This window comes from Thamnophis sirtalis, unplaced genomic scaffold (assembly GCF_051295495.1).
Source record: "Thamnophis sirtalis isolate CommonGarterSnake01/CBP01778 unplaced genomic scaffold, rThaSir2_p1.2 scaffold_4, whole genome shotgun sequence".
Lineage (NCBI taxonomy): Eukaryota > Metazoa > Chordata > Lepidosauria > Squamata > Natricidae > Thamnophis > Thamnophis sirtalis.
This window is the reverse complement of record NW_028261384.1, coordinates 42,200,441-42,272,529: the sequence shown is the minus strand read 5'-3', so window position 1 is coordinate 42,272,529 and position 72,089 is coordinate 42,200,441.

Genomic DNA, 72,089 nt, shown 5'->3' with positions numbered 1-72,089 from the left:
TTCCAAATATGTTGCTTATATTAGGATACATTGCTATGTTTAACACTTTACATGTGATGACTTTATATGTATGGATTACTGTATTTTCCGGAGTATAAGACACACCTTTTTTCCTCAAAAAAGAGGCTGAAAATCTGGGTGCATCTTATACATCAAATACAGCAATTTTTGCCTTCTGAAGCCCCGTCCCTTCACCAAAATGGCTGTGCATACTCTTATGGAGGCTTTCAGAAAGCTCCTGGGGGCTGAGGAGGGCAGAAATGAGCAAAAAACAGGCCATTTTCCAACCCCCTCCCCCAGCCCTAAGTAGCACTCTATAAGCCTCTATACGGTTATGCATGCAATTTTTTTTGACAATTTTCATGAAAAACTGGCCATTTCTTGCTCGTTTTTGCCCCCCTAGCCCCCCAGGAGGCTATTCATGCCTTTTTTTTAAAAAAACGGGCCGTTTTGGGGAGGATGGCAGAGTGCAAAAACTTTTTTTTCCCTTTTGGAAAGCTCATTCACTGATTGATGAGATCAAGTGCTGTGCCAGCAGAAACACCTACCTATCTACTGGTTTTCTCTCTCTATTTCTCTCTCTCTCTCTGTTTACCTACCTACACACTCTATCTCCCTACCTACCTATAGTATTTCTCTATCTCTCTCTATCCCTTTATCAACCTACCTAACTACTCTCTCTCTCTCTATTTCTCTCTCTCTATCCCCTACCTACCTACTGTATTTCTCTCTCTCCTTTATCTACCTATCTACCTAACTACTCTCTCTCCTCCTACCTACCTACTGTAGTTCTCTCTCTTTCTCTCCCTGTCTATCCCTTTATCTCTCTATCTACTTTTTTAAAAAATTGCCTCTTCAAAACCTTGGTGCATCTTATACTCCAGTGTGTCTTATACGCTGAAAAATACCGGAGCGTTTATAGGGTCTATAAGGAAGTGAAGTACTGTAATACTAATTGATATATATATTTTGTCAGACTAAGCTATCATACAGAAATATCTTGAGACTTCAGAGCTGTAGATTAACATTCACCTACCTGAACTAATCTTGAGACTAGCTTTATCATTTGGATCTTTTATTTTCATATAGATGACAATTATGTCTGAACTGGCAGTAATTAGATAGGGATTCCAGCAGAGATTCAGCAAAATATGGATCAATGAAAAGAATAAGTGTCCAAAGAATGGAGTAAAAAATACAACTGACAATATCATCATACCATTAATAAATTCTATGGTACATCACATTTAGAAATCTGTCTTTAAAAATAGTTACTGTCCCACATAGCACAGACAATTGTTTTATTAAGTTAATGAAATAGCATTGTGGTGCTTTCGGAATTCAAAAACTGGAATAGAGTGAAATAGAGTATTGTTTGTAGTTTGTACTAGAGATTTAGGGAGACTTGGCTCCAAACTCATTGTCACAATGGAACATTTGCATATATTATGCTTCTTTGCTTTTATTGTCATTGATTGATTATGTGCCATCAAGTCATTTTTAAGTATACCATGTTAGTATTCAGATGAGTGAAAAATTGGAAATATTAATAGGAATTTACTTCCCTGTATCTTTATTTATCATAGCTTGTCTAGACAGGAAAACATTGACTGGTTCATAATGTAGTTTGCTTGGTGGAAGTATTTTATTTTATTATTTTAATGCCTTTAAGTCGGCCTTGATGCCTGATTATTTTCTTGGCATGACTTTGGAAATAATTTGCAATTGTCTGTTTCCTAAAACTGAAAAAGAATATCTGACCAAGGTCACCCAGATGATTTCTTGTCTAAATGGACTAGAACTGATAGTCTCCTGGTACCTTAACCACTATAACAGACTTGTCTTGTTTGGAATAGCATGTTGCATGAACCCATCCATTTTGATTAATGGACATGGTTTATAGCTTAAAATAATGTATAACTCCAGCTTTTGTGGCTTATACAATTAGCCATGATTAAAATAGAAACATTGTTCTTTATGATGCCAATAATTTTCTGATCCAGAAACATTCACGAAGAACAGTCACAACACTTTCAAGATGGATTCAGAAATGAAAGGATTGCTTCATATGCAGGAAAGGCAATTATTCTAAGCAGGCATGTCTGGAAGAATGTAATTGATTGACAAGATAGAGAGGGAGTTAACCATTGTTGTAAATAAAATGCACATGGGAAAAATGAGGTCTTGTACATACACACACACACACACACAGAGACAGACACACGCACACACATGGAGGGAGAGAGGGACAGGGAGAGTGAAAGTGGGAGGGTGGAAGGGAGGGGGAGGGAGGGATGGGGGAGGGAGAGAGAGAGAGAGAGAGAAGAGAGAATTATAAGAAAATATAAAATGGAAAGCCATCAAGAACACAGGAGCATGAATGGTCAATTAAGTACCATGTAAAGATTTCCAATCTATTCACAGTAAATTATTTATTTAGCCCTTGCTTGCCATCAATATATTTTACAAGTTTAATACCCATATTATAGCTACCCACCCATTTATTGCACTGTAAATGAGTCCTAACTTATCAATGTGAATTCTTGTTCTAGGCAATGTCAAATTTAGATTGGATTTGGATGTATTGCTTTTAGCCTTATCAGGAGGCTTGCTAGCCTGGTATTTTATTGCTATATTTAAAATGGAAAGTGGTTTTAAATAGGCTTGCCTAGAGAGCAAAACTGATCACTGCTCAGATATGTCATTTCCTTGCTTAAAACCTACTCTCATCTTGACTGTCGCTTTGAAGTTCTGCAGAAGCCATTTACACCAAATTTGCTTTTTAAGCTGAATTCATGCATAAGAAGGAAGAGCAACTATAGGCTGAATGAATACAGCATAGCCCTTAAGTAAATAAACCTGGTTTCTCACCCATAAAGCTGATGGAAATTTGCACACAGTTGGAGATTTTATCAGGGAGACCAATAATGAAGAAGATAGCTTTGTTTATATAAGGAATTCTGAAAGAAGAAAACTTCAGGATATTCATTTTTAACAGAACTAATGACAACTGGCCATATATTTATAAATTTTGATGTTAGATACTGTAATGTTTTGCAGTTTCTTGGCAAAAATTTCAGGATATTTATTTTTCAGTAGTTTGGCATTGCCTCCTTCCTAGGGCTAAGCATAACTGATTGGCCCAAGGTCACCCAGCTGGCTTCCTGAAGAATAAAAGACTAGAACTCCAAGCCTAATCTTCTGCTTTCTAGCTGATGCCTTAATTATTATGCCACTAACAACTTAAGGGCAACAAAGAGATAATTTGCTGTTATCTACTAGTCAGTTGGAGTTTTGAAACCCAATTTATGTACAATTTTCTCTTCTCCAATCCATTCTCCAATATGTAGAATATCAATCTACATATTGCAATCTACCAGTCTTTGTTCTGGTAAAAAAGTGCACTCATAAAAATTGTTTTTTTCTGACTCAATAATAGGAGAGATGCTGCTGTGTCCTCAGAGTTTTTTTCAGAACAAGTTCAAGGAAGTGATTGGTGAGTTCCCTGGCTTCATTTCTCCTCCCATGGAGAGTCCCTTGCTGTTGGGAACACAGCCATCAATAGATCTCCTTAATGAAACTGGGCCGATTTGCTGGCTGCATCCAAAACCAATCATAGAATGTGCAAAATGGTCCATCACCATAGCAAAGAAAATTAAAAAAAATATAACTACTCTAAACCTCATCAGCAGAAACAGTTTAAAAAATCAGTCATGTGCTAATTTATGACAGAACTGGCCACACACCTGTCTCTCTAGATCAAGGCTCTGCACACAAGATTAGTGCTCCCTCAAAAAAAATAGTGTTGTTAATTAAACACACATTTTGGATACACTGTTCAAAAAAGAGGTTCCACCACAAAACCGCGCACGCTCGACGAAACCGCATAGCTGATGTCATCACAGGGCGACAACAGCGCGGAGACAGAAGCACGCTGAAACGCTAAACCTAAAATTAACCCCTAAACCTAACCTCCCTAAACCTAATCCTAAACCTAACTCTAAACCTAACCCTAAACCTAACCCTTAACCTAACCCTAAACCTAATCCTAACCCTTAACCTAACCCTAACCCTAACCCTAACCCTAACCCTTAACCTAACCCTAAACCTAACCCTAACCCTAACCCTAACCCTTAACCTAACCCTAAAGCTAACCCTAAAGCTAACTCTAAACCTAACCCTTACCTTAACTTGAATCGGCTTGCTTTTAAAGTGCTATTTAAAGCGCCCTTCTTTCTCTGCGCTCGCTGTTAGTGCCCTCATTGTTGATGACGTCAGCGACGCGCTTTAGTCGAGCGTGGTTTTGTCGTGCCACGCAAAAAAGAGCACCAGCCCTGTCTCTGTAGGGAAGTCCCATAAGATCTGGCTAGAATTTCAGAAAGGTCAGGCCATCTGCACTCCACAGTAAAATGGCCTGGGAAGGCAGTGCCCAGTTACCAGACAAAAGGGAGAAGCCTGCTCTATCCTAAAATGGCAATGGGAAATAGACAAATCCTAACCTTTGACCATATCATGAATCATTGGTAAAGAGAATACACCACATCTACTGCAAAAGAAGAACAAAGTATTTCACTTCTTACCAAACAAACTTCATCAGTTGTGATGGTGTGGGCAGGAGGATAAAATCTAGGCTATGTTTCTAGACTGCAAGGCACATTAAGGAAGACAGAAGCCTTAACGCTGAAGAAAACCCCCAAATGCAGGTCAGTATTTACATTTTGATTCTCATCACACATTGGAGCACAAAATGGAAAGGATCCTATACCACCAGGCTAAAAATTTGCCTACTAGCAAAGGGGGAAAAGAAAAAGAACTAAAACACATCAAGGAATCCCTCAGAACTTGCGGTTATTCTAACTGCGCCTTCATCAAATCCAGAAAAAGATTCAGCAGGAGCTCTTCCATTCAGTGGTGGGATTCAAAAAATTTACTACTGGTTCTGTGGGCATAGCTTCGTGGGCACACTTTGTGGGCATGGCAGGGGAAAATCCCCATTCCCTCCCCACCTCATTAACCTGATTTCCAGATCCTGTTCAGGGCAACAAAAGAAGATCAGCTGGGAGGCAGGAAGGCAGTGGAGGTGGGGCTAGCCTATTTTCTGGTTCTCTAAACTACTCAAAATTTCCGCTACCGGTTCTCCAGAATCTGTCAGAACTGGCTAAATACCATCTCTGCTTCCATTACAGAAAAAGAAGAGAACAACAATGTTATCATTCCATACATTGCAAATATATCTGAAAATCTCAGAAAAAAATTCAACTAACACAACATACACATGCATTTTAAACCCAAGACTAGATTAAGAAAGAAGCTAATCAACCCATGGATAAAACACCCAGACAAAAACTGAGCAATGTGATATATGCAATACAATGCAGTGAGACATCAAAGGTTTGAAAAAATAACGGAATTGGAAGGGACCTCAAAGGTCATCTAGTCCCACCCCCTGCTCAAGCAGGAGATCCTCAACTATGTTAGACAAGTGGCTGTCCAAAAGTTTGAAACTAGGGATATCTCCTCTACATAGCAGTTGCCCCTGTTCTCTGGGGGAAATAACTTTATGGCTGATGCCTTGTCCAGGCTACTCCAGTACAACGGTGCCAGGTCAGTGGTGATTCATCCAGTCATTCCTGTCAAACATCTAGCAGCTCTGGTGGTCACCAGGAGCCAGGAGAAAGTGGATTTGGAGGTACCCATGGATTTGACAAAGTGGCTGAGGCATCTAATGAATAGTTTAAGTTACACTCCAATGAGTGCACCATGCAGGATGGCCTTGCGTGGCTAGGAGCCAAACTCTATATACCCGCTAGTCTAAAAAGCGTTGTCCTCCAAAAGGCCCATGAATCAAAAATGTCTGGACATTTTGGGTTCGTGAAAACATTACATCTGGTTAAAAGGCAGTTTTGGTGGCCTTCTCTGAAAAAAGATATCGAATCCTACATTGCTAGTTGTCCTATTTGTGCTGCAGCAAAGAGACTGCCAGGTAAATCTCAAGGACTACTTCAAAGTGTTGCCCAACCTGGTGCACCGTGAAAGGAGATACCGATGGATTTTATTGTCAAGTTACCAAAAAGCCTTGGAAATACCATCATCTGAATGATCACAGATTTGTTCTCCAAGCAAGTGCATTTTGTGCCCGGCTCCAAGATCCCATTGGCAAAAACACTGGCTAAACTGTTTATCCTATACATGTATAGGTTACATGGAGTTCCTGAACACATTATTACAGATGGGGGGGGGTCCAATTCACCTCCCTCTTCTGTAAGGAGTTCCTGAGGTTAATAGGGTCCACCCAGAGTCTAAGCTCCACCCACCATCTGCAGACAAATGGCGCTTGTGAATGGGCTAACTCGGTTCTAGAGCAGTATCTTAGGTGCTATGTCAGTTATCAACAGGATAATTGGGCTGACCTCTTGCCCTATGCAGATATAGTGTACAATAATTCAGTACATAGCAATACTGGATTGACCCCTTTCAAAGTAGTATTCGGCCCGGATTTTGTGCCTATTCCTGAATTTCCTCAGGAGAAACCACAGAAGCTATCTGTGTCTGAGTGGGTTGATCATCTTCAACATTTCTGGCCTATGACTCGTAAAGCCTTAGACAAGGCTCACCAAGCACACAAAAGGCAAGCTGATAATAAAAGGCCAAAACCAAAAGAATACCAGGTTGAGCATAGGGTGTTCTTGTCCACTTGATGCGCATGTGCGAGACTAAGATGGCTGCGAGGCTCCGTCCGCTCTAAATCACCCGACGAAAATGCAGAAAAAACCGCGAGTAACAACTTTAAAATATAATATGAGAGGCTCGTCCGGGAGGCTTGAGACCCAGGGAGCCCGAAAAGATCAGCTAGCGGTAGGGGTTACCTCTTCGGGGATAGCCCCGGACCGCAAAAGCCCCAGCGTCTTCAGCGGCTTCCATGCTGGTCTGGCCGCTCGGCAGCGAGGAGGGGAATCTCGGCCTGGAAACGACGGCGGCGTTTTTCGGCGGCTCCGTCGCCTATTTCACCTTCCAGCTTTGCCTGCTCGCGATGGGAGCGCCCTGTGGCCGTGGGACCACCCCCAGGATCGTCTCCAGGCCGTTTGGACGTTGCGACCGCGGACCGCGTGGATTCTGGCGGTCCCAGCGGTCTCCGTGCTGTTTCGCCCATATCAGCTGTTCGGCGGCGAGGAGAGGAACCTCAGCTTGGTGGCAGCGGCATCGTTCTTTGGCGGCCTCATCGACTGCCCCACCTCCCTGCTTTGTCTGCCTGCAGTGGGGACGAGGAACTGGGGAGACCACCCTTGGACTCTACAGACCTGGACGACCCCATTGGCTCTAGGGATTCCAGTAGTTCTCGGGCTGCCTCGGCCATTTATTACTGAGGGAGCAAGTTCCATTTTGAGAACAGCGACGGTGTCTCTCGGCAATTACAACGCCTGTTCCATCTTTTTACCCTATTTATTTTTAGTGGTGTGCCTTTGGGAACTCCTTGGTGTGGTTTTACCCCCAGAAGGAAAACTCTGGACCTGGGCTGCGGGTGGTCAGATGATGGCAGCATTGTGTGTTCGCACTGAACCCCCGCAGGACCTTTTGACCAACAAAGTTACAGAAGAAGAGAGGGGTTATAAGACACTCCCCCATATATTCCATCTGAACTTTAATTGGTCCCCAGCCACTCCAACCCTGAACATTAAGAGCCAATTTTGCCATCTGAACTCGCACCTTAAATTTTAATCAACTGCGCAATTATTTTAGTTTCTTTCTTTTCTTTCATCTTTCTCTTCTTTCTTTGTATGGGATATGCATGGGATACGTATGAGATGAATGAATGTCCCACTTTTATTATTATATTGTTGTAATTTTCTGTGTTTTAATTTTCACGTGGGGACTGTTTGGGGAAGTGCATGGGTATGTATGATTCGGAGGACCTGCTGGGAGATGTGGGGGCCATGGGGGTGGTTGAGGGGACCAGAGACACGGGAGAGGGTCGGAGTATTATGGTCGTAACAGGGAGGGGCAGATATGGCGGGGACTTTAGGGCAGGCCATTACCGGGGAAGGAGGGCTCGCTACATTACAGAGATCCCTCCTTCCGGCCCTATGAGTCCCACTCCGAGACCAGATGGCACAAGTAGTCAGGACCCTGGACTCAGGCTGCTGTCGCTAAATGCCAGGTCTGTGGTACATAAAGCTCCTCTCGTCCGGGACTTAATTTTAGACGAGAGGGCAGACCTGGCATGTATTACTGAAACCTGGCTGGGCCCAGAGGGAGGAGTCCCCCTTGTAGAGCTGTGCCCAGAAGGTTTTCAGGTGCTGCACCAGCCGAGAGCTCATGGAAGGGGTGGGGGTGTGGCCATTGTTATCCGGGAGTCGTTAGTTCCTCGTAGGGTCCCTGCTCCGGAGCTTGTCGGGTGTGAGTCTCTGCTGATGAAGTTGGACCTCAAGGGTCAAGTGGGTCTGCTGTTAACGTACCTGCCTCCCAACAGCGTTGCAGCAGCCCTCCCCTCGCTCCTCGAGTCGGTAGCCGAGCTGGCAATTGAGTTCCCTAGGTTGATGGTCCTGGGGGACTTTAATTTGCCGTCGCTCGGTGAAAACTCTGATGGGGCGCAGGAGTTCATGGCTTCCATGACAGCCATGGGCTTGACCCAAGTAATCCGGGGCCCAACCCATTCAGCGGGTCACATGCTCGACCTCGTATTTCTCTCGGAGCAGTGGATTTGTGATCTTGGTCTGAGGGGTAATGACATCATACCCCTGTCGTGGTCAGACCACTGCCTGCTGAGGCTCGACTTCCGGAGACCAAACCCCCACTGTAGGGAGGAGGAACCGACCAGGTGGTTCCGCCCCAGGCAACTTATGGAGCCGTTAAGGTTCCAGACGGAGCTTGGGGTCATTCCTGATACTTTCGCCCACAGTCTGGTAGAGACTCTGGTTGCTGCTTGGCACTCGGCAGCATCGGAGGCCCTCGACCGGATTGCGCCACTACGGCCCCTCCGAGGCGGCGGATCCCAGAGACCTCCTTGGTTCACTGAGGAACTCCGGGAGATGAAGCGCCGGAGGAGATGCCTAGAGCACCGATGGAGGTCCGATAAGTCCGAATCGAACCGAGCAATGGTAACCACCAGCACCAAGGAATACACCAGGGCACTTAGGGCAGCGAAAAGATCTCATATAGCCACCTTGGTTGCGTCCGCTGAGTCTCGCCCAGCCACCCTGTTTAGGATAACCCACTCCCTATTAAATAAGAGGGAAGCGGGGGAACCCTTGCAGGGCAGAGCTGAGGATTATGCCCAATTCTTAGCGGACAAAATTGCTCGGTTTCGGTCGGACTTGGACTCCATCTCTGCAGTTCCAGCCGAGGCACTAGAGGATCAAGTAGACCATCTCTGGGTTGAGTTTCAGGATGTTGCCCCTGGGGATGTGGACAAGGCCATGAGGGCTGTAAGTGCCTCCACCTGTGTACTGGATCCGTGTCCCTCATGGCTGGTTACTAACAGCAGTGAGGTGACACGAGGCTGGATCCAGGCGGTTGTTACCGCCTCTCTTCGGGAGGGGAACTTCCCCGCCGCATTAAAAGCGGCGGTGGTGAGACCCCTCCTAAAGAAGCCATCTCTGGATCCAGCTGTTCTTAATAACTATCGCCCAGTCTCCAACCTTCCCTATCTTGGGAAGGTTGTTGAGAAGGTGGTGGCCTTCCAACTCCAGCGGTCCTTGGAGGAAGCAAGCTATCTCGACCCCTTCCAGTCAGGCTTCAGACCCGGTTACAGCACAGAAACCGCTTTGGTCGCATTGACCGATGATCTTTGGAGAGCCAGAGATGGAGGACATCCCTCCATCCTGGTTCTCCTTGACCGCTCAGCGGCTTTCGATACCATCGACCATGGTATCCTTCTGCGACGACTGCGGGAGGTGGGAGTGGGAGGCACCGTGTTGCGGTGGTTCTCCTCCTACCTCTCGGACAGGTCGCAGTTGGTGTTAGTGGGGGGGCAGAGATCGACCCCTAGGCCCCTAACATATGGGGTGCCTCAGGGTTCGGTCTTATCCCCCCTACTATTCAACATCTACATGAAACCGCTGGGAGAGATCATCCGCAGGCACGGGATAAGATACCATCAATATGCGGACGATACCCAGTTGTATCTGTCCGCCCCGTGCCAACTCAATGAAGCGGCAGACGTGATGAACCGAGGCCTGGAGGCCGTCATGGACTGGATGAGGGCTAACAAGCTTGTACTCAACCCAGAAAAGACCGAGTGGCTGTTGTGCTTCCCTCCCAAAGATTCGACCAATATTCCATCACTCAGGCTGGGGGGTCAAATTTTACACCCCTCAGAGAGGGTTCGCAACTTGGGAGTCCTCCTGGATCCACAGCTATCTTTTGACCACCACCTGACGGCTGTGACCAGGGGGGCATTTGCCCAGGTTCGCCTGGTGCGCCAGTTGCGACCCTGCCTGAATCGGGAGGCTCTCACAACAGTCACTCGGGCCCTTGTGACCTCTAGGCTGGAATACTGCAATGTGCTCTACATGGGGCTGCCCTTGAAGAGCATCCGGCGACTTCAGCTAGTCCAGAACGCGGCCGCGCGAGTGATTGTGGGTGCGCCTCGGTTCACCCACATAACACCTATCCTCCGCGAGCTGCGCTGGCTACCTGTCGATCTCCGGGTGCGCTTCAAGGTGCTACTAGTCACCCATAAAGCCCTGCATGGTAGTGGATCTGCGTACTTGAGAGACCGCCTTCTGCCAATTACCTCCCTGCGACCAATTAGATCTCATAGATTAGGCCTCCTCCGAATTCCATCGGCCAGCCAGTGCCGGCTGGCAACTACAAGGAGGAGGGCCTTTTCAGTAGTTGCTCCGACCCTTTGGAACGAGCTCCCTGTGGAGATTCGTACTCTCACCACCGTCCAGGCCTTCCGCATAGCCCTTAAGACCTGGCTAGCCCGTCAGGCCTGGGGACAAAGATAGCCGCCCCTCCCGAATGATGAATGAATGTTGCTCATTATTTTACTTATATGTGTCTATGTCATTGTTTGTATTCCCCCTCCTGATTTTATGTGAGCCGCCCTGAGTCCCCTCAGGGAAAAGGGCGGCCTATAAATGTTAATAAAAATTCTAAATTCTAAAATTCATACTACTCAGAAGTTCTAAATATATGGGTCCTTTCCCCATTGTTAAAATTGTGAATCTTGTTATAGTGCAATTGGAAGAGCCAAAAGCCCTTAGGATCATGATGGTGAACCTATGGCACACATGCCACAGGTGGCATGCAGAGCCATTTGTTAGGGCATGGGAGGCCTTGCCCTGCCAGCTCCAGTGCACATGCATGCACTGGCCAGCTAACTTCAGCCTTCTTTTGAGGCCATTTTTTGCCCTCTGGAGTCTTCAAGAGGCTTCCCTGAAGGCTCTGGGGGGAGGGGAGAAAAAAACAGCCCTACAAGCAAACAGGAAGTGACCTCAGCATATAGTGACCACATGACCACGTAAGTGTCTGGGGACACTAGCTCCATCAGTTAAGAAACAGAGATGAGCACCACCCCCTAGAGTCAGACACAAATGGACAGAGGAAATCTTTGCCTTTATGTATTTGTTTAATATTATGTAAAACAAAATGCAGTCTGTTCTTTAAAAAAAGGGAGAATCATGCCATTAAACTACATAGGAAAGGGATGTTTAAATAGAGACACATCCTAGCAGGGGTGGGTTTCTGCCGGTACGGTCCAATACGCAAGTACCAATTCGTCAAATTTAGCCTTTCAGGACCTGTTCATCTAGTGGCACCGTGCTGGAACGCTCCCTCCCCTGGCTTCCCCCCCCCCCGCTCACTCATCCCATCTGCCTAGTCGCCGCTCGATCTCTCTCTCTCTCTCTCTCCCCACCCCAGCATGCTTCCAAAGTGTGGCATGAGGGGCAGAACTCCCGAACCCAGTGGGGAGCCTAAGCAAAGGAGGAAGCAGAGAGCTGGGTGGAGGAAGGGGGAAACCCTAGCAAGGGCTCCCTGCTGCCAATTCAACTCCATGCAGAGTGGGCTCGAGAGGGTGCCATAAAGTAGGTTGATCGGGGGCGTGCTGCTGCAAGAAGATCCTCTGGAGAGACAGGTGGGTGGTCTTTTAGGGGGGAGAATCCCCAGAACCAGGTTGCCCATCACCCTGAAGAGATCCGTGTGGGGTTCCGGTGGTTGCAAAGTGTGGCACGAAGAGCAGAAGTCCATGAACCCAGCAGGAACCCAGTTGCATTGCCCCACTGGGTTCATGGACTTCTGCCTCTTGTGCCACACTTTGCAGCCACCGGAGCCCCACACGGATCTCTTCAGGGTGCTGGGCAACCTGGTTTTGGGGATTCCCCCCCAAATAGACCACCTACACGTCTCTCCAGAGGATCTTGATCTCTCTTGCTGCTTTTTCGGGGGTTTCTTTTAAAAAAACGCCTCTCCAGAAGATCTTGAAAATTTGCAATGTTGCTTTGGGAGGAGGAGCACATGGCCAGCCTTTCCCCCCCTCCTGTCCCTGGCAGAGCCAGCAGGGAGCCTAAGCAAAGGAGGAGGCATAGAACTGGGTGGAGGAAGGGGGAAACCCTAGCGAGGGCTGCGGAGTTGCATTGCCTCACTGGGTTCAGGGATTTCTGCCCCTCTTGCTGCACTTTGCAGTCACTGGAACCCTGCATGGACCTCTTTGGAGCTGCATTGCCCCACTGGGTTCAGGGATTTCTGCCCCTCTTGCTGCACTTTGCAGTCACTGGAACCCTGCATGGACCTCTTTGGAGCTGCATTGCCCCACTGGGTTCAGGGATTTCTGCCCCTCATGCCGCGCTTTGCAGCTGCTGGAGCCCTGCACAGACCTCTTTGGAACTATATTGCCCCACTGAGTTCGGGGACTTCTGCTCCTCGGGCCACACTTTGCAGCCGCCAGAGCCCCATGCAGACCTCTTTGGGGTGCTGGTCAACCTGGTTCTGGGGATCCCACCCCCAAAAGACTGTCTGCCCATCTGTCCAGATCTTGAGGCTTTTTGATGGTTTTTTTTTTAAATCCTCTCCAGATTATTTTGAATGACGCTGCCCATCTGTCCCCCTCCCAAAGCAACCTCGCAGGTTTTCAAGATTGTCTGGAGAGGCTTTTTAAAAGAAACCCCTGGTGGTAGGTCTTTTTGGGGGGGGGGATTCCAGGTTGCCCAATATCCCATAAGAGGTCCACATAGGGCTCCGGAGGCTGCAAAGTGTGGCACCAGGAGCAGCAGCACACTGCCCTGATCAACCTATCTTATAGTTGGTGGCAGGCAGCTCTCACTAGGGTTTACCCCTTCCTCCGCCCAGCTTTCCACCTCATCCTTTGCTTAGGCTTCCTTCCTGCTTGGCACAGAAAAGGGGCTCAACTTTAAAATGGGGCACCTTGGACCTGGGCCACTGCGGGGTTTTCTCCACTAGCTGCACCTCGTGTTGGGTAAAGGAGGAGGAGAGGAGGTCGTAAGGCAGAAGAGAAACTTCTTCCTCCTGCCCTCCGGATCGCCAGCATGAGCATGGCTCTTCAGAAGCTCAGCAACAACATGAGTAGCAATGGTGGCTGCCCACACACCCGCTTTCAGTTGAGGGCAGGTTTGTTTTGCAAAAGCGCAACACAGCCAAGGGTTAAAGAAACTGCCTGAGGCAAAGGCAGAGATGCTTTTTGGGGGGGGGAGGGGGGATGTGATACCTGCAACTTTTATCCCTCACCCACCCATCCACCTGCGTGTCCGGGGACTATGTTGGGGGAACTTGTGCTTGAACATGGGACATGCACATTCCCCCCTGCCCACCTTTGCACTTTTGCAGATTGTCTGGCTGTGGAGCATGGGGCCCTTTTTGAAGCCAGGTTGAGTCCTTCCTTGGGATGGATGCCCCGACACAAGGGGCACAGGCTAGGTGCCCTCATCTGTTTCTCCCAAAGGTGCTTTTTTTCTTCCAAGAGGCAACTGTACTTTCTGGTTTTTCTTTAAAGATGTTTTTCTTCTCCTCCAGGAGATTTCTTCAGCTCTGAGGAAGCTTCTGGATTAGCTGAAGAAGCTTCTTGAAGGAGAAGTGAAAGGTTTTCAAAGAAATAGCAGAATGTCCAGCTGCCTCTTGGGGGGGGGAAGCATCTTTGCAACATCCTGGATGACCAAGAATCCCCATAGACATCCCTCATCCTAGCCTTCCTTTCTGATGCCTCCTAACCTTGCTTGCCTTCCATCCCTTGTGGTGGCCACTCTCCCAAAGCCCATGATAGTTGAGCCTCAATAAGTCCTCTTGTAGTATCAAGGGTGGCTGAGGGTTCAGAGGTGGCACACACCCATGGTTTCCTGATTGCCAGGGCTATTTGGGAAATCTAAACTGGAGAGACCTGTCCCGAACTTTTGAAGCTGGTGGGCTCTGGATAAAAGTCAAAACCTGAGCTTGATGCTGACCTAGAGGTTTTGTTGAAATCCTGGTTTAAGTTTTTGAGAAAGACTTATTTCACCCTAAACTTATAACTGCTTTCATCAAACCTTAGAATGATTTAGAAAGAAAGAGAGAAAGAAAGACAAAGAGGGAAGGCAAGCACGCAAGCAAGAAAGAGACAGAGAAAGAGAGAGAGAAAGAGAAAGAGAAAGAAGGAAGGAAGGAGGGAGGGAGGGAGGGAGGGAAGAGAGAAAGAAAGTGGGAGAAATACACACAAGAAAGGAAGGAATGAATGGAGGGAGAGGGAGAGAAAAAAGAGAGAGACAAAGATAGAAAGAGAAAGAGAGAGAAAGAAAGAGAAAGAAAGAGAAAGAAAGAGAAAGAGAAAGAAAGAAAGAGAACTTATGACCTCAATTGAACCCAAAATTTTGGTTGCTGAGCAAGAGTGTCGTTAAGTGAGTTTCACCACATTTTCCAAGTTGGCCATGCCCACCCAGTCACGTGACCACCAACCACTCCCACAAAACAGGCCACACCTACAGAATAGGTTCTAAAATAATTTGAAACCCACCACTGCATCCTAACGATGATAAACCTCAATCAGATATCGGGATAAAGTTAAACTAGGATCCTTCTTCCTGCTCTGTAAGTAAATAAGCAAGAACATGATCATGGCTGGTTTTTTGAACTTTGTGTAAATTTTGAATTTTTCTAGGCACCTGAGGGAAGCCTGGTTTGTAGTGATGAACATCGTGGTATGTTCTAAAACAACTATGAACTCCTTAAAAAACTAAAGAATGCCATATAATAGTTGGTAATGGCAACTAATAGTTGTAAGTGCTTCATCACTGGAAGTTTTTAAGAAAAGACTGGACCTATCTGAAATAGGTGGTCTGCTTGAGCAAGAGGTTGGACTAGAACACTTCCAAGGTCCCTTCCAGTTCTATTCTGATTGATTGGTGAATGGATGGATAGTTGACACTGGTTTTATCAATAGCTGGCAATTGAGTGTTGCCAATTGCCCCTTTAATTCCCCACTGATGTTTTTACAGGCTGTCACAGCTCTTTGGACTTCCAGAAATATTGTGAAAGAAATTGAATGATAAATATCAACTCCTGAATTATGCAGGCAGGAGGCTGAGTTTGCTTGCTTTCAGGTATGTACTTTCCTCAGAACAAAAGAAGAAATTCACTTTCTATGTGAGTTGGAAAAAATACTTTGCCTTCATGAGACAACTTCATCTTCATTATTACCAAGAGAGCTGCCTTGAAGTAATGCAACTACATTCTAAATATGATTATTATTCTAGATACTTGTATACTACCACAAGGCAGTATATCTTCAGTCAGGGGAGGGATATCAACTCATAAGCAATAGACTACACGTTGGACTCCATAGCTCATTGTTTACAATCCCCAAGACAGCTTGACATCACATCATCAAAATTTGGTGGCAAAAATGGGCACATTTCAGCATGTGATTTTGTGTACAAAAATACTAAGTAAATCTTGAAATACATGTTCTCTCTACTCTTAAAGGAGTCAACCATAGATTGTTTTGGTCTCTTTATTGTTCTAAATCTATTCTACTAATAGCACAACTGGTTTTTCAGTAGTAGTTGTGACTACTACTCTCTGACTTTGGCAAGTCCTCTGAAATGTACTCCTGATGATCTTGTTTACTTATCTGCAACCAAGCAGGACAGGAGCAGATTCCAATGGACTGCAGAAAAAACAGCTGTAACCAGCCTGCCTTTCATAGAAGACCTGTGTATTGCATGAGTCAGAAGGAGGACTGAGAAAAATATCTACAGACCCCTTACATCCTAGACACCAACTGCTTCAATTCCTCCCCTCAGGGCACAGGAACAGTTTTTTCCCTTTTTTCACCTCTCTACTAAACACCTAATTCTCACAAATCTGTTTTATGCCTAAACACAGGTACCGGTAGTTCTCAACTTACAACCACAACTGAGCCCAAAATTTACGTTGCTAAGTGTTCTGACCCAAGTCTCTATAATATGTACGGATGCAGATTTGACTGTCTGCCACAACTAAGGAGAGAGATAAGCAACACCTTGGCTGGAAGCCCAGAAAGCTATCTCTATGAAACAAGGCTTGAATGCACAAAATTCTCCAAATCTTTCTCTACGGCTGGATCCGTAATGCATACATACATCAGGGACAGCCTCCCTCCGTTCTTCCTCACTGCTCCTTGATTCAGACACCACTGGTGGCCAACAGGCCTCTCTAGTCCCTGCTCTGACTCCAAACATCCCCCCCTTCCTCAGCCTCCAGGGCAGTCCCATAGTGTTCATCATTGTCAGATTTCACCAACAGCTCAGCCAGCCGCAGTTGGGCCACAACACTATCCCTCACCGCAGGACCCTTTCCCTGGGTTTGACACTCATCCCATCTGTGGCCTAGATGGGAATTGATCATGGAAGGCCTACACCAAAGCAGGTGCATTCATGGAGGTAGCATCCTCCCAGGTAAAATCCTCCTGCCCATAGCCCTTCCATTCAAACAGGTATTGGAACCGTCCTTTCAGTCATCGGTAATCCCAGATACTGGCAACTTCGTACTCGGGTGGTTCCTCATTGTCACAAGGTTCTGGCTGGGGATGATCTGGTTAGTGAAAAGGACAGGCCAGCTGTTCAGGAACAAGGAGAGATCGATGAAAGACCTGATGGACACACATCGAACATGGCAATGTCAGGCGATAGGCGACCCAATTGGTGACTGCTTCAACAGGAAATGGGCAAAGGTAACAGTTGTCTAACTTCTTAACCGACCGGTCTGATGGAAGGTATCTAGTGGACAGCCACACTATATTCCCCACAGTCAATGCCGGCGTCGCGCAACAAGATCTGTCCGCAACTCTCTTATAGTCCTCCTTGGCTTTATCCAGATATCGTCGCACCACTCGATGGACTGCCTATAGTTCCAACAGAAAGTACTTAGCTGCGGGGACCAGTGAGTCTATTGGTGTGAGGGGAAAGAACCGAGGATCATATCCTACATTGGCCAAGAAGGGCGTTGTTTGCGTGGATGTGTGCTGTGAGTTATTGAACGCAAACTCCGCCACTGCCAGGTAGTCCCCCCAATCATTTTGCTGCTGGTTCACAAAACAGTGCAGGTATTGCTCCAAGATCCCAATCACTTTCTCCATCCCTCCATCGGTTTCTGGATGGTGCGCTGAGGACAAGCAGATTTTTACATCCAAGGTGTTCATCAGCCCTTTCCAAAACTGGGCTATAAATTGCGCTCCTCTGTACAACACGACTTTGTCAGGTAGGCTGTGCAGCCTGAAAACATGTTGGATAAATATGTGGGCGGTGGTGTGGGCTGTCGGTAATCCACGACATGGGATAAAATGTGCCATTTTCGTCAGCATGTCTACCACTATGAACACCATAGTAAATCCAGAAGATGGACGCATGTCTATCAATAAATCCATAGAAATGCCCCCCCTGGGTCTTTTTGGTGTCGGAAATGGCTGGAGCAACCCTGGGGGTGGGGGCTCCTGTCGCTGACTTGGCCTGCTGACAACGTACACAAGACGTGACATAAAATTGTACATCATGTCATAATCGGGGCCATTAGAAGGTACAGGAGACCAGGTTCAAGGTCTTGAAGACGCCAAAGTGCCCCGCCACAGGATTATCATGACACTGGGATAGAATTAGTCCCCGAAGTGGCCCCACTGGCACATAGAGTCTGTCTTGGTACAACAATAGTTCATCAGTGAATGTCCATGGGGAAGCAAGCCCCACCTCTGCCTTCCATTGTTCCACCCAATCATCATGCCATTGCATTTCCCATATCTGAGGCCGTAAGTCCACAGGCTCCTAAACTGTGAAGAAGAACTCTACAGGCAGAACTGTCCAGGGTGGAATCTGGTATTTGGTACAAGAATACTCAGGTTTCCGTGATAGAGATCTGCCCTTTGGTTGGGCACACTGGGGATGTACTGTATGTCACACGGAAATTGAACCGTGCAAAAAAGAGAGACCACCGAATCTGGCACTGGTTCAATTTTCATGCGGTCTTCAAAAATTCCAAATTTCTATGGTCCATCCGAACTTCAATTTGGTATCTGGCCCCCTCTAAATGATGCCTCCAGGCCTCAAACGCCAACTTAATGGCTAGTAATTCCTTCTCCCAAATGGTATAATTGCGCTCATAAGAATTGAGTTTCCGCAAATAATAAGCGAAAGGGAAGAGGGTACCACCGGAAGCGTGAGCCTGAAGTAATTTCGCTCCAACAGCAATATTTGATGCATCCGCCTCCACTACAAATGGATGGTGTGGATCAGGATGCTTCAAGATGGGCTCTTTCATGAAGGCCTGCTTCAAGGCCAGGAAAGCTTGTTGCTAAGGAGCACTCCAGTGAAGCGGAACTTTCTTCTGAAGGAACCGAGTGAGGGGCGCAGTTAGGGAAGCAATGCCGGGTATAAAGGTCCGATAATAGTTGGCAAACCCAAGGAGTCGCTGGACATCCTTCACTCGCTGAGGAGGTTGCCAACTACGCAAAGACTCCACCTTGCCCGGCTCCATCGCAATGCCTTCAGGAGAGATATGATGCCCCAGGAACTTGATGGTGGACTGCCAAAACTGGCACTTCTCCAGTTTTGCATACAAGCGATTCTCATGGAGCCATTGTAGGACCAGGTGTGGGTGCTGCCGATGACTCTTCCGGGAGGACCAGCAAATTAGAATGTCATCTAGATAAATATGAAAAACTGGTCCAAAAGGTCCCAGAAGATGTCATTCATAAAAAGTTGGAAGACAGCAGGGGCATTGGTCAGCCCAAAAGGCATGACCGTATACTCAAAATGCCCATACCTGGTGCCAAATGCCATCTTCCATTCATCCCAGGGTTGGATCCGGACAAGATTATAGGCTCCATACAGATCCAATTTTGTGAAAACTGTAGCCTCTCTGAACCGCTCCAACATTCAGGAATAAGGCGCAGAGGATATCGATGGCGCACTGTGATAGAATTAAGTTTATGGTAGCAATAGCAATAGCAATAGCAGTTAGACTTATATACCGCTTCATAGGGCTTTCAGCCCTCTCTAAGTGGAATACAGAGTCAGCATATTGCCCCCACAGTCTGGGTCCTCATTTTACCCACCTCGGAAGGATGGAAGCTGAGTCAACCTTGAGCTGGTGAGATTTGAACCGCCGAACTGCAGCTTAGCAGTCAGCTGAAGTGGCTGCAGTACTTCACTCTAACCACTGCACCACCTCGGCTCTTACTAGTCACAACATAGTCTCAAATCTCCGCTCTTCTTTTTGGCAAACAAGACGGGGCATACAGTGGCGAAGACAAGGGTCGGATAAAACCCCAAGCTAGGTTTTTGTCCAAAAAGTCCCGCAATGCGGCCAACTCCAGATCTGACATCGAATACAAATGACCCACGGGCAGTGGCGCATCCAGAATCAAATCAATGGGGCAATCATATGGTCAGTGCGACTGGTCTGCTTCTTGTTCACTGAACACATCTGCAAAATCTGCTATGTCAGAAGGCAAGGACACCCCGGGTGGACTTAGCAACTGGTCTGCACAAACGTGACGGGTGTGGTCCACACATTGCAAGGCTGGAAAAGTGACAAGGTTCTGGGACCAGTAGTGGGGTAGCCCAACGAGCTGCAGAGCCAGAGAGAAGGCTAATCATAAACCCCACTTTATCTCAGTGTGGAAATCCTATGCTCTCAAGCTGATAAACAGCTGGCATTGCCCAAAAAAGCCAGAAACATGGCTTAGTTGCCATCGAATTTATCAGGCACTGCAACCGGGCATTTCCTCCGAGATGGTGGTGGAGCAGTGTGAACTTGGAGCTGAGCCACCTGGGCAGCCAGCACAGCTACCTGTTGCATGAGCTGCGCGTTTTCTGCACGAAGCTGCTCCATTTTAAATTATATTTAAATCTGTTTTAGAAGGCAGGAAACAAACTGTTCTGTCCCAAGCCTCTACAGGGCGGGGCATAACCTTTTCCTAGGGGGTCACAGCAACACTTGTAATAACAACACAAATAATTCATACACCATTCGAAAGCCCATCAAAAACTGAGTTTATTGACACGATTTAATAGTCAGTATGACCACCATTAGCCCTTCGAACAGCATTCAAACGAGGTGGATAAGAACACAACAAATCTTCAAACAGTTCCGTTCGATTTTCCAGATTTTTCAACACAGTTTCCAAATTCATTCTCAAAGTTTCAACCGAAACAAATTTAACATTTAATAGCTCATTCAATTCAGTTTTTTATGGGCTTTAAAATGAGGTGTCGCGGAAGTTGTAAACTGCTGTCGATCTTGCTGTGACCCCCTAGGAAAAGGTTATGCCCCGCCCTGTACAATATATACGGATGCAGATTTGGCTGTCTGTCACAACTAAGGAGAGAGATAAGCAACCCCTTAGCTGGGAGCCCAGAAAGCTATCTCTATGATACAAGGCTTGAATGCACGAAATTTTCCAAATCTTTCTCTATGACTGGATCAATAAATCATTGTTTCCTGCAAAATTCCCCTCCCATTGCCCCACCTATAAGCTCCCCGGGAGGGGCCAATCAATAGCCACCTGTTCATATTTCCTTCTGTGACTCTTTTTCCAAAGCTACTCCCTCCTCCTCGCAGCCCTACGCATACGTACATCGGGGACAGCCTCCCTCTGTTGTTCCTCACTGATCCCTGACTCATACCCAACCTGGTTGCCAACAGGCCTCTCTAGTCCCTGCTCTGACTCCAAACACCCCCCAGAGTCTTCCTCAGCTTCCAGGGCAGTCCCATAGTGTTCATCGCTATCAGATTCCATCAACAGCTCAGCCGGCCGCTGTTGGGCCACAACACTAAGTGAAACAATTAAGTTAATTTTGCCACATTTTACAACCTTTCTTGCCACAAGTGTTAAGTGAATCACTGTAGTTATTATATTACTAACATGATTGTTAAATGAATCTGCTATTCCATTGACTTTGCTTATAGAATATCACAAAAGATGATCATTAAACTCCAGGATGCTGCAACCATACTGATCATTAAACTACAGGATGCTGCAACCATACTGATGTATGAATTGATTGCCAAGCATTTCAATTTTGATCACATTACCATGGAGATGCTGCAATGGTTATAAGAGTGAAAAAGAATCATAATTATTTTTTCAGTTCTGTTATAACTTTGGACGGCTACTAAAAGACTGTTGTAAATTAAGGACTAGCTGTGTATTTACCATGTTACATGGCTGTGGTATTATTATTCTCCTTATCTTGTTTACTAGCCCCTCTTATTGGTATTATTGTTATGATTATTATTACTCTGTTGTTTTTCATGTACACTGAGAGCTTCTGGACTGGAGAGAAATTCCCTGTGTATTTAATCACACTTGGCCAAATATTCTAATCTATTCTACTCTATTCTATTCTACACTCTACTCTACTGTACTCTATCTACTCTACTCTACTCTATCTACTCTAGTGTCCCAAGTTGGATTTTAGCAAGTTCTATGTGCATTGATGATGCATTGTTGTGATGAAAAAATCATTGAAATAAAAGTGGTTGTATTTTCTAAGTATCATATCAAAGTCTATTCAACTGAAAAATCAAGTTGAGCAAGTTAAGGGTTTTACTGGCATTTATTTCCATTCTTCTATTTCTTGGAAACATCAAGCTTACAACATGGTTATGAATGTTTCATAATTCAATAATCAGAATTACAAGCTATCACAGTAGAGTATAACTGTATTCCAGCAGCAGTTAAACCAGTCAAACACGAGGTCTTAAGGCTTGTGCTGTTTTGTGCAATTTTGTGCTTATAAGGACATATCTGTATTGGAACCAGTTCAGTTAAGATTCACGAGACTATGCTAAGCAGCTGATTCATTTCTCTAGTTAGAGCTTAGCTTTGGCTTGATGAAACTGCATGAGAATCCACCATTTCAAAGACCAAAGTATACTTATCGGAAGGAGCAATTTACTTTTGATTTGCTTCACTAAAGAATCTCAGTTCACAATTCATTTATGCTGGGTTTTGGAGAAATCAGTTCTAAAACTAAGAAAAGACTATTCAATCTACATCTATAGAATAAAAGAGCTAACACTCCACATCACCAGACTTCCCTACTAGTCCTTAAGCAATTCTCAAATACTCTCTTTGCCCAAGGAAGAGGCCATTCATTTAGCAAGATTTAATGTTCTCCCCTCAAAGATGATAGAAAGGAGATTCAACAACATTTACCATATTTTTGGAGTATAAGACTCACCAGAGTATAAGACGCACCAAGATTTTGAAGAGGTAAATTTTTTAAAAAAGTTTTTGCAATATGCAGACCTCTCAAACCCTCTGCACACCTCATTTTTTGTAAACAAAATTGGGCATGATGAGGGTTTGAGAAGTATGCAAAGTGCTCCTGGGGGCTGCCCCCCAATGGGCAAAAATGGCCCATTTTTGCCAAAAAAGGGTGTGCCTTTAGGAGGCTTGTAGAGTGCTCCTAAGGGCTGCGGGAGCAAAAATGAGCAAAAAATGGCCCATTTTTCACTCATTTTTGCCCTCCCCATCTCCCCGGGAGCACTTTGCAGGCCTCCCAAATCCTCTGCGCATCCATTTTTGCAAAGGGGGTGGGGTTTCGGGAGGCCAAAAATGCTGTACTCAGTGTATAAGATGCACCCAGATTTTCATCCTCTTTTTTGAGTGGAAAAGGTGAATCTTATACTCCGAAAAATATGGTGTTTCCAAGAATGTCTTTGAATGTGTTTAAATTGATAAGTTCACAGTCACTTTTCTTTGTACAATCCTTGAAAGTTAGAACTAATTTGGTTGAGGCAGCTCATATCATAATATACAATAATATGTTGATTGTACTGTGATACCATAGTTTAATCCCAACATAATGAAACCTCTATATTGAAACTAAAATAAAATTGCAATGCAAATTTCACCAATATTGTTTATGAAGATTAAATCACATATTTTTACTTTGGTGTTTGTTTTCTGGAAGTCTCTCATATATTGTATACATATATGCAAGAAGAAGCCACTGTCTCTAAGCTGTAGTATTTTTTATAAGTGAAAACAGTAAAATGTTTGTTAAATCGCAATAAAAGAAATAGTCTAAAAGTCACATCTTTCACTGTATGTCAGATTAAAAGGCTTCTCAGAAGTAGTTTGTACTGAACTGGGTATACTTAAATCTTTACAAAAGTTGTATTCTTGGTAAAAAGAAGGAAATGTAAGTAGACATCCCTGATTTTTTTTTCCTTTAGGAAAACATTTGTGTAAGAGAAAAAGAATGATTTTATGTCACTGTTTTTATTATGTTTTGACAATGTCTTTTGATATTTCAGTGCTGTTTTATTATTTATGTTAGGTGATTTTGACTACATATATTGAATATAAGCCATTCAGAGTCTTAGGAAAAGACTAGGTTATGTTTTTTAGTAAGTAAGCAAGCAAGTAAGCAAATAAAGTAATAATAAACCTTATTCAGAGATCTTATAGCAATTATGCTGATTTTGTTATATGTCCTCATTTAAATCTTTCAAGTTTTTGGAATTCAGGTATGACATTTCATAAGAGTTGACAATTTTATGAGAATTTAGATCTTTATGTTTTAAATTTAAATTAATTTAGAGGAGCAATAACTGCCTTGATCCATATTGCTAACTAGATATCAGATATAATTATCCTTCAAAATCTGCCATAGGAATAAATATGATTGACAATTGCTTTATTGATATTGAAATGTAGATTAGATTAGATTAGATTAGATAAGTTTATTTATAGGCCGCCCTTTTCCCTGAGGGGACTCAGGGCGGCTTACAACTTATGGGGAAGGGGAATACACACAATGACGTATAAAGACAATACATAATTAAAAATAGAAACAACATTCATCATTCGGGTGGGGGCGGATTATAATCTTTAACCCCAGGCCTGACGGGATAGCCAGATCTTAAGGACTGTGCGGAAGGTCTGGAGGGTGGTGAGGGTACGAATCTCCATGGGGAGATCATTCCAAAGGGTCGGAGCTACTACTGAAAAGGCTCTCCTCCGCGTAGTTGCCAGTCGACACTGACTGGCGGATGGAACTCGGAGGAGGCCTAATCTGTGAGATCTAATAGGTCGCGAGGAGGTAATTAGCAGAAGGCGGTCTCTCAAGTACCCAGATCCACTACCATGAAGGGCTTTATAGGTGGTAAGGAGCACCTTGAAATGCATCCGGAGATCAACAGGTAGCCAGCGCAGCTCGTGGAGGATAGGTGTTATGTGGGCGAACCGAGGTGCACACACAATCACTCGCGCGGCCGCATTCTGGACTAGCTGAAGTCGCCGGATGCTCTTCAAGGGCAGCCCCATGTAGAGCACGTTGCAGTATTCCAGCCTAGAGGTCACAAGGGCACAAGTGACTGTTGTGAGAGCCTCCCGGTTCAGGTAGGGTCGCAACTGGCGCACCAGGCGAACCTGGGCAAATGACCCCCTGGTTACAGCCGACAGATGGTGATCAAAGGTCAGCTGTGGGTCCAGGAGGACTCCCAAGTTGCGAACCCTGTCTGAGGGGTATAATATTTGGCCCCCCAGCCTGAGTGATGGAACACTAGCCAAATTATTGGGAGGGAAACACAACAGCCACTCGGTCTTTTCCGGGTTGATTACAAGCTTGTTAGCCCTCATCCAGTCTCTAACGGCTTCAAGACCCTGGCTCATCACGTCCACCACTTCATTGAGTTGGCACGGGGCGGACAGATACAACTGGGTATCGTCCGCGTATTGGTAGTATCTTATCCCGTGCCTCCGAATGATCTCGCCCAGCGGTTTCATGTAGATGTTAAATAGTAGAGGGGACAGGACCGACCCCTGCGGCACCCCATATGTTAGGGGCCTAGGGGTCGATCTCTGCCCCCCAACCAACACCGACTGCGACCTGTCCGAGAGGTAGGAGGAGAACCACTGCAAAACAGTGCCTCCCACCCCACCTCCCGCAGTCGTCGCCGAGAGGTCAAGGAGAACCAAGATGGAGGCATGGCCTCCATCCCTGGCTCTCCAGAGATCATCGGTCAATGCGACCAAAGTGGTTTCTGTGCTGTAACCAGGGCTGAAGCCGGACTGGAATGGGTCAAGGTAACTGGCTTCCTCCAAGGACCGCTGAAGCTGGGAGGCCACCACCTTCTCACCAACCTTCCCAACAAAGGGGAGGTTGGAGACTGGACGATAATTGTTAAGAATGGCTGGATCCAAAGATGGTTTCTTCAGGAGGGGTCTCACCACCACTGCTTTAAGTGCGGAGGGGAAGAGCCCCTCCTGAAGGGAGGCGGTAACAACCGCCTGGATCCAGCCCCGTGTCACCTCTCCGCTGTTGGCAACCAGCCAGGAGGGACACGGGTCCAGTACACAAGTGGAGGCACTCACAGCTCTCATGGCCTTGTCCACGTCCCCGGGGGCAACATCCTGAAACTCAACCCAGCGATGGTCTGCCAAATTATCCTCCTGTGCCTCAGCTGGATCTGCAAAGGTGGAGTCCAAATCCGACCGAAACCGAGCAACTTTGTCCGCTAAGAACTGGACATAGTCTTCAGCCCTACCCTGCAAGGCGTCCCCCGTATCCCTCCTATTTAGGAGGGAACGGGTTATCCTAAACAGGGCGGCTGGGCGAGACTCAGCGGACGCAACCAAGGTGGTAATATACGATCTTTTTGCTGTCCTAAGTGCCCTGATGTACTCCTTGGTGCAAGTTGTTAAGAGTGCTCGGTTCGATTCGGATTTATCGGACCTCCATAGGTGCTCTAGGCGTCTCCTCCGGCGCTTCCTCTCCTGGAGCTCCTCGGTAAACCAAGGAGGCCTCCGGGATCCGCCACCTCGGAGCGGCCGTAGTGGCGCAATCCGGTCAAGGGACTCCGATGCTGCCGAGTGCCAGGCAGCAACCAGAGTTTCCACCGGACTGTGGGCGAGAGTATCAGGAATAACCCCAAGCTCCGTCTGGAACCTCAAGGGATCCATAAGTCGCCTGGGGCGGAACCACCTGGTCGGTTCCTCCTCCCTACAGTGGGGGTTTGGTCTCCGGAAGTCAAGCCTCAGTAGGCAGTGGTCTGACCACGACAGGGGTATGATCTCATTACCCCTCAGATCAAGATCACAAGTCCACTGCTCCGAGAGAAATACGAGGTCAAGCATGTGACCCGCTGAGTGGGTTGGGCCCCGAATTACCTGGGTCAAGCCCATGGCTGTCATGGAAGCCATGAACTCCTGCGCCCCATCAGAGTGTTCACCGAGCGAAGGCAAATTGAAATCCCCCAGGACCATAAGCCTGGGGAACTCAATTGCTAGCTCGGCTACCGACTCGAGGAGCGAGGGGAGGGCTGCTGCAACGCTGTTGGGAGGCAGGTACGTTAACAGCAAACCCACTTGACCCTTGAGGTCCAACTTCACCAGCAGGGACTCACACCCGACAAGCTCCGGAGCAGGGATCCTACGAGGTGCTAAAGACTCCTGGATAACAATAGCCACACCCCCACCCCTTCTCTGGGCTCTCGGCTGATGAAGCACCTGAAATCCTTCTGGGCACATCTCTACGAGGGGGACTCCTCCCTCCGGGCCCAGGCAGGTTTCAGTAATACATGCCAGGTCTGCCCCCTCGTCTAAAATTAAGTCCCGGACGAGGGGAGCCTTGTGAACTACAGACCTGGCATTTAGCGACAACAGCCTGAGACCAGGGTCCTGATTACTCGCACCATCTGGCCTCGGAGTGGAGCTCATAGGGCCGGAAGGAGGGATCTCTGTGACGTAGCGAGCCCTCCTTCCCCGGTAATGGCCAGCCCTAAAGTCCCCACCATATCTGCCCCTCCCCGTTATGACCGCAATGCTCCGACCCACTCCCATGTCCGTGGTTCCCTCAACCACCCCTATAGCTCCCGCGTTCCCCGGCAGGCCCTCCGAATCAAACACACTCATTTACTCACTCAGACAATCCCCACGTAATAATTAAAACACATAAAAAATACAGTAGCAATAGGGTAATAAAAGTTGGCCATTCATTCAATCACAAACAAATCCCATGCACTCATCATACCAGTTAAAAATTGCGCGGTTAGAGTGTCCTTGGCTGCCAGATCAAAAGGGGGCTAAAGGGGCTGCCGGAGATGTTAAGTCCGGGCTGCCAAAGGTGTGGAAAAAGGCAAAGTCTGAGTGGCTGAGATGGTATCGCTGGGACAGCAAGAGGTAGCACTGATCGAACGGGTACAGTTTGATTGTACATGTAGAAGCTCAAGGCTGTAGTTGCAGGGAGGATGAATAGGTGCCAATTAAAGAGGCGGTAAGAATGACAAACCAGCAGAAAAGATGGAAAAGTCACCAATAGTGACCACTGGGGGGAGCCTAAGTTCCAAGCACGTTGCCTCTCTGGAGTAATGGTGTCTAATGCAAGATGGTCCAATCTAACGCAGCACTCCTGAGGTGGCAGTAGTAGCAGGTGACACTGGCCACAACCAAAGGTCCGTCGTTGGATACTTAGGGTCACAGTCCAAGCAGGCAAACAATAAGGCAACATAGAGCCCCACAAAAGCAGCGGCAAGGTAAAGAGAAACCGCCATACCAGGAGGGAAGGGGGGGAGTCAGCAGAGCTGCGGTGGAGGCAGGAAACCAGTCCCCCAATCCAAATAGACATCTCTCCTGGTCACCCAGATCACTCTCTTGCAGTTTTCAATAAGCCCAGTCCAGCAGGGGAAAGAGTCCGATAAACAGAGTTCAAGAGAGAACGAGGGCAATGACCGTACAAGGGGTGAGTCACAGGGGGGTGGGTGGAGGGAGGCGTTCAGAAGGGCTATGGCGATGGCAGTTGTAGCCAACCGCCCAGTTCATCCAGTCTCTCTGGACGCCTAGGTTGTTTTCTCCCCCTCTGGAACAAAGGTGATCTAAATTAATCCCCAAAGGTTCTGCAAATGTAAAGGTTACAAGGCAGGCAAATTTACATTGGGAGACTGTGGGGGCGCCCAGTATAGACTGAGTATCTTGCAAGGTGTTGCCAAAGTATCTCAGTTGGACAAAAGTTTCTTACTCCAACAGAGAGTCAAATCAGTCAAGTCACTGGGAGCCATATAAATGTAATTTAATAATAAAAATAATAATGAGAACTAGATAGGAATAGCTTAAGATTCTGGGTGGATGTGCCTCCTAGTCATGAAAATATTTTCAGTATGACTCAGATTTACACATTGTATATACTCTTGGCAATGTTCACTTTTGGCTTTTCCTATAAAGGACTTGGAAAAGCGGGCATTATTTTCTGATCTCCAAATTTTTACACTCACAGTTCAAAAAATTAAGACTACATCAAGTTAAGCTAGACCTTTGAGGAGTGCATCCATATCATTTTCCGGGCTATGATGTAGAAGTTGTTTGCCGCTACTGTCTGAAATGGCTAGCCAATAAACCCAGAATTTCCAGTGATTCTCCATTCAAACCAGGATCAATCCTAGTTAGCTTCTGTGATCAGTTTATGTTGAAATCTTTATCCATGTCACAGCTTGGTTAAGGATTCTTTAATGATTGGAATTTTGTTTTACATGAATAGGAATTTCTGTATGAACTTCCCATGTATGGTGCAACATTTTAATCATGATACCATATAGATTCTCAAATATCTTATCCATTTAAATTCAGAAAGTAATTACTGTGTAAATGAGGGAGAGAGATGAACACATAGAATTTTATGTGTGGAATGATTAAAGATATTCATTTTAGAAGTACAGAGATTAAGCAAAACCAAGTAATGTTATCAATGGTACAGAAAGAAGAATATTTTGATTTTAATTTTTACTAAGAGAGCTATTTACTATTAAAAAAATCCTATGCCTTTTCTTTTTCTCATCTTCTGATTTATCTTTGCTGCTAAACTAGTCTTCTGTTTAGAGAAGCTGATGTGATAGAATTTTTAAGTCATCTGTGACCTAGGTCACCGGAGACAGAAACCATTCTCTAAAAATATTAATTGAAAACCTTCTGACATGCCATCTTCTTCCAGATGAAGTTGCACTTAGATCAACTGAGCCTGCACACTGATGTGACTGAAGATTTTCAATATCTCATAAACGGGCTCCTCAATCACTAGAATCTAATAAGGCTATAATCATTATTGACACTATAATGATTAAAATGAATAAAACCCATTAAGTAAAGTCATGTTGAGTTATTAAAAGTTTCGCTCTGTGTGATATGTAATCTTTTATCCATTTTTTATTATGAAATCTCTAACCATCTATCCAAGAAATACCATTAATTTACTGCTCTGGAGATGTTACCATGCTCTTTAGTTGAGTTGCTTATCATTGATTTTTTTCAGGGAGATATTATATTTGGAGAAATACACAGGAAACAAAAAGCAGAATGTTGCTCTAAATTTGCTTCTGACAGGCCAATCAAAGTCCCCCTCCTGCCCCCACCAAATTGGCAAGCAATGACTTGGAATAAAGGTTCAGGAGAGTCAATGGTCATACAGAAAGGAGGACTGATGTGAAGCAGCAGATACATGTTTTCAAGAAACACATGATCTTCTAAGGAAAGGTCATATGCACACTAGGAGAACAACAATAAAATTTCCATTAACTGGAGCCTAGTTAACCGGCTTATTGGCATCTATTAGAAACAAATTGCAAACAAAACCGATCCTATTATAAACTTTTCCTTCTTCTCTTTGTAAAAATAAAGTCACTGAGTGGCCCCACCGAAGTGGGGGAAGTATACAATTTGTCAGGCAACTTCCTTTATTTGTAAGGGAAGTATTGGGTTACATCAAGAAAAGAGCTTGAAAAATATGAAGGCAGAAAGCTGTGGTGTTTTGAGCAATACCTGGTGCACATAGAGAGGCAGCTTGAAAAAGCTAGTTTCTCCTTTGTTCACATTCTTCAATGCACTGCACTCCCTACCTCCCCTTTTGGCAAACAGCAATAAAGATTCTGAATAAAAGGATGTGTACACAAAGAATTGAACTAAGTGGTGGAGGACACTGAAAGAGGACCTTTTCTCAAAATATACTTTCCTCCTGTATCTTTATTGCCCATCTCCTCTTTAATGTTATTAATGGTACAGCCTAAAAATGCTTAAAGAAATCAAATAAAGGATAAGGCTTTTTTATTATTCTACATTTGCCCCAAACTGACTAATGCATCTTTCTTCCTCCTAGTTCTTGCACAAATATGCCTTCCCCAGGATAGTGCCTTCCAGATGACTCAAAAATATATAGTGTCCAGAATTCCAAACAGCGGCTCACATGTTGCATTTCCACAAGGTTGTAAAAGGACACCATATTGCAGAAGATGGATCTAGATACTCAGCTGGTCAGTAGGATGAAGAATGAATGTTATCTGAATCCTAGGTCCTAAAAACCAAGAGACTCACTTTGCTTCTTAAAGCCTTTAATCAGAAATACTACATTCATTTCCTTCATGTGATGATCACTTTTAAATTATCAGATTTTACGGATTAGCTTTCTAATCACAGGCAAATAAATACATAAATAAAGTACTCTTTAATTGAGATATTGAGATTTGAAACTTAAAATGAAAGCCTAGCTCAGGTTTGGAATGATTTCCAATTATTTTTGCAGTGCCAATATTTGCTAGCAGACTTCAAAGTCATTCCCATAAAGCTATGCATGTGTACATTTTAATATTGTAAATCTCTAGTCCTATATTAGATATCTTTAACTTAAGAGGTTTTCTGTCCCACATAATTTTTCAAAATATTCTTTTAATTAGAAATAAAGGGGCTGTTGTTATCCAAACTACCATCTTTACTGTAAATAAAATGCATATGGGCCCTAGTTTCATCTCCATTTCCAGTGGTGGGATTCAAAAAAATTTACTACTGGTTCTGTGGGTGTGGCTTTGTGGGTGTGGCATGGGTTTGTGGGCATGGCTTTTGGGGTGTGGCATGACTTTCTGGGCATGGCTTTATGGGTGTGGCAGGGGAAGGATACTGCAAAATCCCCATTCCTCCCCACCCCACCAACGTGCTTTCCAGCTCCATTCTCCTGTTCAGCGAAACAAAAGATGATCAGCTGGGAGGCAGGGAGGAAGCCGGGCCTGTGCTAGCCTTTTTGCTGGTTCTCCGAACTACTCAAAATTTCTGCTTCTCCAGAGCCTGTCAGAACTGGCTGAATACCACCTCTGCCCATACCCCGTTATTTAAAAAAAATATAAAGAGAGTTTTCAGCTCAGGATTTTGTTTGGAACTATGTTCACCCTAGAAAAAGAGATGAAGGTTTACTATGGGGGAAATAGATAACGTCTTCAATTTTTTTCTTGTAAATAGGAATTTTGTGACAGAACTCACTCACAATGACAGTCATTTGAAAGCCAATATTCCCTAAATTTCCAAAGTGATCTGTGCCACAAGAGATTTGGAGCCCAATGATATATGCTTGCATAACTGAAGCTTTTTATTATTTTTTTAAAGGCATAAGTAAATATTTTTGTTATTTAAACTATGGGAGAGATAGAGATATTGAAAACATCAAATATGATAGTGGCAAAATTATATTTAAAAAAAATACTTCTAAGCCGATGTAAAACAAGTGTTAAGATTTGCTCTTAAGAGTTTAAGTACAAAACAGCTGTAGATCTGAACTTCTGTGAGTTCCGGTTTACCTTTACATAGATTCCTCCCCACCCCCCGGACCTTTTTATATACTGTATGCCAGATTACAAAAAAAAACAAAAAAACCCAAGATTCTTGAATAAATTTAGTGTCTGTTGATCAAGAGAATAGATCTTCATATGAATCATTATTTCATTAAACACAGGAAAGTATGTAAAAAATAGTCAAATGTCCTAAAAGAATGAAACAAAATGTATTAAGCTTATTTTTATAGAGTACTATGAAACCTAGAATCAGAGAGCTGGAACAAATCATTTCATCCATCAGATCCAACTTTTGTGCAATGCATTAATCCAAATATAACTATCCGCCACCTCAATTAATTGTTTAGTTCCTAGTTGAGTACATCTGTCAGTTACTTCAGTACAATTACATTGTCAATCTGCTCTTATCAATAGGTAAGCTTTTTCTAACATTCAACTGGAATCTCCCTTGTATATCTTCAATTACTTTATCTAGGTAATTAATGAAAATGTTAAAAACTTTTAGACAGAAAACAGAATCTTGTGTCATTACAGTTCTGATTCTTCATTATTGTTTATGAGAAACCATAGATGAGCACCCTTACTATAGCTTATGAAATAGTAATGGATGCGGCTTCCGGTGGGCGGGGCCTGACAGAGAGCTGTTATTTCTAACAGCTCTGGAATCTTGGCGTCGTTAATCTGTCTAAACAGCAATCTATCAAGCTGTTTAGCAGTTTATCTATCCTCCCTTTGGGCTTAGAAGAGAGAGATGAGCAGCTATGCATAGGAAGTTTTCCAACTAGCTTTTTCAGCATAAACGCTGAGAAGAAAGTCGGAAAGCACCGGCTGTAGCATGGCAGCTCCGTGCCAGGATTTATGATTGTTGCGTGTTTTTAAATCATGTATTGTTTTGTGTTGTTGTTAATTTGTCTGTATCCCCCTTCCCTGGTTTGAGTTGTGAGCCACCCTGAGTCCCCCTTTGGGGGAAAAGGGCGGCATATAAATGAAATAAACATTCAAACATTTATTCTGCCTTTTGTTGCAGAACGAAGGTTTTCACCCATTCTCAGCACAATGATTTATTATGGACTTCAAGCCGAGCGGAACCAATACTTGTGAGCTTCTTAGTTGTATGTATTAATCTTTTTAGCTCCTTTGTAAAGAATTCCTTCTGCTGATTACTTGCTGAAAGTTCTATAAAAATGGCGCTGAGCTGTGTAGGAGGGGCATGCCTCGGGTAGAGCTTCTGCGAAGCCTAAAAGTGATTTACTGTCAAGAAGAGATTTATTATCAAAACAAATAGCAATTGCTGTATAATTGGACTTCCTGGACTTTTTAACTGACTAAAGAAGATTAAGTTCGAGATGGCTTCTAAGCAAAGATTCCTCCCCCCTCCTCCCCCCGCATCGAAAAGTGCCAGAAATTCACCAGCGCCTTCTGCTAAAATACAATCATCACTTCCTTCTACATCTGCAGGGGATCCCCTGACAAGGCAAATTCTGCAGAAGGAATTAATCGATGCATTACAAACTCATGCTGTTATAATGGGAAAAAAATTTAAGGAAGAGATAGCTGCTTCTAACAAACAGATGTGTGAAAAACTTATGACATATAACCAAATGATTAGGAGTGACTTTGTGATGGTTATGAACTTAATATTTGGCTATGCACAGGACCTTGAAGAAAAGTTAGAAGAACTTAGTGACGCTAATACAAAATTGGCAACGAAACTGGAGGCGGTCCAGCAAAAGGTTAGCGATGCAGACAATGAAATCCTAATGCTACAGTATAGGCAAATGGAATTGGCTTTAAGGATAAGAGATCTCCCTGAAAGTACACAAGAGAACCTGAAACAGGCTCTCTCTGAAGCCTTCGACCTGATGGGGGAGGAAATCTTGACTGGCAAATCGAAAAGGTTTATCAAGTTAATTCCTCGCTGGCAAAAGAAAAACAATTGCCAAGAGATATAGTGGTCTACTTCGCCACTAGAAATGCGAGAAATACAATATTACAGGAATCCTACAAAAATAAGCTTCAAATCCGGGGTCGGGAGGTGACTGTCTTGAAGGAGATACCACCTAAAATGCTGAGATCGAGGAAAGATTATGCCTTTCTAGTGGAAGAGCTCAAAAATTGCCAGACACAGTTTAGATGGGACGCACCAACCGGCATCACATTTAGCTATCTTGGAAAAAGACATCGCCTCAATACAGTATGGAAAGCTCAAGATTTCTACACCAACATAATGATGGGTGGACAACCCTCTTCCTCTAGAACTAGACAAAGAGAAGGATATGATGGAAAGCAAGCCACTCAAGTTTTAACAAGGGAGGATCAACTTGTTCTTTCAGAGGTACAAGATGCTAAAGAACAAAGACAAAACCGTGTGGTTATCAGGCGAATGGAACAGGAATTAAGAAAGCAACGTACACAAGCCATCGTTCAGGAGCATGCAGGTGTTACATCAGAAACAGTGGGAGGAGCTAGGCCAAAAGTTAAATTTCAAGATGTTCAGATGGCTATTAAAAAGTTTCAGGGGGCTAAGGATGGTAACTAAATCCCTAATATGGAATGTTAAGTGATTGGATTAATTTAGCAGGAAATTGAGTGCTCAGTATTGAAGGGTTTGATTTGGTATATGGCTGCTTGTTTGCTGTATAATAAAGAGGTGGATGAGAACGTTAAAGGTCATGCTCTGGGGAATGCCTTGCTATGGGTTGGGGGGGGAAAAAGAAACATGGTAGATTTATAAAAAGGTTAAGGTATTCTGGACACAAATATGATGGATTATGTAAAATGCTCTCTCTCTCAAAAAAAAAATCCACCTATTCTTTGTTATGTATAATTACTGACTCTACAGCAGTAGAGATCAACTTGACTTTGCATTTGATAACTGCAGCTAGATTGTTGGTGGCACAATATTGGAAGAAATAAGATTTGTTTACTAGTTAGGAATGGATATTGAAGATCACAAACTTAGCAGAGACGGCTAAAATAGTTGCATATCTCAAGGATAACTCAAATGAGAGATATAAGCCAGAAATTTCAGATAGTTTATGACTAAGATCAGAAACGATACAAATTATTTATAGTTAGCCTGGCAAGGAGGAGCTAATATGAATTCAAAGATGTTATTAAGTTTCTACGTTTTCTCTTAAATATATCTTAAACTGTTTTTCTTAAAAATTTATACCTTGTATTGGTTCTGGGAAGTCAGGGTGGGGGAAGGTTAGGGGCTGGGGGGAGGGGGGAGGGAGTGGAGTTTACTAAGCTGGAGGAGGGATGTTGGCTGGTTGTACATGTATACTGTTATTTCTTTCTTTTTTAAGTATATTGAAATGGAATTATAAATACCATCAACACAAAAGGGATTTTGCTCAGATGCCGAAACACATTAAGTGAATCAGAGGAAGAGTGGGAAGTAGAGGAGAGAAGAAAGATAGGAAGAGAGGGATAGGAGGGAGGGTGAAGGGGGAAGATGAGGTGTATAAGGAGGTGTGGTAAAGGGAGAGAAGAGAAGGAGGAAGGAAGGGGAAGTAGAGTAGAAAATGATGGAGGGAAGTCAGGATATAGAAGAGTTGGAAGTAGAGGAGACCAGAAGACAGGAAGAGAGGGATAGGAGAGAGGGTGAAGGGGGAAGATGAGGTGTATAAGGAGGAGTGGTAAGGGGAGAGAGTAGAAAGAGAAAGGAAGAGGAAATAGAGTAGTATGGAAGCGGAAATACACCAACGAAAGGAAGAGTGGGAAGCAGAAGGGAGAAGAAAAGTGGGAAGGGAGGGATAGGAGAGAGGGTAAGGGGGGAAGATGAGGAGGTTGAGGATAAGGAGGAGTGGAATGTAGAGAGAGAAGAAGGAGAAAGGAAGGGGAAATAGAGTAGGAAAGGAAAAGGGAGGGAAGATAGGAAATAAGAGAGAGGTAGAAGAAAGAGGTGTAGGGAGAGTAGAAGAGCTAATAATGGGTGTTAATCTTTTGGGGGCATTGAGGACAAGATGAACTGATGTAATTACTATTTAATACTATATGATATTGGCTATGTATAGTATACATGTGATTGTATGTTATGAAATTGAAATAAAAATATGTTCAAAAATTAAAAAAAATAGTAATGGATGCCACCTAATAATACTAAACTAGCTTCCTAAATAAGAGACGATTTGGAGAAGTCCAAATGTATTATGTCCACGATATTCCGAGTAAGCCCTGGTCATGAAGTGATTAGAATGCAGTAGTGCAGGGAAACTTTGTCCACAGCCTGGAGTTCAATCCTGACTGGCTCTAGGTTTCTATTCTTCTGAGGTCAGTAAAATAAGGGTCCAGGTTGTTGGAAGGCAATATGCTAACTTTGTAAGCCACTCAGAGAGGACTGTATGGCATTATTAAGTGGTATGTGTTATTGCTATTTCTATCTATTGAATAGAAGAACATTTCATCTTTGTCAAGACTTTGTTGCTCTCTTGATTTCTAGATAAATGTGGATTAATAGCTATTTGATCTGTTTAAGAACATTCTAAGCTACTGATATCAGACTGTAGATTTGAAGGTCACAGAAGGTTCTCCTTTTTCATATTTTTGAAGACATATTTCTCAAATTATTTGGGTTTTCATCCGTTCTTCTAATTCTTCAGTTACTATATTGCAGTTATGGATATCATCCTATCAGGTTTCAACTAGAGTTTCCAAATTATGTTCTTCCTGTAATAAGAGTTTCAGTTCACTTGGAAGTCTCAATATATATTTTCTGCTACTTACTACACTGTTGATGCATCTATAAAAATGGGATCATTAGTATAAGTGCATCTGGCCAATAAATGTTCAGCTCAAATTAATGGATTACAAGGTCATAAAAAGAGAACTTAGAATAGCATAAGCATGTCATAATAATGCAGAAAGACAAGTATACAACCATTTGCAGTCAGAAATATGGCTTAGATAGAAAGCAAACTGCTTTTGAAAATACCTACCTATTAAAACATAAGGCACACTGATATCTGTGAAAGCTACTTTATTATAATGGTATTAAAATTATATATCTTTCAGAGAGGGATGTGGCCTAAATTTCAGCAACAGGACGTGTTTTCCTGAGGGCCCTCTGAAAAACCGTCAGATTCCTGCTAATCGGGGAGGAATTATTTTTAACCCTACCATAGCTGTCCTGGGGGGACAGTGAAGAGGGGGGGCATGTGGGTGTGGTTGGGGAACCCACAATTCCCCTAAAACACCTGCATTTTCCTCTGGACCCAAAACAGAAAAGGCAGCCAATGCGAGCTATCACAGCTAGAAGGCTAGACAAAAGCACAGGAATCAGCGTGGTGAGTGTCTGGGTGAGATAATAAGAGTGCTTGAAAGTGCAACATTCCAGTAAATTATTTTTTTAACCTCCTCTTAAAGAGAGAGTGGCAGAAGAAAGGGGGGGAGCGGACATTACAAAGCTCTCCCATCCTCAGGCCAGCAGCGAATGGATAGAGCCATTAGCTAGAAGAAAGGAAGTTATCTTGAGAACTGCTTAAGGATGTTAATTCCAACAAATTGGAATTTCTCAACGTTTAACTTCCACTCTATACCTTTGATTTTATTGGTAACTTTTGAGAAGCTCTGATATTTGTTTTCGAAGCCAGGAACTTAAAAGAAAATATGTTGAATTAATTGTCTGCATTGCTTTTAGTAGTAAATGGTGTCCGATAAAAGCTGCTTAAGAAGTGTTGACCTTGAACCATTGTTGACAACAATGAACTGATACCCTGTTTCCCTGAAAATACGACCTCCCCAGAGAATAAGCACAATTGGGCTTTTGAGTGCATGCGCTAAAATAAACCTTCCCCCGAAAATAAGCCCTCCCTGAAAATATTGCAACGCAGCAATGGCCATGAGGTGACCATGCTTGCTGCCTCCTGCACTTCAAAAATAATAAGACCTCCCCAAAAATAAGGCCACGTGCTTATTTCAAGGGTGAAAAGAAAATAAGACCCTGTCTTATTTTTGGGAAAACACGGTAAAAGTCCTCTAGAAGAAAGAAATAAGACCAGCTGTGAAAACATTGTCTTGCCCTCCCTTGCTACATTATAATGCAGTGTTTTTCAACCTTTTTTGTGCAAAGGCACACTTTTTTCATGAAAAAAATCACGAGGCACACCACCATTAGAAAATGTTAAAAAAATTTAACTCTGTGCCTATATTGACTATATATAAAGTAATTCTCCCACGGCACACCTTACACTAAGTCACGGCACACTAGTGTACTGCGGCACAGTGGTTGAAAAACACTGTTATAATGGACTGCTGAGGATGTCTTCCTGATAGTGTGTTTCCCCGCTTTTTTCCCTACAGGGAGAAGAAATTTGGATAACCCACACAACTCATACTAAAGGTTCCTTTTTCCCCCCTCTCTGTTCATTTGGCTACTTTGGGTCACTTTTTACCTATTAAATTTTTATCTTTTCCTTTTCTTTTTTCCCATCTCCTTTGCAATGAGGTGTGGATTACCATTGTGGAATTAATTTGTGAGTTTTCTTTCTTTCTTTTTTTTTCTTTCCCTGCTTGTTTTTTGGCAGGTTGAGTGCCTTTTCACCAATATGTGTTATTTATGTTATTTTTCCCCTTGTTTCCTATCTTTTTTCCCTTTTTTTTACTTTACATGGGCATTATAAAATGAATGAGTTATGGTAACAATAACCTGAAGTTGGGGTCCAAGAACAGGGATTGGTTTATTGGAGGCTGGTGCTTGGGCCAGTGTGTGGGAGTCCAGGATTACTATTAATCTATTAATCTATTCTTTTGGATTACAAAATTTGATTACAATTTAAATACAACGTCAGAACCAAATACCAAGATGAAGAAAATAACATCATATGCATCTGCAACAGCCACCCCGTCCGGTTCAGTGACACAAAAAGCAACAGGCACAGTAAGACAACAAGACAAAGCTATTTTGGAGCAAAAAGTATGTTGCAAGACATACATGCAGATCTCAAGGGGCATATAAATAGAGTAGAAGAGAAAGTGGGCAATGTGGAAGACGAAATGAAAGAAGTCAAGGAAATGATGGGGAAAAACAAGCAGAGACTGCAGAAGGTGGAAGAAAAGGCATAAATAACACAGAAAAAAATGGAGGAAATGGATTATAGGCTGACAGCAATTGATAAAAAGCAAAATGGAGTCAGTCTATTTTGAGAGATGGAAAGATCTGAATTCTATCTTAGACTCCAGAACATAGAAGAGGAGCAAGAAGAGAATTTAGCAGAGAAAATCGCAGAAATTCTCTCAGAGGCTACAGAAATGAGTAAGGAATATATTCTAGGCAGAATGGATGAAACATTTAGAGTATATACAAGATATACAATTAGAAACAACTTGCCCAGAAAGGTACATGTAAGATTTGTCAAAAAAAACTCTAAAAAATGAAATATTTCAATTAGTACCACAATAAAATACAAGTCTAGAGAGATATGGTACTGAAGCAAGTCCTAAGGAAGGTCAGAGAAATAAGAAAGGAATACCACTTTCTTACTAAGAGTCTGATCAAAAAAGGAGTGAGTTTTAGATGGCTTGTTCCAGAAGGAATTTTGGTAAACTGACAAGAACAAAGGTACAGACTAGATACCCTAGAGAAAGCAGAATTATTCTATGAACAACATATAGCAGCACAGGAGCTAAATGCCAGGAAGCTAAGGGAAAAGATCAATGGGAGATGGAGAATGGATAGGAAGAAAAAGCGCTAAGAGAAGGACCAAGGGCCAAAGAGGCAAAGGAGCAGAGGGAGCTAAAAATGATTAGATCAACTAAACCTACAAACCAGTGAATGGAGGAAGAAATAAAAGTAAACTCCATTAATATAAACAGATTAAATTTGGCAATAAAAAGAAGAACATTTAACAAATTAGAGAAATTAAAACTGGATGTTATATGCTTACAGGAAGTACATATTACAAAGCAACATAAAAAATTTTTGGAACAGGCAAAACTAGGTAACTTATATACGACTCTGTCTGCCCAAAGCAAAAAGGGAATAGCATTATACATTAGAAAGACAATACAAGCAAATAAAATTTTTGAAAATGGGGGAGAGAATACTGATGGTGGAAATAACGATGGACATGAGAAAGATATTATTAGTGGCAATATATGCCCCAAATGACAATCAAATTTTTTTGTGAAACTACACAAAAAGATAATAGAATATGAATATGAAGATATATGTATATTAGGAGACTTTAATGCAATCGTAAATAATGGAATAGACTATAAAACTACAAAGAAGTCAAGAAAAACCCGGGGGGGCAGAGCCTGGTTGCTGTGATGAGACGACGTATGATCTCAAAGCTCTGAGATCGCACTCGATACTTTTATTGCTGGGGGGTTCTAACAGACCTAAATCATCCTGAAGAGATGGTGAACAGGAAGATTACATCTTGCTGATCTTGGGGATATCGCAAATCTCCGAGAAAAGCAGGTTTAAAGTCTTCGTCTGGCAGTAAAAATTCCAGTCTTTTAAGGCTGACAAAGTCAGGGCAATTTGAAGAAGACGTTTTTTCAGCTGGTAAGAACCTTTTATTGTTTAAAGAAAAACGGATTGCCTAAAAAACTTTAAAACTAATTTAAATTAAAGAATAGAAGAACCTAGCGGCGATTTTGATCTTTTTAATGGTTTTGGACAGTGACTATCTTACTCTTTAAATGTTATTCACATGGATTGATTCTAAGTAAGCCTTTTCAAATGGATAGATTACCCCAACATTTCTTCTGATTCTCTGTAAGATGGCTGTAAACTAATTGACTACAATTTGACTATTTACATCTTGACACTTTTATTGCTTGGCTGTTCTGGCTTAAGATTTGATAAGATTGTACAGCTGTTCCCTTTGTAGTCTGCTTTCACTTGCAAATGCTTCAGAGCTTTTAAGAAAAAATACAACTGCGTATAAACATGGCGTCTTTTCAAGCGTCTCTCCAAGCAATACTTTCAGCTTTGAAGAGGCTGTCTAATACAGAGGACAGAATTCAGAGAAAATTGGATTATTTGGTGTTTTTGGCAACACATTATGAGGAAAAAACTGAGGATGTTTACCAAATACAAAATAATATGGGAAACGGAGATAAAGAATTTGAGCTTGTTGCTATTCGTGACAATTGGTTTATTTCTGAGGGAGGAAAGAATGGAATATTTGAAGAGGAGTTAAATGGAGAGAAAATTTACTTCAGAAGACAGGGCATAGAAGGAGAAGAAAATATCAAAGAATTTATGGACTATGAAATACTATTTGCAAAACATTTGATACCACTGTTAAGAATTAAAGACAAGTTGATAAAGCAAACAAAAGGAGGGCATCAACATTATATGAGAAATACCACAAACAAGAAGGTGCAAAGATTTCTTCGTATGGATTCGTTCAAAAAGATGTTTGGAGAATTGGATCCACAAATGGCAGCAAATATAAGACTGTTCTGTTATTGGAGAGATACAGGTTGATAGATGGAAGAGTATAATTCAAAATTAGCTAAACTTAGTTAAATCCATTGGTAATAGGTATAGTTAAATAAAAATTGATAATGATAGTAATGTATACAATGTTGAGTTGTTATGATAAGTAATAATTGGATATGAGAAGTGAAGGTTAGAAATATTTTTGGACTACATATAAAGATTACTAATAACAATAATAATTATCATAAAAAACAAAACTATATAGAGCTAAATTTTAACTAATAGGGGGAAAATGCTATGACATAGGATATAGTTAAATAAAGAAAGTATAATGATAATAAATTATATACATGGAGGATTAGAAAACTTTGGTATTAAATATTATGGATGTTTAGCTAAAACAGGATATGAGGACTTAATGTTAATGGAGGATTTTATAAATAAGTAAATGAAATGCCAGCATGTGGTTATGGATTGAATCTTGGTATATTTAAGGATGAAGGATGTTTAAATAACTGTAGTCAAATAAAAGTGGAGGTATGATGATGTTAATATAGTAAATATTTGAGTTAAGATATTTGAATTAATATGAATTATATTTGATGATGGTGGAAGAGATGCACAAAAGCTTTTTATAACCAGCTGATATACTTTTTACAATATATGTTTGTTTTGGAAATAAAGAAAGAAAGAAAGAAAGAAAGAAAGAAAGAAAGAAAGAAAGAAAGAAAAAAGTCAAGAAAAACCCTACCCAAAACATTTTTCATGATGGTGGAAGAATTAAATTTGCAAGACATTTGGAGAATAAGATACCCGAAAAAGACAATGTACATTCTACTCAAACAGACATTTGTCGTGGTCAAGAATTGATATGATGTGGATGTCAACAGAGCTAACACTCAAAACAATTAAGATAGACATACAGTAGATATAAGCACATGGCTAGATCATAATCCAATAACAATGACTTGGAAGGGAGAAAGGAAAAAAGGAGAGATGGACTTTAAATTCAAGAATATTGAAAGAAAAAGGTTTCCAGCAATATATGGAAAAAGAATTGACATATTTCTTCCAGGAAAATAGAAAGGAAGACATATCATTACAAATGTATGGGACACTTGTAAAGCATATATCAGAGACCTTGCAATGACATACTTAGGTAAAAAGAACAGACAGAACAGACAAACTCAAAAGAAGTTGGAATCAGAGTACAAAAGTTTGCAGATGGAGCTGCAGAAAAATCCACAAAATAAAAAAGTAAAAAATATGATGAAACTGCAAGAACATAAATTGAACCTGATAGAAAATGACGACTTGGCAAATAAAATAAAATCAGCAAAACAAAACTTTTTTGAAAAGGCAAATAAACCAGGATGTTGCCTGACTTACAAGATGAAAAAGCAAAGAGAAAAAAGGCTGATAAATCAATTGGTGAATGAAGAAGGAAATATACAACATTTAAACCAAAAAAAGGAGAAAATAATTGAGAACTTCTACAATAAGTTGTATCAACATGAGAGGGTCCCAGAAGGAAAATAAGACAATTTTTAAAGAAAACTAGAATAACCAAAATCCCAGAAAAATTTAAGAAGGCACTTGAAGAAAGAATTACAATGATGGAGATAACAGAAGTCATCAAAAGGCAAAAGAAGGGGAAAACACCAGGATCAGATGGATTACCAGCAGAACTGTACCAAACATTACAAGAAGTATTAAGCAATGTAATGTTGGAACTATTCAATGACCTATTAAGGGAGACAAAGATGCCAGAAATATGGATAGGGGCATATATAACACTTATATTAAAAGAAGAGTCAGATCCACAACAAGTAAAAAACTATAGACCTAGTTCACTATTAAATGTGGATTATAAAATTTTTGCATGAGTAATGGCAGAAAGAATGAAGAGACTTATAAAATAATTTATACACATAAACCAAAATGGATTTCTCCCCAAGTGACAGATCACAGACAATATGCAAATTGTATTGAACATGCTAGAGTACTATGAAGCTTTCCCAGGAAAGCAAATGGTGTTGTTGTTTCTGAATGCTTAAAAGGCCTTTGATAATGTGAACTGGCAACTTCAAATGATGGGATTTGGTGAGGGATTTATAAATATGATTAAAACAATATATAATAACCAATCGGCAAAGGTAATGTAAATGGTGATATAACAGGAAAGATAGCAAATACAAAGGGAACTAGACAAGGATGTCCACTATCACCATTATTATTTATACTGACATTAGAGATTTTGAATAGAGTAATACGACAAAATAAAGAGGTAAAAGGTATGAGAGTCAAGAAAGAAGAATATAAATTACAAGTGTTTGATTTGGTGTTTATTATGGAGGATCCAATAGAAACAGGGCCAAAACTAGTTAAAATAATAGAAGAATATGGAGAAGTAGTGGGCTTGAAGATTAATAAATATAAAACAAAAATTCTGGTGAAAAATATGACAGGAAAACAGAAAAGAGAGTTGATGGGGAAACTGCACATATAGGTGGTGGAAAAAGTGAAATATTTGGATATTCAATTGACATCAAGGTGTGTAACACTAAAGACAGATAACTATTATAAGGTGAGAAAACAAATAGAAATAGATTTGGAAAATGGAAAAACCTGCAATTATCATTGAAGGGAAGAATAGCAGTAGTAAAGATGAACATATTACCAAGATTGCTATACCTATTCAATACCAATAAAACTAGAAAAAAATTCTTTGAAAATATGAATAAAATAGTGGGGAAATATATATGGCAGGGGGGAAAAAGCAAGAATTAATATAAAAATGTTGCAAGATGCAAGGATTCAAGGTAGATTTGGATTACCAAACTGGGAATTGTACTATCAAGCAGCAGGACAAGCTTGGATGAAAGAATGGATTCTATTGAGAAATACAAGATTATTGACATTGGAGAGTCATGATTTACAATTTGGTTGGCATGCTTTTTTGTGATATGATAAAAGTAGGGCATATGGCTATTTTCAAAGACATTATGTAAGGAATGGATTATTAACAATATGGGAAAGAGTGAAAGGGAAACATTATTTAGAAATACCAATGTGGATTTCAAAATTGAAGCATTGACACATCCCAATATTAGTAGTATGAAAAATATTATTTAATATAAAGATATCTTAACAGAAAGGGGGGGACTAAAACAAAAACAAGAATTAGAAAAACAAAGGATTGATATAGGATGTTTTTCACAATTGAAAATACAATCAAGATATGAAAAAGATAAAAGGGAGTATAGTTTCAACTTAGGAAGTTCGGAGTTGGATAAAATACTTATGGGAATGGAAGAAAAAAATACTCAAAGAAGTACAGTATATAGCTACCTATTAAGAACTATGCTAGAAGAAGAAGCGGTTAAAGGTACAATGTTAACTTGGGCAAAGAATTTTGGCCACACGATTGAACTAGAAAAGTGGCAATAACTATGGGAAAGGAATTATACATTAACCATCAACAGCATACAAAGAAAACTTATACAAAATGTTTTACTGATGGCACATGTCACTGGGAAAATTAGCAAAGATGTTTAAAGACAAGACAGTGAAATGCTGGAAATGTCAACAAGCAATAGGTTCATACTATCATATGTGGTGGACATGTGCAGAAGCAAGGAAATATTGAACTAAAATAAGAGTATGGTTAAAGAAAATGTTACAATAAGAATTAAAATTTAGACCAGAGATATTTCTACTAGGTATTAGCCCAGAGAAATTCAAGAAAGAGGATACTTATTTGATTATACATGTAACTACAGCAACAAGAATTGTATTTGCCCAAAATTGGAAATTAAATAAGCCAGCAATAGACGAAGAGATAATAAAAAAAAGATATTAGATTGTGCAGAGATGAATAGGTTAACAATGAAAATAAGGGATAAAGAAGCATTGGAATATTTCAAGATATGGGGAAGATCTTATGATTGGCTAGAGAAAGCAAACTAGAAAAGAAAGTAGGGAGAAGATAAAGTACCCAGACGATACACTATTAAATGGAAAAGGAGGTGGAAGAAGGGGAAAACAAAAAAGAAAATATTAAATAGCGAAGGTAAGGGAATAAGAAATGATACTAAAATATTTGGGTTGGCAGAAATGCCATCCCAAGGAAACAAATTTAGTTTTGAAATATACACCAACAATAAATAAGAAAGGGAGAAAGGAGGAAAGAATTAGAGGAAGACAGGGGAAAGAAGAAAGAGGTAAGGAGAGGAGGATGTAAGGGAGAGAAAGAGAAGGAGAGAGGGTAGGAAGGGGAAGAGGAAGAGGAAGAGTCGGAGAAGGGGAAGGGAAGAAGGAAGAGGAAGGAGAGGAGGAAGAAAGTAGAGAAGGGAGGGAGGGAGAAAAAAAAGAAAGGGAAAACAAGGTGGTGTTACAAAAGGAGGAAGGGATGGTAAATAAAGCAACCCAAACTGTATAACCTATTAAAAGAAATAATAAATGTATAAGAATTATAAATGTAAAGAATAATAACAATCATGTGAACATATACTTAAAATGGTATGTAAAAGAATAAAAAATAAAAAAATTCTTTGAAAACAAATTATGTATTTTTCTGATGAGTAGGATAGTGAAGAATACCTCACTGAATTATTATTTTTTCCTTTGGATTTAATCTTCTTTTTTAAATGTAACAATAATCCTCTGGAGAGGATTTTCTCAGACACAAATGAAAGATTGTGAAGTGCTCATGTAGCAGTATTGGAAAAGCTTGCCACTTTGCTAGTTTTAGAGAAGCAATGCTTTGGCAATCTGCAATTATGGACTGATGAGTCGGCACATCTAAATTATAGGTGGAGAGTGATAAAATCTTGCTGAGTTTGCTTATTAAAACTGTATGGTTTCATAGTCTAATGTTGGTCTCAGCAGGTATGAGTTACATTTTAGTATCATCCACATTATAACATACTGAGAGCTGCAGTGGATTAAGGTCAAAGGGAGTCACCTGAAAAATTAGGGGGGGGGGGTAAAAAGTCCAAAGGTTAATTACCTGCTTAATTATTTTTAAAAATGAAATGATATAATGAGAACAAACCAGATTGCTGAAATTTAGAAAGAATGGGAAAGTCAAAAAAGTAAAGAATTATAGTTGCCTTGTAGCCAGAAAAGTAAAGGCCTTAGATGATTGAAAAATCGTACGGTTAAAGAACTAATAAAGGTGGGGGGCATATGGTGAGTGGCAGATGCCTCTTGTAGGAATATTCCAGTTTGTTTTAATTTTTCATTTAATTTAATTTAAGAAGATGAGATAGGAAGTGATGGGAGAGGCTGAGACTTGGAAAAGTGTCAGCATTCGGAATAAGGCATATTGAATATATGGAAGAAGGACAATCTAGGAATGGACATACTGCACTCCCAAGAACGCATGAATCCCCTTCTCTCCCACTTGCCTCTTGCTTGTTGAAAACTGCTGGAGAATTTCTGCTATGAACTCTACACTATAAGGTCTATAATATTTTTAAAATATTTTTTTTAAATGCAGGCAAATCCCTGAAAATGTAGACACAGATCTGTTCTCTCTGTCTTATCTAAGGTGACCAGACGTCCCGCTTTTGGCGGGACACACCCGCCTTCCAACGCATTTTCCCGCGTCCCGCCCGCCTTTTTAAAAAGCACGCTTTTTTTGGCGCTCGCAGCTCCCGCCCATCAGCTGCTAGCTTGCTGGGCTGGCTCATTGTTCTGTTCTCTATCCTACCTCCTACCTACAAATTTAAGCCAGCCCAGCCTGCCGCTCACAGATTGGATTGGCCTGGACTCCAGCCAATCAGTGAGCTGGCTGGGATGGAAAACCGCGGCATGCTTAAAGTTTTCCATCCCAGCCAGCTCACTGATTGGCTGGAGTCCGCTTAGCATGCCGCATGAGTCCCCCGCCCATCCGTTGCCGCTCGCATGGGCGGGGTAGCGTAGCGAGTGAGCGGGGAGCGAGCTCGCCTTTCCAGCTCCACTTCCGGACAAGCTGTGGAAAAACCTCTGCGAAAAGTGCCACCTGGGGCCGCCGCTTCTTCTCCGAACTCAGAGTAAGTGACGGGCGGGGCGAGTGAGGGTGGGGGTGGCGGGATCGCCACCCGCTGCACTGCAGTTGACTCACCCCGGGCCGGGCGGGCTGGGAGGCTCTGGGCGTCCGGGCGGGAAGAGCACAGAGAAAGGCAGAGCGGCGCTCGACGCGACTCTGCTATTTCTGCTGGAGGAGTCCCTAGATAGGGAAGGCGGGTGGCGAGGCAGAGGAAGGGAGCGCAAATGGCGGATCCCGGGCTCATATGCAGAGGGAGCTCTCCAGGCACAGGAGCGCTGGAAAAGTGCCCCGCTCATGCACCCACCGGGACGGAGCACGCTCGCTCCAGCCCTGCCTGCCGGCAGGACTTTGAAGTGTTGGCTTGCCGCTTGCCTTCCACTTCGGCCCGCGCGGAAGGCAATCCAGCCCTTTCAAAGTCATGCCGGCAGTTTAGAACTCGCCCGCCATTCAGCGAAACATCTTTCGCTGAATGGCAGCCGAGGGGCACACTAAAGTGCCAGCATGAGTTTGAAGGGCTGGCTTGCCTTCCATGTCGGCCCGCGTGGAAGGAAAGCCGCACTTCAAAGTCATGCCGGCAGTGGGAAGCCTTTGCTGGCCCGATACCAGCTCTGAAGTTGCTTTCCTTTCTACTAAAGCCCCTGCTCAGCAAAGCAAGTCCGGGGAAGTCCTTTGAGCTGGCTAGAAAAGGTCTGCCACGAACTGGGAAGCTGACGCACCCCCCTCCTCTCTGCCCCCCCTCTGCAACCCCGGATACCCTCTGCCGCCGTGCCTGAAGCATGGGAGCGCTCACCAGCCGGCAGAACGCCGGAGTGGAAGAGGTGGATGTCCCGTCCAATTTCCTCTACAGATACCCCCCAAAATCTGGTAAGACGGAGCAAGCAGGGGGGGGAATATGCGAGAGGTTTGCGGGGAGTCCCGCCTGGCAGGGTTTTGCGCGCGCTCCGTACTCTGAGTTGAGGGAATGGCGAGCAGCGGCTGCAACCCCAGAGTTCGGCTAGGCGCGAACTTTAAGGCGAGCGGCGGGACGAACCCTTGCTGTCAATCTCCCCCTCCCCTTGTGCCTTTTCGCAGCCGTCCCATCGTTCTCCCGCCAGTGGGGCTGCTCCTGTGATCCCCCCCCCGTGGCTGCGAAGGAGTTTCCCGAGAGTTTTAGAGGGTCAGGAGTACGACCCTCATTGCAACGTCGCCATTTGCAAGCTCCGGCTGCTTGGGAGGGTGGTTATTCATGTATTTTTTTCTTCTTGCTTCCGCTTTCTTGCCGGCTTGCAAGGATTGTGGTGGCGGCTTGGATGGAAATAGTGACATTCGTGGCATCGCGCTTGGGGTTAAAAACTGCTTTTCGTTCGCGGCAGCAACTGCTCTTTGAGAATTCTTGCTTGAAAAAACAGGACTCCCTCACGCGGTCCTGAATTGAGGTCCATCTCCCTCCACCCCTAATTAAAAAGCCCCTGGTAAATTCTTGCCTGTCCTGTGCCACTTGGCATGCCTGCCTGTTTAGTTGTTATTGCGCTGATTGAATTCTAAAATACACCATCAATCTACCCCATCCAGAGGTGGCGGCAAGAGCAGCGCGTTGTTGTTGTTGGGGCCAGCCTGCTCGTCCATGGCTGGAGCCATCATCGCGGGCGTTAGGGACCTTCCGTTCTTCCTCCGCACCTCGCCCGAGCAGTCCTTACAGTCGCTGCCCGGCTCCAGCCATGGACAAGCAGGCTGGCCCCAACAACAACAACGCACTGCTCTTGCCGCCACCTCCGGGTGGGAAGCAATCACGCCTGTGCGGCCCCTGTGCTGCGGTGGGAAGCGAGTCTGCAAGGCTTGGTTGCTTCCCACCCGGAGGTGGCGGCAAGAGCAGCGCGTTGTTGTTGTTGGGGCCAGCCTGCTCGTCCATGGCTCGAGCCGTCATCGCGGGCGTTAGGGACCTTCCGTTCTTCCTCCGCACCTCGCCCGAGCAGTCCTTACAGTCGCTGCCCGGCTCCAGCCATGGACGAGCAGGCTGGCCCCAACAACAACAACGCACTGCTCTTGCCGCCACCTCCGGGTGGGAAGCAATCACGCCTGTGCGGCCCCTGTGCTGCGGTGGGAAGCGAGTCTGCAAGGCTTGGTTGCTTCCCACCCGGAGGTGGCGGCAAGAGCAGCGCGTTGTTGTTGTTGGGGCCAGCCTGCTCGTCCATGGCTCGAGCCGTCATCGCGGGCGTTAGGGACCTTCCGTTCTTCCTCCGCACCTCGCCCGAGCAGTCCTTACAGTCGCTGCCCGGCTCCAGCCATGGACGAGCAGGCTGGCCCCAACAACAACAACGCACTGCTCTTGCCGCCACCTCCGGGTGGGAAGCAATCATGCCTGTGCGGCCCCTGTGCTGCGGTGGGAAGCGAGTCTGCAAGGCTTGGTTGCTTCCCACCCGGAGGTGGCGGCAAGAGCAGCGCGTTGTTGTTGTTGGGGCCAGCCTGCTCGTCCATGGCTGGAGCCGTCATCGCGGGCGTTAGGGACCTTCCGTTCTTCCTCCGCACCTCGCCCGAGCAGTCCTTACAGTTGCTGCCCGGCTCCAGCCATGGACGAGCAGGCTGGCCCCAACAACAACAACGCACTGCTCTTGCCGCCACCTCCGGGTGGGAAGCAATCACGCCTGTGCGGCCCCTATGCTGCGGTGGGAAGCGAGTCTGCAAGGCTTGGTTGCTTCCCACCCGGAGGTGGCGGCAAGAGCAGCGCGTTGTTGTTGTTGGGGCCAGCCTGCTCGTCCATGGCTGGAGCCGTCATCGCGGGCGTTAGGGACCTTCTGTTCTTCCTCCGCACCTCGCCTGAGCAGTCCTTACAGTCGCTGCCCGGCTCCAGCCATGGACGAGCAGGCTGGCCCCAACAACAACAACGCACTGCTCTTGCCGCCACCTCCGGGTGGGAAGCAATCACGCCTGTGCGGCCCCTGTGCTGCGGTGGGAAGCGAGTCTGCAAGGCTTGGTTGCTTCCCACCCGGAGGTGGCGGCAAGAGCAGCGCGTTGTTGTTGTTGGGGCCAGCCTGCTCGTCCATGGCTGGAGCCGTCATCGCGGGCATTAGGGACCTTCCGTTCTTCCTCCGCACCTCGCCCGAGCAGTCCTTACAGTCGCTGCCCGGCTCCAGCCATGGACGAGCAGGCTGGCCCCAACAACAACAACGCACTGCTCTTGCCGCTACCTCCGGGTGGGAAGCAATCACGCCTGTGCGGCCCCTATGCTGCGGTGGGAAGCGAGTCTGCAAGGCTTGGTTGCTTCCCACCCGGAGATGGCGGCAAGAGCAGCGCGTTGTTGTTGTTGGGGCCAGCCTGCTCGTCCATGGCTGGAGCCGTCATCGCGGGCGTTAGGGACCTTCTGTTCTTCCTCCGCACTTCGCCTGAGCAGTCCTTACAGTCGCTGCCCGGCTCCAGCCATGGACGAGCAGGCTGGCCCCAACAACAACAACGCACTGCTCTTGCCGCTACCTCCGGGTGGGAAGCAATCACGCCTGTGCGGCCCCTATGCTGCGGTGGGAAGCGAGTCTGCAAGGCTTGGTTGCTTCCCACCCGGAGATGGCGGCAAGAGCAGCGCGTTGTTGTTGTTGGGGCCAGCCTGCTCGTCCATGGCTGGAGCCGTCATCGCGGGCGTTAGGGACCTTCTGTTCTTCCTCCGCACCTCGCCCGAGCAGTCCTTACAGTCGCTGCCCGGCTCCAGCCATGGACCAACAACAACGCACTGCTCTTGCCGCCACCTCCGGGTGGGAAGCAATCACGCCTGTGTGGCCCCTGTGCTGCGGTGGGAAGCGAGTCTGCAAGGCTTGGTTGCTTCCCGCCACCGCCTCTTCCCTCGTCCGTCTCGATTGCTGGAAGCAGTAACAAACGGCGCGTCTGCTCCGCTGTCAGCGCCTTGACAGCCACCCCAGCCGGCGGCTACCAGGCCTCGCTGGAGTCAATTGCAAAACCGCGTTCAGCGCTTTGAGGACCTGAGGCATCTTGGGAAATGCAGTTCCCTATCGGAAAGAATGGAGTAGCTGCGAATTTGTAACAACAGAAGATAATAACTTGGTGCTTCGCAGGTTACGAAAATCTCAAGTTTGATTTGCACACTGTTTTTTAAAAGTTAGATAAAGAAATTATGCTGTGAAAGCGACTAGAAAGCCTCCCCTCCCCTTCCTGTGTGCGAGAAAGGGAAGGAGAGGAAGGAAGGAGGGAGGGAGGGGGGAAGGAAAAAGAAGAAGGGAGGGGGGAGAAGATGGAAGGAGAAAAGATGGATGGAAGGAGAAAGAATGGGAGGAGAAGGAGGAAGATTGAAGAAAAAAAGAAGAAAAAGAAGAAGGGAGGGAGAAAAGTGGGAAGGAGGTAGGAAGAAAAGGGGAAGAGAGGGAAAGAGCAGAAAGACAAAGAGGATGAAGTTGATAGGCAAGAGGAAAGAGGAAGGAAGGAAAAAAGAAAAAGGGAGGGAGAGAGGAAAGAAGAAAAGATGGAACTAGAAAGGAAAGAAGGGAGGGAGGAAAGGGGAAGACAGGGAAAGAGCAGAAAGACCGAGAAGGTGAAGGTAGATAGGCAGAAGGAAAATAGGAAAGGAGGGAAGGAGGAAGGAACAGAAGCGAAGAGGAAGAGAGAAATGGAAAGAGCAAAAAGACAGAGAAGGTAGATAGGCAAAAGAAATGAAGCTGAAAGAATGGAAGGAGGAAGGAAGAGAAAAGGAGGAAGGGAGTGAGTGAGGAAAGAAGAGAGGATGGAAGGAGAAAGGAAGGGAGGGAAAGAGCAGAAGACGGATAAGGTGAAGGTAGATAAGCAAGAGGAATGAAGGAAGAAGTGAGGAGTCTCGGGGAGGGGGAAAGAAAACATTTAGTGACCAAAGTTACAATGGCATTGAAAAAAGTGACTGATGACCATTTTTCACACTTAGCGACCGTTGCAGCATCCTCATGGTCACGTGATCAAAATTTTGTTTGGCAACAGATTCATATTTATGCTGGTTTCAGTGTCCTGGGGTGACCTTTTGACAAAAAAAATTTTTTTTAATCAAGCCCCCCCCCCCCCCCCGGTCAAAGGCGTCCCTCTTTTCCAATCTGAAAATCTGGTCAGCTTAGTCTTATCACAATGCCTACTATGCCCTAAATTTTTCCACTTTCCAAATTTAAGCATGGTCCACGTAAGCTTTCCTGCCCAGTATTAGGTTGTCTCTTTACAACTACTAGTAAGTTAGAAATCAAGTTTTCAGAAACCTGGGCCTTTTCAAAAACTGGATAGGGATCTATTAGAGAATGGTTTTGGTCCATTGTGAACCAACCATAAGAATTAGTGATCCTTTTCATTCCTTTGATCTACCAGCACATTAAGAAAGTTCCAGTGGCAAAGCAACATTTTAAAAGGAATTTCATACCAACCACTATATCAACTAAAGTTGAGTTTATCTGCATGTTGGTGACCTGAGATAATAAAATCTGTCTGATGAAAAGATTTCTTATTGATTGCTATCACTATTGTTTTAACAATCCTGCCTGAAAGTAAACAACTTGTGAAGACTCTTTGATGAAACATTCCTCAGTTAGTGGTTTTTATTAGGCAAACATGATGTTTTAAAGAAGCTTTTATTTGAGTGCATAGCTCTGATATCTTACAAAAGACTTGTCTGAACTGGCAAAGGGCCAAGAACTGCAGCCTTATGATTCAACTGTCATCAAACAATTCCTATATATCATCAAGAAAGAAATTCTTGAAGGCAAAGATATTTTAATTTCTATTTGATATCAGATCAACATTTTTCATTTATTAGCTTGACAAGCAAATGCTTGTTCTGAAAATAAAATTAGTAATTGCTTCTCCATACCAATGAAATAGATTAAAAGAAACTTTTCACCACCTATATTACACATCATTAAATTTGCTTATTATAGGATACATAATTAGCTACAGTTTGGAGCAATTATATCACAGGGAGAACAATCACTATGCTAAGCACATAGCACTTAAGGGTGCAAAAATCTGCATTGCCCAGTTGGATATTCTATAACAGTGCCTGAGTTGCAGAATATAGATGAATTTGGTCACATGCTTGAAAAGAATTTTTCTATCAACATTACATGTCTTCTTTTATTTTCTGTGAGCTTTACCATTGTCACTCATTCATTTGAAAATCTTTTTATTTAATATTGCTTTAACAGAAAAACACCACTTCTCTTCTTGGGTGGCTAAATTATCCAGAGGCTCTTTCTATTACAGCTTAAGGTAACATCTAGATACTTCCTTATAAACAGCTTTAGCATTAAGAGAGAACATCCAGTAGTGCAAAAATAGGAGCTATTTGAAATTTGGGAAACACTGTTCAAATAATCAGTTCAGGAACTGCAGAAAGAGATAAAGGGAAAAGAAGAGAAAGGAAGAAAAAAAACCTCACTTATTTGTGTTCACCAACTACCAGAGTATATCTCTCTCCAGCGATACTGCAGTTGACTTCAGATATACATGATAAAATGGTAGGGCATTAGATCAGAAAGAAACTGAAACTAAGAACACCATTTTTTTTCACAGCCATTTCTTTTGAATGCAACAACTGTATAATAGCTCTCTTTGATCAGACAGTCCAGTAACACTCTTAAACAAGATGGATAACCCACTTGTCTACGCTTTGCACAGATCCTCCTTGGCACACCTGCTAGTATGTGTGTGTGTGTTTGTGTGCGTGTGTGTGTGTATTAATATATTTATTTATTTTTATGTATTTAAATTATTTATATGGTAGCCATATAATAAAATGGATGGTGTACAATGTATAGGTCATGATGTCCAAGACTGAAACAATAAGTCAGATCCCCAGCATAGTTAGTCTAACTTTGTGGTTAGACTGGGTAGAAAATATCTGGGTAGAAAAAGGTCATCAGAGAAAGTTTATGAAATGCTAACAGGATCAGGTCCATCTGGAAATGCTGTTCACACAGAAAAATGCAACTCCTCGATTCAGGGTGTTAATGGAAGGAACCCAGAGCATGCCCTCTCTGTTAGAGCTGGTGAGCCAATCAGAAACAATAGAGGAGAAGCAATCTCACAAATAGCCTGGTTCTATACCACAGAGCACTTACAGTGTGATAAATAGCTCCTTAAATCACACTTAGAAGCCTTCTAGGAACTCGTATACTGTAGCTCATGGAATAATTACGCTATATGAATTTAATGAGAAACTTCAAAAACTGCCTGTACCATTGCATTCTGGATCAGCCTAGTTTCCAATCAGTCTCTTCAAGGGCAGCCCAGGAAGAGCAAATCATAATAATCCAAACAAGAGATGATTTAGATATGAGCTACTATAATCATGGCCTCTTGGTCCAGGAATAGTCACAATGATAGCATGTGGCATCAATTTCCTTTGTTGTTGTTTGTTTATTGGATTTTATATGCCGCCCTTCTCCCAAAGGACTCAGGGCGGCGTACAACATAAAAAAACACATATTACAAAGTTAAAAAGGAAATTAAATAAAGTATCCAAAAACAAACCCAATTAATATTAACAATAAAAATTTTAAAATAAGATTAAAATTAACAATTAAATTACACATTTATTTTATTCTGTTCAGGCCAGGCCGGCTTGCTGGAAAAGCCTACTTTTTAGGGCGCATTGGAAGGACCGGAGGGCGGGGATTATGTGAAGCTCCGGGGGCAGCTCATTCCACAGGGAAAGCGCTCCCACAGAGAAGGCTCTCCCCCTGGGGGTCACTAGCCAACACTGTCTGGCTGACAACACCCTGAGGAGGCCAACTCTGTGGGATCGCACTGGATGAGGGGAGGCTACTGGTGGCAGTAAGTGGTCTTGCAGGTACACTGGGCCTAAGCCATAGAGCGCTTTAAAGGTCATAATTAGTACCTTGAATCGCATCTGGAAAACAACCAGCAACCAGTGCACCTAAAAGGAGTGTAACATGGGAGCACCTAGGTATCCCCAATATAACCCGTGCAGCCGCATTTTGGACCAGCTGAAGCCTCCGGGTGCTCCTCAAGGGCATCACCATGTAGAGAGTGTTGCAGTCGTCCAGGCGAGAAAGGACGAGGGCATGAGTGACTGTGCACAAAGCATCCGAATCCAGGAAGGGGCACAACTGGCATACCAGGCGAACCTGGTAAAAGGCCCCCCTGGTCATGGCCATCAGGTGTTCTTCTAAACTAAGCCATGTATCCAGGAGGACTCCCAGATTGTGGGCTCTCTCTGAAGGGGCTAAAATTTCTCCCCTATGATCAAAGATGGAACAAAATGCACAAATCAGGATGACAGAAACCACAGCCACTCAGTCTTGGAGGGATTGAGCTTGAGCCTGTTCCTCCCCACCCAGATCCACACAGCCTCCAGGCATCGGGACATCACGTCGAGGGCATCATTTGGGTGGTTTGGGGTAGAGATGAAAAGTTGGTATCATCAGCATATTGATGATACCATACCCCAAAACCACGGATGATCTCACCCAGAGGTTTCATATATATGTTGAACAGGAGGGGTGAGAGAACTGACCCCTGAGACACCCCACAAGTGACGAGCCTCTGGGTCAATCCCTGTCCTCCAGTCAACACGAACTGCAACCGGTCCAACAGGTAGGAGAACCACCATAAAACAGTGCCTCCCACCCGAGTTGTCGCAGTAGGATACCATGGTCGATGGTATCAAAATCCACCGAGAAGCTTAATAGGACCGGAACAGAGGAGCAGCCCTGTCTCGGGCCCGCCAGAGATCATCAACCAATGTGGCCAATGCCATCTCCATGCTGCACCAGGGCCTGAAACCCAACTGAATCGGATCTAAGTAGGCAGCTTCATCCAGGTACTGGGGAAGCTGACATACTACCACACTCTCGACAACCTTCGCTACAAAGCGAAGGTTGGAGACCGGACGATAGTTGGCTAAAGAAGCTGGGTCAAGGGTAGGCTTCTTAAGCCTCACCACCACCTCCTTCAATGTGGTGGGAAAGAATCCCTCTCTCAATGAAGCATTGGTAATCGGCTGGAGCCAACCTCATATCACCTCCCGGGAAGCCGAAACTAACCAAGAGGGGCACAGGTCCAGCACACAAGTGGCAGCACTAAGTCTCCCAATAATCCTATCCATGCCCTCGGGGATCACAGGGTCAAACTCATCCCAGATAGTCTCCACAAAATTCATCCCTGTCGACTCACCCGAATCTACCCAGTCAGAGTCCAAGCCGGTCCGGATCTGAGCGATTTTATCCTGCAGAAACTGAACATATTCTTCACCCCTACCCTGCAAGGGGTCTTTCCCAGTTCCTTGGTTAAGTAAGGAGTGGGTCACCCTAAACAGGGTGGCTGGGCAGTTATCTGCAGATGCGATAAGAGCGGAAAAATGTTGCCATTTTGCTGCTTTTATTGCCACTAAGTAGGATTTAATATGAATTCTTACTAGTGTTCAGATTCAGACCAGCTGGCCCTCCAACCACTCTCTAGGTGTCTTTTCCGGCATTTCATCTCCCAGAGCTCTTCAGTAAACCAGGGAGCTACCCGGGATCGACACCGGGTCAGTGGTTGCAAAGGCACAACGCGATCCAAGGCCCCAGTGGCCACCCTGTCCCAGGCTTCCACTATGGCTTCGGTCAAGCTGTGAGCAAGGGATTCAGGGAATGTCCCAAGCTCCATCAGGAACCTTTCAGGGTCCATCAGGCGCCTGGGGCAGAACTATATAGTCAGTTCCACTTCCCTGCAGTGAGGGGTAGCAGCATGGAAGTCAAGCCTGATGAGGAAATGATCAGACCATGACAAAGGATGGATATAAGTATCCCCTAAATCTAGATAATTCATCCACTACCCAGAGACAAAAATCAGGTCAAGAGTGTGTCCCCTGTTATGTGTGGGGTCTTGAATTAACTGAGTTAGGTCCATAGCCATCATGGAAATCATGAACTCCCGAACTGAGTCAGATGTTTTGCCAATGGAAGGCAGATTGATATCCCCCAGGATCATAAGCCTGGGGAAATCAACCGCCAATCCGGCTAACACATTTAGCAGCTCCGGCAGGGCCGATGAATGTAGACAGGTACATAACAAAAAGGCCCACCTGAACTCCAAGGCCCCATTTCACAAAAAGGGACACCTATATGAGGCAGTGACTTCCTGAGGTGTGAGACTTTCCTTAATAACCACCTCCACCCACCCCCCACCCCTGCCCTGGGCTCTCGGCTGGTAAAATGCCCAGAAGCCTGATGGGCATAATTCACTAAAGGGAACACCCCCTTCATGGCCCAACCAGGTCTCTGTAATGCACGCCAGGTCTGCTCTACCATCTTGTATGAAGTCATAAATGAAGGGAGCCTTCTGTACCATGGATCTGGCATTAAGCAACACCAGCTGTAATCCTGAGCACCCGGGGATGCGAGAAGGGCGATGAGGGTCGGAACACATGATCCCTGTTAAATAGCGAACCCATGTCCCCCGAACATAATTTGGCCCTCAGCCCCCACTATATATGCTTCTCCCACAAACAGTACAGATGGTGAACCTCCCAATGGAATGGCTTAATGTCTCCCCTGGAATCCCAACCCTTCCCAGCACTCCTGACCAACGCCCATTAGTTAGCTCTGGCCTGTGCCCTGGCAGATTCCCCCCCCCCAAGCCTGTCTGAGCCATCCAAATCAAACCCTGACCTCCCCTTAAAATTTGATTTAAAAACCCCTGTAATAAACCCCTAAGAAGTCTCTTCTTCACGTGCCACTGGAATATGTATGGGAAATACTCTATTTCCCTGAAGATAAGATCTACCCCAAAAATAAGGCCTAGCATGTTTTTACATGTGCCATGAGGTGAGGTGGAGCGATGGAGCTGCCCCACACAATCCACCACTTTATCTCAGGGCTCTCACAGCTAGGCCCCCACTTCCAAACCCCTGCCTAATGGTAGCAGTACCGGCAGCCATCTGCAGCAGCAGCCCATGTGGCCAGTGGACCACTAGTTCTGCTTGCTCATGGCTGCCACAGAGCAGGAGGTTGAGTAGAATTCTGGTGCTGCCACCACAAGATGAGGCAGCTGTCAGGGCATGGATAGCCTGGCTGAGGAAGCCCTGAGGTAAGCCAATGCAGGGTGCATGGGGCAGCTTCACCCCCACCCCCACGTGGCCATGGCATGGGCACGTCACTTGGCCTCCTGCTCTGTTGCAGCTGTGAGCAAGCAGAAGTAAGCCAGCAGCCACCTGGGGTCCTACTGGATGGAGCTGCTGCTGCGAGGTGAAGCAAGTGTTGTAATGGGTGGCCTCACTGCAGGGGGCCTGAGGTAAGCCAGTGGGGGATGGCATGGGGCAGTTCCACCACTCCCCTGCCTCGCAGTGGCACTGGGACACCATGCTGCCTCCTGCCCCACCATGAGCAAGCAGAAGTGGGCCTACTGTATATGGGGGGAAAAATAAGACACCCCGCAAAATAAGTCCTAGTGCTTTTGGGGGGGCCCAAAAGGAAATAAGGGAAACATGGTAATTGGAAAAGTAAATGTCAGACTCTTATATGGTTTAAATAATGGTTCTGAATCAATAAAGGTATTCTTGAAAAATAAGGGTGGTAGAAAATGTAGGTGATTACAAATCAGTACTTTATTTGGAAGAGCAAATAAAGAAAATAGGAATGGTGGTCCAGAATATTAGGGTGCATGTTGGGAAATTAATGTCTAATAATTGCTATTTTGCGAGTGATTCTGCCCACTACGGCAATTGTTTGGGGAAATATATCTCCAGTAGAAACCAGTAGAAATAGGATAAGATTACTCATGATGTGCTTTCAATTCCCAAAAACAATTACCTACCTCCAGGTCATCCATATATAGCTTTCCTAGATGCATGCGTTTTTTAAAAAAAATAATCCTAATGTATTTCTTGTTTATGTTTATGTTTATGTTTATTGGTCTTGTATGCCGCCCACTCCTGAAGGATTCCGGGCGGCTTACAATAAACAAGAGAAGGGGATAAATAAACAAAACAACACATTAAAATACACAACATTCACAGTTACCGTGGGCTGGATATTTCAAAAGCCCCCCGGCCTGCTGGAGCAGCCAGGACTTAGTGGCTTTGCGGAAGGCCGGGAGGGTAGTAAGGGTCTGGATCTCTACAGGGAGGTCGTTCCAAAGGGCTGGAGCTGCAACAGAGAAGGCTCTCCCCCGGGAAGTCGCCAGCCGACATTGGCTGGCAGATGGAATCCGGAGAAGACTAACCTGTGAGATCTAATCAGTCTATGGGAGGTAATCAGCAGGAGGCGGTCTCTCAGGTACCCAGGTCCGATGCCATGTAGGGCTTTATAGGTAATGACCAGCACCTTGAAGCGGGTCCGGAGACTAATGGGTAGCTAGTGCAGCTCGCGGAGGATAGGTGTGATGTGGGTGTACCTGGGTGCACCCACAATCGCTCACATGGCTGCATTCTGGACTAGCTGAAGTCTTCAAACACTTTTCAAGGGCAGTCCCATGTAGAGCGTGTTACAGTAATCCAGTCTTGAGGTCACAACGGCGTGAGTGACTGTCAGAAGGACCTCCCGATCCAGGTAGGGTCGCAATTGGTGCACCAGGTGAACCTGGGCAAAGGTCCCCCTGGTCACAGCCGACAAATGGTGTTCTAAAGTCAGCTGGGGATCCAGGAGGACTCCCAAATTGCGAACCCTCTCTGAGAGGCATATAATTTCATCCCCCAGCCTGAGAGATGGAATACTTGGCCAATCTTTGGGAGGGAACATCAGTAGCCACTCGGTATTGTCTGGATTGAGTGCCAACTTGTTTACTCCCATCCAGACCCTAACAGCCTCCAGGCACTGGCACATCACATCTACTGCTTCGCTGAGTTGGCACGGGGCGGACAGATACAACTGCGTATCGTCCGCAAATTAGTGGTACTTAATCCCGTGCCGGCGTATGATCTCACCCAGTGGCTTCATGTAGATGTTAAATAGGAGGGGGGACGGGACCGAACCCTGTGGCACCCCATAATTGAGGGGCCTTGGGGTCGACCTCTGCCCTCCAACCAACGCCGACTGCGACCTGTCCAAGAGGTAGGAAGAGAACCACCAAAGTACAGTGCCTCCCACTCCCACCTCTCGCAACCGCCGCAGAAGAATACCATGGTTGATGGTATCGAAGGCTGCTGAGAGGTCAAGGAGCACAATGATAGAGGGATGACCCCTATCCCTGGCTCGCCAGAGATCATCGATCAGTGCGACCAAAGCGGTTTCCATGCTGTAACCAGGCCTGAAACCTGACTGAAAGGGATCCAGATAATCGGTTTCATCCAAGGACCGTCGGAGTTGAGAGGCCACCACTTTCTCAACAACCTTCCCAACAAAGGGCAGGTTGGAGACTGGACGATAGTTGTTCAAAATGGCTGGGTCCAGAGATGGTTTCTTCAGTAGGGGTCTCACCACTGCATCCTTTAGGAGGAGCAGGAAAATTCCCTCCTGGAGAGAGGTGTTAACTATCGTCCGGATCCAGCCGCGTGTCACTTCCCTGCTGGTCGAGACCAGCCAGGAGGGGCACGGGTCCAGTATACAAGTGGAGGCACTCACCGCTCCCATGGCCTTGTCCACTTCCTCAGAAGAGACAAGTTGAAACTCAATCCATAAAGTATGCTCAAGACCTTCCCCCGGTACCTCGGCTGGTACCATGCAACTGGAGTCCAGCTCTATCCGAATCCGAGCGACTTTATCCATTAAATACTGAACAAATTCCTCAGCTCTACCTTGTAAAGGGTCATCCACATCCCTCCCTTTCAAGAAGGAGCGGGTTATTCTAAACAAGGCGGCTGGGCGCAATTCAGCGGATGCAATAAGGGTGGCAAAATGCGAACATTTTGCCGCCCGTATTGCCACAAGATAGGCTCTGATAAAGGCTCTCATCAGTGCTCGGTCTGACTCAGATTTACTGGCCCTCCAGCGGCGCTCTATGTGTCTCTTTTGACACTTCATCTCCCGGAGTTCCTCGGTGAACCAAGGGGCCCTCCTGGATCCGCTGCCTCGGAGAGGTCGCAAAGGCGCAATCCGGTTTAGAGCCCCCACCGCCGCTGTATTCCAGGCAGCGACTAATAACTCCACCGGATTGTGGACGAGAGTGTCAGGTATTTCTCCAAGCGCCATCTGAAATCCCATAGGGTCCATCAGGCGCTGGGGCGGAACCACCTAATCGGTTCTCCCTCCCTACAGTGGGGGATTGGTTTCCGAAAGTCAAGCCTCAGTAGGAAGTGATCAGACCATGACAAGGGCAAGGTCTTAATGCCCTTCAACTCTAGATCACATCTCCACTGCTCCAAGAGGAATACGAGGTCAAGCGTGTGACCCGCTGAATGAGTCGAACCCCGAATTACTTGGGTCAAGTCCATGGCTGTCATGGAAACCATGAACTCCTGCGTCCCGTCAGAGCATTCACCAAGTGTAGGCAAGTTGAAATCTCCCAGAACCATAAGCCTGGGGAACTCTACCACCAACTCGGCTACTGACTTGAGGAGTGAGGGGAGGGCTGTTGCAATGCTGTTGGGAGGTAGGTACGTTAGCAAGAAACCCACTTGACCTCCAAGGTCCAACTTCATCAGCAGGGACTCACACCCGATAAGCTCTGGAGCAGGGATCCTATGAGGAACTAAAGACCCTCGGATGATGATGGCCACTCCCCCACCCCTTTCCTGGGGTCACGGCTGATGAAATCCTTCTGGGCACATTTCAGTGAGGGGGACTCCTCCCTCCGGGCCCAGCCAGTAATACATGCCAGGTCTGTCCCCTCGTCTAAAATTAAGTCCCGGATGAGGGGAGCTTTATGAACCACAGACCTGGCATTTAGCAACAACAGCTGGAGGCCAGGGCCCTGACAGTTCTCACCATCTGGCCCTGGAGTGGAAATAGCAGGGCCGGAAGGAGGGATCTCTGTGACGTAGCGAACCCTCCTTCCCCGGTAATGGCTAGCCCTGAATTTCCCGCCGTACCTGCCCCTCCCCGTCATGACCGGAATGTTCCAGCCCATTCCCATACCCGTAGACCCTGTTTCCACCACCACCCCGTAGCCTCCGCTCTCTCCGGCAGGCCATTTATTTCAAACATTCTAGGATGGGAGATAGGCCGGGGCCCCCTACCACTTCTGCAATGGGACTCAGTGGAGGAGGCACCAGGTTGCTCCCCCAGTCCCCTCATGCATACACAGTCACTCACTCATCCAAACCCCATGAGTCAATTAAAAATTATAAAATACAATGACAATAAAGGATAAAAGTGGGCACAAGCATCACATATACATCACATACATACCACATACATATCCCATACGAAAGAAAGAAAGAAAGAAAGAAAGAAAGAAAGAAAGAAAGAAAGAGAAAAAGGAAAAGAGAGAAAAAAGGAAAATTGCGCAGCTGTTAAAAAATGTGCAAGTTCAGGTAGTGCAAATAGCTCTTAACGTTCAAGATGGTTAAAGTGACTGAAACCCAGCAGTGGTCCAAAGGAGGCGTACAGGGGAATATCACGTATCCCCCTCTCCTGTAAGTCTGGGAAAGTCCAAAAGGTCTGGGGCGGTTAAGGGGAGCAGAGGGCCTTCTTACACACTGTGAGCACCCCCACTCGTCCAGGGTCCAAAGCACTGCAATGAATGGAATTAAACAAGCGCTGTCCAAAATAATATTCCAAAGGCAGTCGCGAATAATGATAGTCAAAGTGACTGAGGCTGAGGCAGCAAGTTCAGAGGCCCTGGGATCACAGTTAAAGGAGACTGAATGTTCCAAAGCCCAGATGGAAAAGGGCCAGATAGTAAGCAGGGGAGGTAGAAAAAGGCTCCACAGCAGCGATGATGGGCTGAAGGAGAAACTCACCCAGGGAACAGGTCCAGTCAAGCAACAAACGAAAGGAAAAGGAAAAGCTGGCAGCGTTGATGTAAAGGGTGAATCAAACAGCAGGGGGGGAAGGGGTGTCCGGAAGGGCCATGGCGGCGGCAAATGCAGCCAGTCACCAAATTCGCTCGTCCTTGGTGGGCGGCCAGGTCGTTCTCCTCCCCTTCAGGGCGATGGCTGTGCAAAAGGATCTCCAGGGGCTCCACAAGCCGAGCAGGCAAAGTCCGAAGATGTCGCAAACCCCGAGGGCTGGTAAAAAAACGTCACCATCATCCACACGCCACCGCCACCACCATCAAGTGGCAGATATCGCTGTGAAGCCGCTGAGGGTTGCGAGGCCTGAGATAGTCTGGGAGTGAAGACCTCCCCAGCAAACTGGCCTCTTCGGGTCTCCCAGATTTCAGTCATCCCCGGGGACCCATCCAAAGGGTTATACCACCTGCTAGTAAGGTTTCCCAGCATTTTCTCCGTCAGCTTGAAGTGGAGCAAGAAACGGAGCAGCCATTCCGAGCTCGCACATGTGCATTCTTATTTAAAGGTTGATAGTTTTTCTGAAAGGAAGTTTTTTTTTAAAAAAAGTGAAAATGTAATGGCAAATAATTCTCCAGCAGATAGGACTGCAGTATATAGTGGTATAATCAGAATTCAGAATTTAGTAGCTGGAGTAGGACTAGGGTAATTTATGTCATCGTAAAGCTTAGTGGGTCATAAGGGCTCTGTCACTATAATCCCAGAATCTTTAAAAGGTAGTGATGAAAATTTGCATCTACTGAATTTCTGGAATTCCTCTCTGATTTGAATGCTGAAAACTGAAAAGAATTCTGTGTCAATTTTAGGTGGGAAAATACAATAATTGTAGAATAAATAAAATAACAACTATGTGCAAATCTTAATTTAATATATCAAGGATGGTCACAGATTCACTTTGACCAAATCTGATTTACAACATTCATTTTGCAATCTTTGTATATTAATCAAACAAATTAATAAAAAGTAATACAAAATGAAATATTAAATGCTGTCCTTGGACTCTGAAAGGATATTCAATTCTATTGAAAGGAGACAATATTTTCAGAATAACATATTGGGCGGAAGGGGCAAGAAAGGACTTGAGGTACTGACAAAATTAATAAGAAGAATAAAAACCATTTTATGAGGTATCTGCTGGTCTTTTTTGTTTACTCTGCAAATTTTTAAAATACTTTTCACTGTTTTTAATATCTTCTTAAATAAAATACAGTCAGACATGATTTGCATCATTAGGCACAAGCAAGCATCAACTGTTAAGCAAATGCAAACTTCTGTAGTATTCAAAAATAAATGAAGGGAAATAATTTGTTCCTGTAATAGTAAAACCACACCGAAACCTTCCTTGCATTTGTTTTCATCAGAACATCAGAGCATGGGGGCATCTTAATGCCCCAAGATCTTGCAATTGTTAAATCAGATAAGCCATTTTAGCCAATGAAAGCAAGCAGATTGAAATCAAAATCAATAGATTAAATAAGTTAGCTAAGCAAGTTAAATGCATCAGGTAGACTACCAAATGATATGGTAGGAGAAGTGGGGAATAGGGAACTTCTCTTTCCTTTGTTTAACAGTAATTTACTCAATGAAGTCTGCAGGGCAAACTTTAAAGAGCATAGAAATATTCATTTCTCTATAGCGAAATGTCCTCACAAGAGACTTTTAGTTAAGGCCCAATTATAAGGAGGTTAGCAGCAATATATCAGAAAGAAGCTGCTATTAAAAGAATAAAGTTGTTGCTGTACTGTCTGTAGAAAGTGGAAACATCATATTATCCAAAAATTTCTGCAAGAATTTTGAGGAAGGAACATCAAAAGTTAACAATGTATATGCAATTAAATCTATTTTTTTATATCAGACCCAGCAGTAGCCATGGTTGATAACTTCAGCAGGTATCTGGACATGATCATTGATCAGATGAGATCCAGTAAGCCAACTGTCAGTCCAGTTAAGACAGAAATACAACTGGATTTGGGAAATGTTAATCAATCCATGGGAATTGTATTCAGCCTCTGCTGAAATTGCACCATCCTTACTTCTATTTGGTTTGTTAGAAGGTAACATTAGTATATTGCCATACATTTTGAAGCTTTTATTGATTTCCTATTCCTCTTGGATTTGATACTTTTGGCATGTTATCCAGGCTGGATTTTTATAAGGCAGAAGTAGCCATCCTGGAATGTTTGAATTAGCAGTTACATAATTCCTTGTCACTAGCATTATGCACATTTCAGTTACAAGTCAACAATAACCAAGAAGAATAAGAGACTGCAACTATTTTACACTCTGAAAAATCAACAAACCACTTTCTTGGACATTTCACGAATATGTGAATCAGCTGGAAGAGATTCATATAGGTACTCTAATTTTGAGAAAATTATTTAGAGCTGGAGTCTGCATTGACAAACATCCCTTTCTAGTTAGAGGTGGGTTGCTACCGGTTCACACTGGTTCAGGCGAACCAGTAGTGGAATGTTGCCCTGGGTCAGAGAACCGGCAATGACCCAGGCTGGCCACACTGAACTGGTTCCCTGATCATCGCAGCATGTTGTTTTGGCATTTTTTAATGTTCTGTGCATGCACAGACCTATTTACAGGCAACTGCGCATGCACCGAACCGGCAGTAATACCGGCAGCAACCCACCCGTTTCTAGTGTAAACTGACATGCAAACAACAATTGGAATGAATATGAAATATTTAACATTGTCAATACCCAAATAAAGTTGTAAAAGTATACATTCCAAATTCTTGGACAAAAATAACTTTGCCAAATCTTTTTGCAAGATACTAGTTACAGTTTTGCCTTGCAAAAAGGATGCTTTGATTTTTAATTTATTTCCTACGAGATTGCTTGGGAGATAGAAAAAAAAAGCTTATTACAAATTGGAGAGATATATGATACACTATACAGCTAATCTCTCTGAACAGAAACATTGAGATTGGAACAGATTTCATCCCTGGAGTGCTCCCAATTGATCTATCATTCTCAACCATATTAATTTCTTATTTAGATGTCTACAGCTGCTAAGTATTTTACCTCATATGCTGGGTTTTTTTGAAAAGAAAAAAGTCCTTACATTCTCAGCCAAAATGTAAAATCTAATGATGTCTGATAAACTTAGAATAACAAAAGAAGTGACTTTTATAAGTCACTGAAATGTAGGTATTTAATGTTAAGGGGATTTGTATCCAGAGAACTCAGCACATGGTTAAGATGAGCCCTTACCATTGACCCACTCCCTTCTTAGAATTTACTAGCTAAGTCACTTATACCTTTGCAGTTCCTTAGTTTCTTTCCTGCTGTTTGCCCATTTACATTCAAAGTAAAACCCTTACTGTGGCCTGTTTTAAAAGCTGGAAGAACTATTTCAAAACTAATGTTTATGGGTCTTCTTTTGGCTAATAAAGACTGTGGGCACTGACTTTCCCGCTCAGTATGCTGCTGCTATTAGATCTGCATATTAATGACACAGGGATATTTGTGTAAGAGTCAGGGCCTCCCATAATTTGAAAATAAATTATTACTTTTATTTCTTTGCTATTCACCTGCCTTCTTCCATGGATGTCAAACTCACTGTGTCAGTTTTGCAACATTTTTCTTCTTTGCAGAATTGGGGTGAGTGTGGCATGTGCCTGACACATCTGGCCTGTGGGCCACCAGTTTGACACCCCTGAGATACATGAACATTTTGATTCTGCCTTTTAAGAATCTACTTAACATATTTACGGGGTTAAATGTTCATTACATCATCAGGCCACATTAAATAATCTATACATTAAAATCACTGAATACTGTTCAGGACTTAAAGGGGAAAAATGAACAAATCCTCAGTTGATGAGAGAATTAGAGTGGTGGACGACACCTTAACTTAGTAAAGTGTGAAAGAACTGAAAGATAAGATGCCTCTCACTTTCCCTAATGAATATATTACAAATTTCAGATAAGGACACTTTCTAAATTCTCTTATACCAAAGAGTATAAGAGTATTTAGAAAGTGTCCTTACATGAAATCTATAATATATGCAAGACAGAAATGAATACTTCAGCACATTTCACAATCACATTTTATTTCCATCTGAAGATGAGAATGATATCACTTGGTGACTAAAACTTCTTATACATTTTGGAATCTACAATACAAAAAAACCCTCAACTCTTTAAAAGGGACAACTTTTGCCCCCCCCCCCCCAGCACTCAAATCTGAGCTTTTAAAATAACTACATTGTCATAGAACAGCTCTATCCATCTGGATGGATTCAAAATGTGTTGATATTTTAACTTCCAAAATTTCTATCTTATATAAATGGTTTGTGGTTCTGGTGTTGTTTCAACATACCCAGATGTTTTTTGTATGCTGTTGTTATGGTACAAACAAACTTATCTAAAATTTATGCCAGTGAGCTACAATTATTTCAAAACATCCTGTGACTGCACATGGCTATTCTTCACATACAACAGAGAGATTGAAAAATAAAGATGCTCTTCTATATTTCCTTTTTCAGTTTTATGTTTACCTTTTTTTCAGATAGAACTTCCCCTAATTTATCATTATTAAAAATGCCTGGAATACTGGTGTATCAGATTCTTCTTATTTATTATCTGAAAACTGCTAAATGTATACAATTTGTTTGGACATACGTTGAAATTATGGGAACATGCTTGTCTCTTCGTTTTTATTTATTTGTGTTAGTAATGAGCATCCTTCTCCCTTACTGGTTTCCATTAATTATTAGCTCTTAGAAATCTCAGTAAAGCGCCAGAATGAATAAATTGGGGGGGGGGAGAAATAAAATAAAATAAAAAAGAGCGCAAGAGAGGAAAGGAGGGGGAGAAAAAACAATCTGGTTTCTTCATTGAAGCCTTGATTACGAATGACATTTCTAACAGGATGAAAGATAAGAAGCAACCTCATCTTAATGCAATTTGTCTAGCTACAGTTGATAGGCTACTGCACTTGATTGTTACTGTTGTCTTTTCCCTGTTTAAAAATTTTATGGAAGTTTATATCTGTGTGTGTGTGTGTGTGTGTGTGTGTGTGCGTGCGTGCGTGCGTGTTGTGTATCTATGAGTGTTTAAATCCAGAACACAAACCAGTCACAGCAATAAATATTGAGATGCTATAGGAATCTATAAGAATTTCCTCTGCCTGGTCTGTCTCACTCTAGGAGATAGTGCTTATCTTCATTTCTTAGCTAAGACAACCATTGTTGTCTGAAGACCCATGGTCATATGGCCAGCATAACTATATACCAAGACACATGGAACACTGTTACCTTCCCATCAAAGTGGCACCTATTTATCTACTTGCATTTGCATGCTTTTAAACTGCTAGGTAGGCAAGATATGGAGCAAGTAATGGGAGATCACCCCATCACGGAGTACTTGGGTCTTGAACTGCCAACATTCCAATCAACAAACCCATCCTCTTAACTGCTAGGCCACCATGCCTCATTTAAGAAGTATCTGTAGTCTATCCTTTCAGTATACAGAGGTTTTAGCTCAGAAGCCTCTGATGCAATCTATATGCAGTATTTCTTAAAATATCTTGTTGTTCTGCAAACAAGTTAATCATTCTCTATCACTAGTTTCATAAAACCAAGATAATTGGTTTTAATTTTCCATTTAATTTTACTTGCCATGAAGGTAGTAGCCAGTGGTGGGTTTCAAAATTTTTTGGTACCTACTATGTGGGTGTGGCCTCCTTTGTGGGAGTTGCTTGTCGGCCATGTGACTGGGTGGGAGTGGCTTACCTGCCATGTGACCAGGTGGGAGTGGCTTGCCTGCCATGTGACAGGGTGGGAATGGCCTACCACCCATGTGACCAGGTGGGAGTGGCCAAGACGATGTCACTGAATTCTTTGCCCCAATGGATGAACTACAATAACAATAAAAGAGCTACTTACAGCAGGAAGGTGACTGTTCTTGCCAGTCTTCAGTATCACTGACTCCAATGAATGGGCTGCACAAAGAAAAGACACAGAAATGAACTCTTTCATTGCCATCATTGGGATGAAACCAGCACACAAAACAATAAAGACAGCTACTTACAGAAGGAAGATTACTGCCTTGCTGGTCTTCTGCACCACCACCTCACCACTTTGCTCCAATAACCTGCACAAAGGAGAGACACGGAAAACAAGACTTTAATTGCATGCACTGCATTAGGATGAAACAAGCACAAAAAATAATAGAAAAGGTAAATTACTGTCCTTTTTTCCATCTTCTGCACCACCACCTCACCACCTTGCTCCAATGACCTGCACAAAGGAGAGACACAGAAAGCAATACTTTACTATCTCAAGGATGAACCCAGCACAGAGCACACCCAGCAATAAAGACAGCTATTTACAGAAGAAGAATCACTGGTTTGCTGGTCTTCTGCACACCACTTAGGTTGGTCCAAGTAGCTATTCAGAAGTTAGTGGTTAGAAGCAATGGTAAAGCAAGATATGGAATTAAAACCAGAAATATTGTGTTGGCTATTTGAAAGGGAGTACAATATATATTTAATTTTACACATGTTAGCAGCTGCTAGAATTGTGTTTGCACAACAGTCCTCACAGCCGCCGGCGCCAGTGCTGCTGCCGCCGGTGCCACCACCAGTCATCCACCTTTGGCTGCGTGGCATATGCCAGCCCATGGCTTTTGCTAGGGAAGGCATGAAGGCCTTCCCTTGAGAAAGCTAGGTCAGCGCTGCCAGCACCGCTGCCCACCCACCTTCGGTCGTGTGGCATACGCCGGCCCACAGGTTTTGCTAGGGAAGGCATGAAGGCCTTCCCTTGTGAAAGCTAGGCTGCTGCCACTGCCTACCCACTTTCTGCCACATGGCGTATGCCGGCTCTCGGCTTTCGCAAGCTGGCGTAAGCTAGCCTCCCGAGTCCCACCACCTCTCTCAGGCTATTTGCTTACCTGAGGGAAGTAGCAAACTCCTGGAAGGCGAAGTGAAGGGACAACCAATCAGCAAACTGTCAGCTTGGGAACAAGAAAGACAGGAATGTTAGCCATTGGCACCACGCTTTTAAACGGATCGCCTCCAGCCCACTCCAGCCAATCAGTGAGTGGCAGGCTGGGCTTGCCTAATTTAGTGCAGACGGGCAGGGGAGCGAGCGAGCTGCAACGGGACGGCAAGATCGAGCGACAGGGCCAGTGCCAGCGTTCACAGAAGTTACTTCTGGATCCACTGGTCCTCACCAGCTCGCTGAATTTCATAAACCGGTTCGCCCAAACCCACCACTGGTAGTAGCTGATCTGATGATGATGATGACTATATGTTCTATTCAAATATTCTATTTAATCAAAAGTATATCATTTATAGATACGATTTTGAAATATTTAAGAAAAACTGATCCACAAGAAACAATAATGCAGACTATTTTCAACTGAAAGACTATTCATCTTAATTGTCAAATGTATGATATTTGTGTATGGATATATTAAGTGGAGCATAGGTTTTAACTTTGAAACATTCTGTTTCTCTAAGGACTATACTGATCTGGTCATTCTTATAGTTGCCCATGTTGATGGTGGATTAATACCTGCAAAATTCTTTCTAGACATGGTGTGGCAGTGGCAAAAAAAAATTGAGATATTTTAGGGTCCTGAAAATCAAGTAGTTCAGATGAAAAAGCAAGCTTAGTGTGGTCCAAAAAAGTAAGTTAATATTAAGGCATTATCTGGAATGTTCTGTTCCCATTTTACAAACCTATGGATTAAACTACCCTGCCTAGATCATGTCAGCACAGAATAAATGATTCACCAGTCATTGACTGCTGTCTTATGGCTGGTATACACCAAGGAGTAAGTAGCAGACCCACAAATCCTTCACTCAGGTCCAGTATTTATGTAACCACTCCCCTTATTGAAATATATTTTCAGGTATAATCTATACAACCAGTAGATGCTTGGTATCTGTAAATGCAATGACATAGTCCCATCAGTACATATCTTTAGCATTTCTCCATTAATAAGTAACTTTCTCCCTCCCTCCCTCCCTCCCCCCTCTCTCTCACTCACACACACACACGCGCACACACACACACACACACACACACACACACACAGACTCTTTTCAAAATGCAGCAAGGTAAGCTTCTGTTTAAAGTCCAAACCATTTGGATGCCTTCCACGTATTCTTTCCCTTTCCTATTCTATGCTCACAGTTGTCAAAAGTACCTAATCCTTTTTTATCTGTTCCAGGATTTCCACCATTACCACCACAAATACAACCAAGTAATTAAATAAATGATGCTAATTTATGATCATGAAAATTTAGTCCATTTAGTAACAGGGGCTAGAAAAACAATGCTTTTTGCAGATAGAAATTACAGTATAAATTCAATATGGCCTCCTGGAATTATGAGGGTACAGTGCTTTTGTTCACTTAAAGGCAACTTGCTAACTTTGTTATTGACTGATTCAGGAGATAATAAGAGCAGTTGATGACAATAGCTCAGAATCAAAGGTGAATTGCTCCCAGTTCAGCCCAGTTCATCTGAACTGATAGTGGCGGTGGCGGGAGGCTCTGCCCACCTGCCTGGACACCTCTGCCGTTAGCAACCCATCACTGCTCAGAATATACACAGGGAAAAGTGTCATGAGACAGAATGGGACAACTCACCACAGCCAACTTGTTGCAACCAACTCACTACAGTCAATTTGCCATGGCCAACTCAACTTGGCCAGTTCACTATGGGATAATTTGCCATGACTAATTTGCTGCAGGAAAACTTGTCAATTTAACAATTTTTGGTCATTCACATTTCATTTGTCCCTCTTTCTGTACCCCTTCTTTAATTATTTTACTTTACCATTTATTCACTATTAAGTAAC